Here is a 71,012-nt window from a genome sequence, read left to right as displayed (position 1 = left end):
TTTTCCTTACCCACGCAGAGGGAGCACTCCTAAGGCAACTGTGTAATGTGCATGCTAAGAGAAGGCTGCCGAGGACTGAAATCTCAGGAGCTTCAGTGTTTAAGAAATGGGAAGAGGAGGAGAAGCAACACAAAGAGACTGCAAATAAGGGAAGTGACTGCAAGAAACCCAAGGGGAGAGTCTGTCAAAAGACAGACCTTAGTAAGAGCAATTTTTGTGTAAATCAAATCGGGATGGCCTGGGGGTGAAATGTGGTGAGGAAGTACAGGAGTGCAGGTAGAGCACTTTTTTGAGAAATTGGACTTGAAGGAGTGAGAAGAAGGTAGTAGCTAGTGCTCATGGGGAAGTGGCATGCAGGAGAGATGCTCATTTTTAAATGGGAGAGCCTTGAGGATGTTTGAATGTTTAAAGGGAATGAACCACAATAAATAAAAATAGTGTGATTGATAAAGGGTCAGGAATAGATAAAGAACTATTGGAAGTGTAACTTTCCCAAATTTCTTATTAAGCTTTACACTTATGATCTGTGCAATTGTTGTATATACATTATACTTCAATAAAGCACTGTTAACCTGAAATTTTTTTTAAAGAGAGAAACGAAGAGCCTTCCCCTGTACTACCTACAGCTAGGTGTGTTGCTCTCCAGGGGTGTGGCATGGTTTTCTCTGGGCAGGTAGCTCTTTGCTTAGGGAGATACTTCGCATCTCAGGGATGAAAGGGGAGTGTCAGAAGAGAGCTGAAGTGCTCCCCCACTTGGAGGCAGCAGAATCTGGGATTTACTGGTGTAGCCACTTAAACACTACAGAAGTTGTCCCTCTAGGGCCAAAGGGCTTAGGGACCCCATCTGCATATGCAGGTGCCTCCTGAAACTCTTCAAAGGACTTTCATATCCATTGTTTTGTTTGCTCGTCAGGCCAATAACTGTCAATATGGCCTCAGAGTCCTTCTGTGGAAGGATCCAGCCAGGGCCATCATCTCGTGCCAGCCTGTAGGAAGCTTTGAAAAGCTGGAATCCTGGGCAGAAATGTGCTGGTCATGGGACTGAGGGCAGGAGAGCTTTCCGAGAAGTCCCTGAGCCCACAGGACAGCAAAGGGCCAGGCACATCCAGGAGTGTGTTGGAGGCTGTGAATTGGGTGACTGGGGTGCAGTCCACCTAGGCTGACTGAGTTGTGAACACAGATTCGGAGTTTGAGCCCTGGCATGGCTGCATGGTCGCCTGTGTGACCCGGAGCAAGGTATTTAATCCTGCAGAGGCTTGGGTCTCTGCTCTCTGAGCTAGTCACAGTCCTTACCTCATGGGAGTGGGAGGAGTGAAAGATGGTACCCTCGGCCAGCTGGGGTTTGGGGGGTGGGGGCGCGCTTTAACAACAAGATGTATAGTCTTACAGTTCTGGAAGCTGGAAGTCCGAGAGGCCTCTCCCTTGGAGTGTAGACGGCCGTCTTCTCCCTGTGTCCTCACAGGGTCTTCCCTCAGTGCGTGTCTGTTACTGATCACCTCTTTTATAAGGACACGAATCCTAAGGAACAGAGCCCACCCATGACTTCAATTTACCTTGATTACCTCTTTAAAGACCTTCTCTCCCAATGCAGTCACATTCTGACGTGCTGCTGTTGGGGCTTCAACAGATGAATTGGCAGAGGGTTGGGGGTTGGGGTGAGGGTGGGGGCGGGAGGCGGGAGATGACATACTTCAACCCAAAACAGATATCATCCCAGGATTTGCCATGCAGGATGTCTAACTAAATATGTGTATAATGTTACATGGGGCTTTTCTTGTTGCCATAGAATTAGTGCCTAGGGGACAAACAGATGGAAAACATCCAACTGCATCTCCTTAATGCTGGCAGTCCCCTCTACCAGACCGGGAGCTCCTGGAAGCCTTGCTTTCTCTGGTTCCCTGCTCAGCCCTTAGAGCAAGTGAAGGGACCGTGACTCTGCCATCCCTGTCCTCTTACCGTGGGGATCCCAGGGGCACCCTCCCACGCTGCAGTTCTGTTGGGGTCAAGCCCCTCCAGCTGGTGGTGTCTCAAAGCAGCCAAGAGTGAACACAGTGGCCCCTAAGGTGTGCTTTGTGACTCCTGAATTGGGCTAATTATATCTGCTTCCCGTGGGTCAGCTTTCGCTTTGTAAAATGAGGGTTATAACTAGGCCTGGCTATATAATTTGTGAAGCCCAGTACAAAATAAAAATTCACGGTTGCTTGTTCCCAAATTGAATTTCATGATGGTGATAGCGGAGCATTATACCAAGCATGCAGAGCCCTTCTAAGTGTGGGGCCCTGCGGGACTGCCTGGGCTGCACACCCATGAAGCTGGCCTTAGTTCTACCTTTGGTCCTGGTCTTGAAACCAAACAGGTGTGGGCTATGTGATAATCTTGGAGAAAGTATTTTATAAGCAGACAAGTTCTGGGCATGAAGATTGAAGAGCTTCCCAAAACCCAGTGTCTTCTACTTCCTGGCATCTGTTGAACTCAACTGGACCTTTCTAATTACTCTGCTTACCCCACAGCACTCTCTCTTCAGCTCCCTCTCAAGGCCTCTCCCCCAGCGTACAGCTTCCTTCACTTGGCTAGGGGCCAGCATGCCTTGAGAGGAGCAGAGTCAAGCAGGAACACCCATTCCCGGGGATTCAGATCCACAGCTAAGCTCATGTCTCTGCCTTGAACTACAGCAGTCTTGCTCATGGGGGAGCCTGGGAAATCCCAGCATTCCCTAGCAACAGGGGTGAAGCAGAGCTGTTGCTACGGAAACCCTGGGATCTCCATAGCTACTGAGAGTACAGTGAGCATCTCTGCCCCCACAGCTGAATGTATGTGGTGTCAACATTAGACAGGGAGAGGGGGCTGTTGTTCTGCTGCCAACGGGGAGCAGGGCTGATTCCTCTGACTCTCACCACCTTCACAGAGAAAGGTGAACAGGTTACCAGAGCACAAGCACTCCTTAAGGCTGATGAGCGCATTGTCTCCTCTCATACCTATAGACGTCCAAGAAGTGGCCGGTCAACTTGCAATTGCATAGTCTGCTGGGCTCCCACGCTGCCTGGTGCCTTGGCACAGAAATTCCAGTGCTATGTTAGACCTACACATCTGTGTGCATTCCCACTCCCAGCGACAGGGATCTTCTGGAGGCTGTGCTGTGGGCTGCTGAGTCCCCAGCACTCAGCACAGGGCAGGGCTTATCTGGGGAGGCCCGTGGGACCTTGTCAGAATAATGTTTTTAAACACATGAAAAAAATTGGTAGGATTACAAAGGAAAACAATCTTACTGAAATACATTTATGAAAAAATTTCTAAAATCACACTTGTGATATTATAAAATATATGTGCATCTTCATTGGTGCATTAAATAATAAGATTGAGTAGCAGGCCTAATGATTACTGTCATGTGGAAGTGGTGACAAGTGTAAAGAATGTGAAGAGAGCTGCTGTCCTGGTAACATGATATGAAAATATCAGGGATTTCTCTTAGTGACAAAGTCACTACTAATCTTCCTGTGGCTGGTTGACTGCATTCATTACTCATAATGCTAGATTTCAGTTAGAGGTTAGTGAAAGCAAGAAATATTCTTCTCATGTCTAATTCCACAGATCCTCTAAATTCTATATAAGTTGTGGGCTCTGAATTTGAACATTGCATGCTATATGAATGAATGAATGATGAAAGAGTAGGAGCTGAGAAACTGGCCCAGGTTTCTTGAGCAAGTGAATGGCTCAGTAACAGGGACTTGTTCACAGTCACCCACTCACCTTCAGTCATCCTGCTTTTTGTCACTTCTTCCTTTAAGAGCTGAGGAATTTCAACAAATGGTCTTGAAACAACTGGGTATCTGCATGCAGAAGAAGGAAGTTGGACCTTCATCTTACATACTATACAAAGATTAACACAAAATGGATCAAAGACCTAAACGTAAGTGCTAAAATTATAAAATTCTTAGAATAAACAAGCATTTAAAATTGCATAGAGGGTGAAAGGGACTTGACAGGACCGTCAGGGTGGCCAGTATGCGTGTCCACCCTTCGTGTATAGTGTCGATGTTCAGCCTGAGTGTGACTACCGATGAATCCAGTCGAATATATAAATAACTTTTACAACTGAACAAACAACAAAACAAACAACCTTATTAAAAAGCGGGCAAAGAACTTGAATAGACATTTATACAAGATCAACATAAAAAAATCAACTATCCTTTTTATATTATAACAGCAAGATTGCAGAATACAAGGCCAACATAAAAAGATCAACTATATTTTTTATATTATGGCAATAAATATTTGGAATTGAAATAAACAAGAGTACAGCTGAAAATAGTGTTAGAAAATGTGAAGTGTTAGAAAATCTAAAAAAATGTGCTCTGTATACTAAACACTAAAAACATTGCAGAGATAAATTAATTAAGACAAAATATGGAGGTAGATATCTTGTTCAAGGGTTGGGCGACTCAATATTGTTAAGATGTCAGCTCTTTCCATATTCACTGATAGGTTTAATGCAATCCTAACTAAACCCCAGAAAACGTTTTACTAGTATTTGACAGTTTGATTCTAACATTCATATGGAAATGGGTAGGACCTGATAGCTAAAAGAACTATAACAAGGGGAACAAAGATGGAAGTGTCACATTACTTGATTTTATGGCTTATTGTAAAGTGAGAATAATCAGTAGAGTATGATATTGGCATAATGATACAAACATATCAATGGAATAGAATAATGAGGAAATAGACCCAAATATACATACAACTGTTTTTTTATTATTGAAGTATCATTGATATACAATCTTTTTAATATTTTTATTTATTTTATTTTTATTTTTATTCTTATTTTGGTATCATTAATCTACAATTACATGAAGAACATTATGTTTACTAGGTTCCCCCCTTCACCAAATCCCCCCACATACCCCTTCACAGTCACTGTCCATCTGTGTAGTAAGATGCTATAAAATCACTACTTGTCTTCTCTGTGTTGCACAGCCCTCCCTGTGCCCCCCCCACACTATACATGCTAATTGTAAGGCCCCCTTTCTTCTTCCCCGCCCTTGTCTCTCCCTTCCCACCCATCCTCCCCAGTCCCTTTCCCTTTGGTAACTGTGAGTCCATTCTTGGGTTCTGTGATTCTGCTGCTGTTTTGTTCCTTCAGTTTTCCTTTGTTCTTATACTCCACATATGAGTGAAATCATTTGGTACTTGTCTTTCTCCGCCTGGTTTATTTCACTGAGCATAACACCCTCTAGCTCCATCCATGTTGTTGCAAATGATAGGATCTGTTTTTCTCTTATAGCTGAGTAATATTCCATTGTGTATATGTACCACCTCTTCTTTATCCATTCATCTGCTGATGGACACTTAGGTTGCTTCCATATTTGGATATTGTAAATAGTGCTGCGATAAACATAGGGGTGCATCTGTCTTTTTCAAACTGGAGTGCTGCATTCTTAGGGTAAATTCCTAGAAGTGGAATTCCCGGGTCAAATAGTATTTCTATTTTGAGCATTTTGAGGAACCTCCATACTGATTTCCACAATGGTTCAACTAATTTACATTCCCACTAGCAGTGCAGGAGGGTTCCCCTTTCTCTACAACCTCCCCAACATTTGTTGTTGATTGTCTTTTCAATGATGGCCATCCTTACTGGTGTGAGGTGAGATCTCATTGTGGTTTAATTTGCATTTCTCTGATGACAAGCAATGTGGAGCATCTTTTCATGTGTCTGTTGGCCATCTGAATTTCTTCTTTAGAGAACTGTCTATTCATCTCCTCTGCCCATTTTTTAATTGGATTATTTGCTTTTTGTTTGTTGAGGTGTGTGAGCTCTTTATATATTTTGGATGTCAGCCCTTTATCGGATCTGTCATTTATGAATATATTCTCCCATACTGCAGGATACCTTTTTGTTCTATTGATGGTGTCCTTTGCTGTACAGAAGCTTTTTAGCTTGATATAGTCCCAGTTGTTCATTTTTGCTTTTGTTTCCCTTGCCTGGGGAGATATGCTCATGAAGAAGTCACTCATGTTTGTGTCCATGAGATTTTTGCCTATGTTTTTTTCTAAGAGTTTTATGGTTTCATGACTTACATTCAGGTCTTTGATCCATTTCGAATTTACTTTTGTGTATGAGGTTAGACAGTGATCCAGTTTCATTCTCTTACATGTAGCTGTCCAGATTTGCCAGGACCATCTGTTGAAGAGACTGTCATTTCCCCATTATATGTCCATGGCTCCTTTATCATATATTAATTGGCCATATTCTTTTGGGTTAATGTTTGAAGTCTCTATTCTGTTCCACTGGTCTGTGGCTCTGTTCTTGTGCCAATACCAGATTGTCTTGATTACTGTGGGCTTTGTAGTAGAGCTTGAAGTTGGGGAGCGAGATCCACCCAACTTTATTCTTCCTTCTCAGGACTGCTTTGGCTATTTGGGGTCCTTGGTGTTTCCGTATGAATTTTTGAACTATTTGTTCCAGTTTGTTGAGGAATGTTGCTGGTAATTTGATAGAGATTGCATCAAATCTGTATATTGCTTTGGGCAGGATGGCCATTTTGATGATATTAATTCTTCCTAGCCAAGAGCATGGGATGAATTTCCATTTGTTAGTGACCTCTTTAATTTCTCTTAAGAGTGTCTTATAGTTTTCAGGGTATAGTTCTTTCACTTCCTTGTTTAGGTTTATTCCTAGGTATTTTATTCTTTTTGATGCTATTGTGAATGGAATTGTTTTCCTGATTTCTCTTTCTATTAGTTCATTGTTGGTGTATAGGAAAGCCACACATTTCTGTGTGTTAATTTTGTATCCTGCAACTTTGCTGAATTCCGATATTAGTTCTAGTAATTTTGGAGTGGAGTCTTTTGGGTTTTTTATGTACAATATCATGTCATCTGCAAATAGTGACAGTTTGACTTCTTCTTTACCAATCTGGATTCCTTATATTTCTTTGTTTTGTCTGATTGCTGTGGCTAGGACCTCCGGTACCACATTGAATAACAGTGGGGAGATTGGGCATCCCTGTCTTGTTCCCAGTCTCAGAGGAAAAGCATTCAGCCTCTCGCTGTTCAGTATGATGTTGGCTGTGGGTTTATCATATATGGCCTTTATTATGTTGAGGTACTTGTCCTCTATGCCCATTTTGTTGAGAGTTTTTATCATGAATGGATGTTGAATTTTGTCGAATGCTTTTTCAGCATCTATGGAGATGATCATGTGGTTTTTGTCCTTCTTTTTGTTGATGTGGTGGATGATATTGATGGATTTTCGAATGTTGTACCATCCTTGCATCCCTGGGATGAATCCCACTTGGTCATGGTGTATGATCCTTTTGATATATTTTTGAATTCAGTTTGCTAATATTTTGTTGAGTATTTTTGCATCTATGTTTATCAGGGATATTGGTCTGTAGTTTTCTTTTTTGGTGGGGTCTTTGCCTGGTTTTGGTATTAGGGTGATGTTGGCTTCATAGAATGACTTTGGGAGTATTCCCTCCTCTTCTATTTTTTGGAAAACTTTAAGGAGAATGGGTATTATGTTTTCTCTGTATGTCTGATAAAATTCTGAAGTAAATCCATCTGGCCCAGGGGTTTTGTTTTTGGGTAGTTTTTTGATTTCCGCTTCAATTTTGTTGCTGGTAATTGGTCTGTTTAGATTTTCTGTTTCTTTCTGAGTCAGTCTTGGAAGGTTGTATTTTTCTAGGATGTTGTCCATTTCTCCTAGGTTTTCCAGCTTGTTGGCATATAGATTTTCATAGTATTCTCTATTAATTCTTTGTATTTCTGTGGGGTCTGTCGTGATTTTTCCTTTCTCATTTCTGATTCTGTTGATGTGTGTTGACTCTCTTTTTCTCTTAGTAAGTCTGGATAGAGGCTTATCTATTTTGTTTATTTTCTCAAAGAACCAGCTCTTGTTTTCATTGATTTTTTCTATTGTTTTATTCTTCTCAATTTTATTTAATTCTTCTCTGATCTTTATGATGTCCCTCCGTCTGCTGACCTTAGGCCTCTTTTGTTCTTCTTTTTCCAATTTCGTTAATTGTGACATTAGACCTTTCATTTGGGATTGTTCTTCCTTCTTTATATATGCCTGGATTGCTGTATACTTTCCTCCTAAGACTGCTTTTGCTGCGTCCCACAGAAGTTGGGGCTTTGTGTTGTTGTCATTTGTTTCCATATATTGCTGGATCTCCATTTTAATTTGGTCGTTCATTCATTGATTATTTAGGAGCATGTTGTTAGGCCTCCATGTGTTTGTGGGCCTTTTTGTTTTCTTTGTACAATTTTTTTTCTTGTTTTATACCTTTGTGGTCTGAAAAGTTGGTTGGTAGGATTTCAATCTTTTATAATTCACTGAGGCTCTTTTTGTGGCCTAGTATGTGGTCTATTCTGGAGAATGTTCCATGTGCACTTGAGGAGAATGTGTATCCTGTTGCTTTTGGATGTAGAGTTGTATAGATGCTATTAGGTCCGTCTGTTCTAGTGTGTTGTTCAGTGCCTCTGTGTCCTTACTTATTTTCTGTCTGGTGGATCTGTCCTTTGGAGTGAGTGGTGTGTTAAAGTCTCCCAAAATAAATGCATTGCATTCTATTTACTCCTTTAATTCTGTTAGTATTTGTTTCACATATATTGATGCTCCTGTATTGGGTGCATATATGTTTATAATGGTTATATCTTCTTGTTGGACTGAGCCCTTTATCATTATGTAGTGTCCTTCTTTATCTCTTGTTACTTTCTTTGTTTTGAAGTCTACTTTGTCTGACACTAGTATTGCAACACCTGCTTTTTTCTCCCTATTGTTTGCATGAAATATCTTTTTCCATCCCTTGACTTTTAATCTGTGCATGTCTTTAGGTTTGAGGTGAGTCTTTTGTAAGCAGCATATAGATGGGTCTTGCTTTTTTATCCATTCTGTTACTCTGTGTCTTTTGATTGGTGCATTCAGTCCATTTACAGTTAGGGTGATTATTGAAAGATATGTACTTATTGCCATTGCAGGCTTTAGATTCGTGGTTACCAAAGGTTCAAGGTTAGCTTCTTTACTACCTTACTGTCTAACTTAACTCACTTTTTGAGCTATTATAAATGCAGCCTGGTAATTATTTCTCTCCCTTCTTATTCCTCCTCCTCCATTCTTCATATGTTGGGTGTTTTGTTCTGTGCTCTTTTTAGGAGTGCTCCCATCTAGAGCAGTCCCTCTAAAATAACCTGTAGAGGTGATTTGTGGGAGGCAAATTCCCTCAACTTTTGCTTGTCTGGGAATTGTTTAATCCCTCCTTCATATTTAAATAATAATCGTGCCGGATACAGTATCCTTGGTTCAAGGCCCTTCTGTTTCATTGCATTAAATATATCATGCCATTCTCTTCTGGCCTATAAGGTTTCTGTTGAGAAGTCTGATGATAGTCTGATGGGTTTTCCTTTGTAGGCCACTTTTTTTCTCTCTCTCACTGCCTTCAATACCCTGTCCTTGATCTTTGCCATTTTAATTATTATGTGTCTTGGTGTTGTCCTCTTTGGGTTCTTTCTGTTGGGAGTTCTGTGTACTTCCATAGTCTGAGCAACTATTTCCTCCCCCGGTTTGGGGAAGTTCTCAGCAATTATTTCTTCAAAGATACTTTCTATCCCTTTTTCTCTCTCTTCTTCTTCTGGTATCCCTATAATGCGGATATTGTTCCTTTTGGATTGGCCACACAGTTCCCTTAATATTGTTTCATTCCTGGAGATCCTTTTATCTCTCTGTTTCAGCTTCTATGTGTTCCTGTTCTCTGGTTTCTATTCCATCAATGGCCTCTTGCATCTTATCCATTCTGCTTATAAATGCTTCCAGAGATTGTTTCACTTCTGTAATCTCCCTCCAGACATCATCCCTTAGCTCTTGTATATTTCTCTCCAGCTCCGTCAGCATGTCTATGATTTTTATTTTGAATTCTTTTTCAGGAAGACTGGTTAGGTTCATCTCCTTCTCAGGTGTTGACTCTGTTATTTTTGTCTGTCTCAGATTCTGCCTTTTCATGGCAATAGAGATAGTTTGCAGAGCTGGGGCGGGTGACGGCTGGGAGCACGTCCCTTCTTGTTGGTTTGTGGCCTTCCTCTCCTGGGAGAACAGCGACCTCTAGTGGCTTGTGCTGAGCAACTGTGCACAGACAGGGCCTCTGATTCTTGCCTGGCCACTATGGAGTTTAGCTCCGCAGTTGCTGTGCGTGTGACCTGCCTTGGGCTGTTGCTCCAATATTGCGGAGCTGCGTTGGAGGGGAAACGGCTGGGAGGCTGTTTATCTCCATGAGGGCCCTCTGAGCCGCCCTGCTGCACAAGGGGTTAGGGAGCCCAGAGTTCCCTGGGATTCCCAGCTGCTGTGCTAAGTGTCCCGGGACGCTTCTGTCCCCCATGGGGTCCCTGTCCCTTTAAGACTTTCAAAAAGCACTCACTTTTCTTTGTTCCTGGGGCACCAGCTGTGGGGACCCACTCACAGGTCTTACTGTCCTGTTTCCCTAGTTTTCAGCACCCCACGCATGCACTGTGTGTCTGCGCTCTGGTGCAGATGGCTAGGGTTGGGTGTTTAGCAGTCCTGGGCTCCCTCTCCCTCCCCGCTCTGACTCCTTTCCTCCCACTGGGAGCTGGGGTGAGGGGTGCTCGGGTCCTGCCAGGCCACAGCTTGTATCTTACCCCCTTTGCGAGGCTCTGGGTTCTCATGGGTGTGGATGTAGTCTGGCTGTTGTCCTGTATCTTCTGGTCTCTCTTTTAGGATTAGTTGTATTTGTTGTATTTTCAAAAATATGTATGGTTTTGGGAGGAGATTTCCACTGCTCTACTCATGCCGCCATCTTCCGCCCCCTGACATATAATCTTATATTGGTTTCAAGTATACAACACAGTGGTTCAACAGTTACTCATATTATTAAATCCTCCCCCCAGCTAGTGAAGTTACTATCTGTCAACATAGGACTATGTTACAGAATCATTGGCTATATTCTCCATGCTGTACTACCATCCCCAAGACCAACTTATATTATGATTGAAAATTTTTGTGTCCCTTTTATCCACCTCACCCTTCCCCCCCCATGCTATTCTCTTCCCCATGGTAACCAGTGTCTATGAGTCTACTGTTATTTTGTTCATTTTGCTTTGTTTTTATATTCCACAAATAAGTGAAATCATATGGGATTTGTCTTTCTCTGCCTGGCTTATTTCATTTAGCATAATGCTCTCTAGGTCCATCCATGTTGTTGAAAATGGCAGGATTTCTTTTTTTTAATGGCTGAATAATATTCCATTGTGTATATATACCACATCTTCTTTATCCTATCTACTGATGGACACTTTGGTTGCTTCCATAACTTGGCTATTGTAAATAATGTGGTGATGAACATAGGTATACATATGTCTTTTGAATCAGGGATTTTGTTTTCTTTGGGTAAATTCCTAGAAGTGGAATTACTGGGTAATATGGTATTTATATTTTTAGTTTTTTGAGGAGCCTCCATACTGCTTTCCACAATGGTTGCACCAATTTACATTCCCACCAACAGTGTAGGAGGGTTCCCTTTTCTCCACATCCTCACCAACACTTGGTATTTCTTGTCTTTTGGACAGTGGCCATTCTGACAAGTGTCAGGTAAATAGCTCACTGTGGTTTTGATTTGCATTTCCCTGATGATTAGCAATGTGGAGGATATTTTCCAGGCAACTGATTTTGGATAAAGATACAAAGAAAGATTAGAGAAGTGAGAAATTGTGTTTTTCAACAACTGGGTCTGGAACAGCTGGATACCCATATGCAAAAAATAAATTTTAATCCATATCTCAAGCTATATAAAAGAGTAACTCAAAATGGACCATAGACCTAAGTGTAAAGCTAAATCTATAAATCTTCTATAAAAAAACACAGATGAGTAATTGTAGATTAATGATATCAAAAAATAACAAACCACAGATGAACATACTTATTGCTTTTGGCTAGTCAACAATTTCTTAGATATAGCAAAAAAAGCTCAATCCATTGATAAAAATATTGATACATTGATATTTATACAAATTAAAATCCTCTACTCTTGAAAGGCATTGTTAAAAGAGTGAAAAGAAAACCTACATATTGGGAGAAAATATTCTAAAATCAGATACCCAATAAAGTTCTTGCATCCAGAGTATGTAAAGAATTCTCAACACTCAGTAGGAATATTGGATAACATTCAATAAAGCAACCCAATAAGAAAATGGGCAGAAGATTTAGACGGTCCTCAAAAAGACATAGAAATGGCAGATATTCACATGAGTAGAAGCTCAACATTATAAGTCATTGGGGAAATGCAAATCTGAACAAGATAACATTACAGAACTATTAGAAGGTCTAAAATTGTAAAGACTGACCATACTGAGTATTGATAAGGATATGGAACCCTGAACTCTCATTATATACCTGGTATGAAGGCAAAATGGTACAACCATTAAAAAAAACATTTTGGTAGTTTAATAAAATGGTAAACATATACCTACCATGTGATATAGGCCTTCTATTCCTAGGTAATTATGTAAAACTTTAAAAATGCAAAATTATAATGACAGAAAGCGGATCAGTGGTTGCTTTTAGGTGAGGGTTCAGGGAGGGGCTTGAAGGAAAATTACAAATAGCTATGAGAAATCATTGGAGATGATGGATATGCTCACTATCTTTATTGTGGTGATGGTTTCCTGAAACTACACATGTGTCAACATTAATCAAATTTACATTTTATGCAGTTTTTTCTATGCCAAATACCCTTCAATAAAACTTAAATAAATTATATTTTCTGCAGAAGAATAAAACAACTTTTGAAGAGAATAAAGATTAAAGATTTGGTGAGAGAGAATATTTAATCACTGTGCATTATGGTGTGATATAATAAGAATTGCTTTTTAAAATAGACTTGTTTTTAGAGAAGTTTTGTATTCACAGAAAAATTGAGTGGAAAGTACAGATAGTTCCCATATACCCCCTGTTCCTACATTCACAGGGTTCCTTGTCATTCACATCCCACACCACATGGTACCTTTGTTTACAATTAATAACCTTCCAAAGCTGAAAGTACCAAGTACAGATGGGTTCACTGATGAATTCTACCAAACATTTAATGAAGAAATTATAGCAATTCTCTACAATATCTTCCAGATGATAGAAACAGAGAATGCTGCCCACTGCATTCTATGAATCCAGCATTACCCTAATATGAAAATCAGATAAAAACATTACAAGAAAAGAAATATTAGCAAATTGAATCAAACAATGTATGAAAAGAATTACACAAAATAATCAAGTGGGCTTTATTCCAGGTATGCAAAGCTGGTTCAACATTCAAAAATCAGTTTTTATAATCCATCACATAAATGGGTTAAAGCACAAAAATAACATGACCATATAAACATATGCAGAAAAAGCATTTGACAAAATCCAAAACCCATTCATGATTAAAAAATACAACTCTCAGTAAAGCAGGACTAGAGGGAAACCTCCTTACCTTGATAAAAAATCTACAAAAAACTTACAGCTAAAATAATACTGAATGGCATGAAACTCAAAGCTTTCCCAGTAGGATCAGGAACAAGGCAAGGATGACCCCTCTCACCATTGTTTTTGCAAAATTGCAATGGAAGTCTCAGCTAATACAATAAGACAAGAAAAGGAAATAAGAGATATGCAGATTGAGAAAGAAGAAATAAAACTGTCTTTGTTTACGAATGACATGATCATCTATGTAGAAAATATGAAAGATTCAACAAAAAAATTCTGGAACTAATAAGTAACTTAAGCAAGGTTGAAGAATATGAGGTTAATATACAAAAGTAAATCCCTCTCCTGCTTACTAGCAATGAACAGATGGAATTAGAAATTAAAAACACAATACAATTTGCATTAGCACTACTAAAAATTACTTAGGTAAAAATGTTACAAATTATCTACAAGATCCCTATGAGGAAAACTACAAAACTCTGATGCACAAAAGCAAACAAGAACTAAATACATGGAGTAATATTGCATGTTCATGAATAAGAAGACTCAATACTGTCAGTCAGTTCTTCTCAACTTGATCTATAGATTCAATGCAATCCCATCAAAATCATAGAGGGTTATTTTGTGAATATGATCAAAACTAAGTCTAAAGTTTATATGAAGAGGAAAAAGCCTTAGAACAGTAAACACAATATTGAAGGAGGTCTGACACTATCTGACACCAAAATTTAAAGAGCTTCAAAAATCAAGACAATATAGTATTTGTGAAAGAGTAGAAAAACAAATAAATGGAATAGAATACAAAGCCCAAAATTGATCCACATAAATATCGTTAAATGATCTTTGATAAAGGAGTAAAAGTAATACAGCGAAGAAAAGACAACCTCTTCAACAAATGGTGAAGGGAAACTGGACACACATATGTAAAAGTGAATCCAGTCGCAGACCTAACACCCTTCACCACAATTAACTAATGTGGATCATAGACTGAAATGTAAAACACAAGAGCCTAAAACTCCTTGAAGATAACATAGGATAAAATCTAGATGACTCTGGTTTTGGAGAGAACTCTTTAGATACATCAAGGGCACCATTCATGAAAGGTGCTTTCATACATGAAAGTCCATAAGCTGGACTTAATTAAAATAAAAAATTGCTGCTCTGCAAAAGACATTATCAAGAGAATGGAAAGACAATCCACAGCTGGGGAGAAAAATCTTTGCAAACATGTATCTGATAAAGGACTGTTAGACAAAATATATGAAGAACTCTTAAACTTCAGCAAAAAGAAAATGAACTGATTAAAAAATGGGCCAAAGTTCCAAACAGACACCTCGGGAATAAAGATATCCAGATGGGAAATAAACCTATGAAAAGATGCTCTACATCATATGTCATTAGAGAAATTCAAGTTGAAACAACAGTGAGATACCACTGCATACCTATTAGAATAGCCAAAATCTGGAACAATAGCAGCACCAAATTCTGGTGAGAATGTGGAGAAACAGGAACACTCATTCATTGCTAGTGGGAATGCAAGATGGTACCACCACTTTGGAAGACAGTTTAGAGGTTTCTCACAAAACTATACGCAGTCCCACTGTCCAACAACTGCCTTCCTTGACATTTACCCCAAGGAGTTGAAAACTTATGTCCATACAAAAACCTGCACATAGGTGTTCATAGCAGTTTTATTTATAATTGCCAAAACTTGGGAGCAACCAAGGTGTACTTCAGTAGGCGAATGGATAAACAAACTGTGGTCCAGCCAAAGGAACATGAAAGTTCAATGCTGAAAGCACATGAGCCATTGAGCCATGAAAAGACCTTTAGTGCATATTACTAAGTGAAAGACGCCAATGTGGAAACACTAGTACTGTATGACTCCAATTATATCACATTCTGGAAAAGCTAAAAATATGGAGACAGTAAAAATGTCAGTGGTTTCCAGGGGCTGCGGCAGAGGAAGGATGAATAGGCAGAGCCCAGAGGGTTTTTAGGGCAGTGAATCTATTCTGTATGATACTGGGATTATAGATACATGTCAATACACATTTGTCCAAACCCTCAGAATGTACAATACCAAGAGTGAACCTAATGTAAATTAAGGACTTTGGGGAATAATGATGTGTCAGTTATTTCAAATATAAGTAAATTGTAAGTAAAAAAGAATATCGTTGCACCTTTATTTGTAACAGTAAAAAATTGCAAACAGCCAAAATATCCTTTCCTAAGGTAATGGATGAAGAATCTGTGCTTCTTACATACCATGGACTACTATTCGGCAGTAAAAAAACTGAGCAAGCTCCTGAAACATGCAACAATTTGTATGACCTACAGGGCATTTTTCAGAATGAAAACATCCAATCGCCGAAGTTTTCATACTGTATGATTCCATGTGTATAACTTTCTTGAAATAACAGTTATAGAGATAGAGAACAGACAATTGGTTTCCAGGGTTCAGGAATTTTGAAGGGAGAGAGATGAGTATGATTATGGAGGGATAGATAGCTCAAGGGAAGTCTTTCTGATGGTAGAATTGTATGTTGATTGTGGTGGTGGCCGCGCAAATCTACACTTGTGATAAATGAACAGAGCTATACTAATACATCTCCCCATTAATAGATATATAATGACTATTCCTGGCATCCAGTTAATAATGGTTATAAAAGACATATGAGAACAGTTGAGCATGCAGGGACCCTGGTGGTATCTCTAAGTCCCCACACAGCCCCAATGGATAGATGAGATGACTGAGACCCAGAGAAGGGGTGGCACTTACTGCTGGACAAGTCTTCATTGACTTTCTTGCTTCCTTCTGCTTCCCCTTCCTTCTAAACCCACTCAAAGCAGCCCTTTCAATAACTTGTTTCATGAAGTTAAAAAAATTTATTTTCCATCCATCCCTCCCTCCCTCCCTTTCCTGCCAGTTTAAAGACAAAAAACAAAAACAGGGCTACTATTTTCTCAGGGAGCAATTTCAACTGGTTCTCTACAGCCTCCTATAATCAAAGCCAGACTTTCTCTTCAATTCCCATCATTCCCCTAAGTCTCAGAGTTATCCTCTGGGGCTTGCTTTTCCAGGGCCCCAGGCGATGAGGGTTGCAGATCTGGAAGGGTCCCTGGAAAGGCTGTCACACAAGAATGGGGCTGGGAGAGGGTTGAGGCAATTGCCATTCCACAGAGGTCTGATGCTATGCACCTTCCAGCTGGAGTGCCACTTTCTTCATCTTCTTTCCTCCTCAGTGCCACTGAGTTTCTTTATATTGTGAGTGGGAAGTATGCAAAATCATTCTGTCTGGTGCTTGGACCAAGGACTTCTATTTTTTTCTGCATAACAGTTGATCTTCTATTTGCAGCCTTTCTTCTGATTATTTAGAGGATCACTCACGTCTATCTGTTGGAATGAGGGAAAGAAGAGGCTTTCAGGAGCAAGTGATGTGGGTAGGAGGTGTGGAGAAACTCATGCATTAATGCCTGAAGTCCTGCACAGTGTCGATAACCATAAGGAGACAAATGGGAACTTAGCGTTGGGTACCATGTAGGACAGTATCGACCTAAAAGTAGTGTTTTCCACATCCTGCGGATGTGTGCCCTCTCCAGGGAACGAGACCTCTCTCCTGATAGCAGATCCAACACCCGTGCTGCCCACTGGACAGCCCCACTTGGCTGGCCGGCAGAAGCTCACTGTCTACGTGGCCCAGCCTGCCCCCAGCCTCCCGCCTTTCCTCTCCTCCACCTCCACCCCAAGCTCTTCCTCCTTCCTCCTCATCTGAGCTGCAAGGATGCTTTTCTACCTGGACAGCTACCCTTCACAACTCAGAATCTTCAGAGACTCTCCCTAACCCTTTTGTAAAGAAGCTAACCTGCTAAGCCCTCTCAAACATCTCCTCCGCACCCACAAACTGAATTAAGAGCTTTCTAGGTCTTTTGCTTTGCTCACGGGGTGCTCCTCAGCTTGTGTGCAACAAATGTTGGCTGGATGAATGGAAAAAGGCGCGCACAAAGGAATGAATCACAGTACCAGAGGATCCTGTTCTCTGACTTCAAACTAAGAGCCTGCCCCCTGCCTGGGCCTTCTGCCTCCACGAAAGAAGCAAAAGGCACTGCAGCTGCTCCTGGCACTCTGCAATGCCCCTGGAGGCCTGAGGGCGTCCTTTGGGTGCACCCTCCCCAGACCCCCACATCGTTCTGGAGCTGGAGGTGCTCTCACTGGGATGGTCTGCTGTACTTCCTGCCTTGAGCCCCACGTCACCTCCATTTGGAAGGAATGTTATCATACTTCGGCACAGGTCCTCCAACCTCCCTGTAAACTTCTGCTCCTGGGGCCTGTCATCTATCTCAGACACTATTTGGTGACTTTGCAATCCAGCAGTCAGAGCTACAGGACACCTACCTCCTGTGCCAGAACTTAGCTGCCCCAGGAGGCGGTCTGAGCCAGGTGTGCTCTTCCTGGCAGAGGTGGGGGGGACCCTGAGGAAGGGGGCTGCTGGGCATGTCGCTGGTCCATTCATCCAATGGGCCTGACCACTCGGATCATCCTGCAACTTCCAGCTGGTACAGATGACACAGACATTTCCCAGCCTGGTCAAGCTTGCTGTCCTGTGTCTCCCCCCATCTCTCCTTGGGGTCCTTTTGCCCCTCAGCTGAACTCTGCATTCAGAGCCCTGACTGCCAACCTGCTGGGAACTCTAGACCTGGTTTTACCCTTGGTCTCTCCCATGGACTCTAGCAAGCACTCTCCCCTCTAACCACCCCATGCCCACCAGCTGAGGCAGTGCTGTGTGGTCCCTGTCCCCAACTCCCTACTGAATTCTTGCTGCCCAATGTCTTGTTGACATTTCAGAATTTTGGAATTTTAAGTCATGCACAGAGCAATCCTGTTGCTCAGGACCTCCCTGCACAAATCCAGCTTTGTAAGGGTGAGGGACGAAGTTAATGTTCTGTTTAACCTAATTAGAATACTGGGGAGACATGAATTAAAACAACAGCGACACCATACTTCTTCGCCTGTAATTATCAGCAACATTTTAAACACTGATTTAATATTTGTGGAAATAAGGGATATTCACATAAAAGAATTTTGAGAACATACATGGTACAGAATTTGGTGGTTAAGATTTCTGCAATATTATACAAATTTTAAATATTCACACTCTTTCCACTTATAACCCAATAGCCACATGTTAGTTGTGGTTACCTCTCAGCAGCGGGCTGAAGTGTGGAAGAACTTTACAAAGGGGCCATTATGAATCTTACAAATTATTTGCACAAAGAATGTATGCATTATCTGTGCTGGTATTATTGTAATGAAAGTATTTAAATACTACTAACAGTAGAAAAGTAGTGCATATCAGTCAGCTGTAGTAACCACAAGCTAATGCAACAGAGAAAAACTGACATTTGAATGGTTTTAACACAAAAGGTTATTTTTTGTGCACATATGTTTTGTATAGAAAGTTGTGCACATGTTTTGTGTATCAGTTTGGATGCAACTGGGCAGACCTCTGCTATCAGGTGACCCAGTGACCCAGGATGCCTTGAGAGTGTAGTCCCATCATCTCAACACGGTGACACTATGCTTGCTGTTGAACGGGATACAAAGTACGGGAATGGCACAGTGGCTCGCCAATGCCCCCATGTGACCATGCTTCTGCTCACATTTCAGAGACAGTGGGCAGTCCCATGGCCCTTCCTAACTCCAAGAGGACTGGCAATGCAGTCCTTCCATGTGTCCCCCCGGAGAGGAAGACAAACTAGGGGTGAGGCCTTAGAGTTGCTCCCGTGCACTGTTACACAACAGGTGATTTCAAATACAGGACCACCTGCAGTCTTCCAAGGAGCGTGCAAATCTCAGTAGAGAGTGTTTGCCATCTTCACTCCAGAGCATTTTTCTACATTACCCTTTGGGATGACCCATAGAATCTCAGCTGGCTGGGCATTTTCTCCTTCCTTCTGATGCACAGACAATGTCTTGGGAGTGTCTGCTACCCTCTGCAGGACTACTAAACACTTGTACAGGTGCCACAGGGTACACGGGAAAGGCTTGCTTTCCTGTGGGACAGGCACACAGACAAAACCAGGGGAGGAATAAATAACTGGTCTTCTTTTTTGGTGAGAGGAGTGTGTCTACCAAGATACTAGGGGCCCCCAAGTTTCGGGGGATTTTGTGTCTGTAGACTTTACTCCACAGTGACTTTCATGGTCTTTGCTCATCTACCACTTGCAAGGAGGGCGTTGGGCTTTGACAACCTACGTCAGCTCCTTCTCCTGCATATGCATTCAGTGGCGGTTTTCCAGTAAGACGCTCCTTCAAAATCCTGCGGTAAGCATCGGGGCAGCTTAAAAACCTTGATTTCTAACTTCAGGTTATAACCAAGCAACTGGTAGATTCTGTGCTCAATCAGATCCTACTCATCAGCTCGTTCTGAAAGCAGAGATTGTTGAAGACACCGAGGGGTACGACCAGATGTCTAAGCATTGCTGCCACTGTCAACTTTGATGTGGCTGTGGATATGGCTGTGTGGGCAGTGGGATGGGACAGCCCAGCAGTTCCGCAGGGGGGAGGAACGCCCTGTTTGGGGAAGGCGGGTGAAGCTGGGCTGCTCCCCTGGGACTGGGCACAGACTTTGGAGGCAGCAGTGGGCCACTGGTAAGCCAGTCAAGGCGCAGAGTTGGACGGGAGGGTGCCTGGGGGAAGACAAGGGGAAGGGTGCCGTCACGTGGGACTGGGAGGAAATGCCAGCACCTCAGCTCTCAAGGAACCCTGGGACTCGGGTACGAGGAGCCTAGGTTAGTAACGCCCACAGACAGTACCCGGGATCCTTCTGTGTGCTTCCTGGCAGACATCTTGCCACTGAGAAATAAACTCAGTCAGAGGGTCGGCCACGGGCTGGGATGGGTGGGAAGAGTGGGACCCTATGAGAATTCAGACCAGGGTCTGGTCTCTGCTCTGTCATGCAGCCATGTGATCCTGGACAAACGACCAGGCCCTGTGAGCCCGGGTTCCCCAAGTGTGAAGTAGTGGTTTAGACAAGCTCTGGCCTGCAGGACGGCAGGGTTGTCTGACGCACGTAAAGCACCTCGCACAGTGCCGGGCACGTGATGGAACTTGGGTGAAAGCAGGATGTCCTTTGCATGCCAGACTCTCCCACTCTGCTCTGGGATTTTGTTTCTATGTTATGCAGGTCAGACTAGAGAGTTTGCACCTTAATGGCACTGGAAAGAGCTCGTCAGCCAAAAAGCATTTCAGAAATAAAACGCCAACAAACATACTCAATTAGGGGACATGTGGTCAAACTTCCCCAGTGCATACAGCCAGCCCAAAGCTCCAAGAACAGATTCACTGGCCAACTGCCTCCTTCCTCCTTCTCCTCTTCCAGTGGAACCACATCTTGATTCATTTCACCCCCATGCAACCTCTAGGGCAGGATCACACGTGGCTAAATTAAATGCAGTGTAACTAACATTGAGACATAGTTAATGCTATGTGCTGTAGCTCTCCCAGGCCGGGGAGAAAAGGGCCTGACCACTGACTTCTGGGCATCACTTCAAGGGCAGGACCCTTACGACTCTAGAAATGCTTGCAGATGATAGATATGCGACACCTAGGGCAGCAGGGGCAGGCTTTAATGGCCCTGGGGCGAGAGCCCAGGGCAACCCCCTTGCCGCCCCCGAGGAGACCTCACCAGCTTTGCCCGAGATCCGAAAGGGACTAATCAGAGCAACGTTGCATTTCAGCCTTGCCTCTCACCCCTAAGCTTGCCATTTTCCAGGCTGGCTCTGCCCCCACCCAGCCTCAATGCACTGGATCCCACAGGAGGAATGGCAGCACCCGAAGCTGCAGAAGGCCCAGCTCAGGGCATGGGGACTGCACGCCCTCCCCTGCAGCTGTGCGTGCTCACCCCTTACTTCACTAAAGGTTCTGTGGTCCTGGGGCACACCTCCCACCTTACGCATAGGACACCAGCTCCTAGACTATCGCTCCTAGGTGGGTGCATGGAGTGGGGTGGGTGTCCTGCTTACCTAGTGGCCCACCACTGACACAAGTCCTTCCAGTGAGCAGAGGCTCGGGGAATTTGGGAGAGTAAATGAGCCAGGGAGCAGGAATGTCATTTATTACTATTTAATTTCTTCTACATTCTTGAATGAGGAAAGAAAAACCTAGATACATATCTTTTTACTATACAGAACGATAGACTGAAAATGATGAGAATATTAAAATATTAACCATGTAAATATTTTCTATTTCACTACTAAATTTCCTATTTCCACAGAAATTCCTATTCCAATGTAATATAAACTTCTTACAAGCTACAAAGAAAATGTAAAGTTTCCCAACTTGTCTTACAAAATAGCAAAACCATTTGTAATCAACCAGATGAACAGCAATAAATCTGTGACCCATGTCATTCTGCAATTAGATTCTGGAGCCATGAAGCTTTGTATGTCAGTAACACCTAAAAATACGACAAACAAAAGAAGATAAATTGCCCCAACCTGGCCCTCCACCGCTTCGTTCACCGAGTGCCCTTTGACAACACAGAGGGAACAGGGTGTGTAGACATCACTCAGGGCAGAAGCCAGGGGACGTTCCACTAGAACTTGCACCGGCCACGGTGGCAGCATCGTCTGCAGTTGCAATGCTAGCCTGGCCTCGCTTTGCCTGATCTCTCACAGCCTCCTCATAGCAGGTCAGAGAGGCGTTAGGGGTGCTATCTTTGACCTTGGCCATAAAGCCCAGGACTTCCATCACGTCGATGTCTGCGTGGGCCCTGGCGCCCCAGAGCAACTCAAAGCGAGCGGGATTGCTGTCGGGCACCTGCTGGTACTCTAGGTACTGGTCCTGCACCCAGGCCCTGGTGATGAGCTCCCTGGGGTCCCCGAAGACAAAGTGCTCCCTCCCGGGACACATCCCCATGACACGCAGCATTTCCCACACGTCCTCCGCAGGGACCCGGCCTCCCCGCATAAAGATCATGATCAGGAGCAGCACCAGGAGGCCGGTCTGTGGCAGGCGCTGCTCCTGGCTCAGCTGCCCGCCGGGGAGGCCCAAGGCTGTGACCAGCATGTAGGAGTGGTCGCTGGGATCCCCTTCCTCCACGTCGATGCCAAAGACCAGCTGCAAGCACTCGGAGACGCAGCTGAAGATCACGGGGAACTGGTCCTGGTGATCCTGGCCCAGCACCTCCAGCAGCTCCGCCCTCGTGGTGGTCGGCTCCGTGCTGTGGTACTTGAGGAGCAGGAAGGCCACCAGCTGAGCTGCCTTGTCGTAAATCACGTTAGTGGGAAAGAATCTTGCTTCTGGAGGGACCTGTGAAGTGCCCAGACCCGCCTCCACTGCTCTGCGGGAGCCAGCATCGGATTGTGTGGGTGGCACGGAGGCAGAGGCAGTGGGGGAGGGGCAGGCACGCTCAGGGCCCTGGAGCGGACTCGGGGTTGGTGAGACCATAGAAACCTCTTCCTCGCCGCCTGAGATATGAGCAAAGCAAGAGGCAGAGGAGAGGAAGGAGGAGGACGCGGTGGAGGCGGAGGACCTGGAGGAGGAGGAGGAAGCAACCTCCTCTGTCGCCCCAGGGTCCTGTGCACCCACGAGGCCCTGGGTCTCCGTGAGGGTCGGAAGGCCTTCCTCGGGCATGTAGCGCCGTCGCTTCGGGGGAGGACCAGCCATGACTTGTTGAGCAGCTGGAGGGAAGGAGAAACAGCAGGAGGTGGGTGCTGCGGGCCCTGGCGCCCGGGGGGACAGGGGGCGTCGGAGGCCTGGGCGCAGACACAGGCCCCTGGCAGCCCATACACAGGCTGCTTCCAGGGCTCCTCTTTGGGGGTGAGCACCTGCCTCCCAGGGGTCTCCCCTGCTACAGGTGCACCCCGAGGCCCTGGTGCTGGGCGACGGGGACCCGCTGTGTGGGGTAGGAGAGCCCTGGGAACACAGGTCGGGAGCCCCACCTTGACCATCCCCTCATACCAGGGCCCTCCCTGCCCTGACACAGCCCCGGGGGACGTCTGTGGCCGTCTCAATGGGTCACCAACCCGTTGGTTCCCTGGGCACATGACTCTGCCTGACGTGGGTTTTAGGGGTGCCCTTGCCCCTCCCTTCTGGCCTTCCGTTCACCTGGGTGGGTCTTTGTCCCCACCCTTGGCCCATCGGGGTTCCCTCTCATACAGAGGCCTTCCCTCTCACCATCTAAAATGGCGGGGCGTCTGGGGCCCCTTCCCCTCCTCCCTCAGGGTCCTCACCCCCAAGGCAGGCAGGGCCTGGGATCCTGTGAATGTTGACCGGGGCCGTCCCCTCAGACCAGGGCCCTCCCTGCCCTAACACACCCCCGGGGAAGGTCTGCATCCATCTCAACGGGTCACCAAACCGGGGGTGCCCTGAGCAGATGACTGCACCTGAGGTGGGTTCTGGGGGCACCCTCGGCCCTCCCTCCTGGCCTCCTGTTGACTCCCGGTGTGTCTGGCCCCCGCCCTCAGCCCACCTGGGTTCCCTCCTCAGACCAAAGCCTTCACGCTCACAATTCAAAATGGCGGGCGGGAGCATGGGTATGGCACATGGGAGGGGGTGCACAGTCTGAGGACCCTCACAGGGCCTCTTTGAGCAATGGCATGGCACCCCAGGATTCTTGGGTGGGGGCCCTGAAGCCTCCCCGGGTTCTACCTGGAGTCCTTGCGGGTGACCTGAATCTGGCGTCTGACACCGAGGCCGTCCCGTCCCTCAGGCCTCCTTGGAGGAAGACTAATGACGTCACATCCGGATGCGGGGTCGGAGCGTCCCCTGGAGGCTGCCAGGAGGAGCGCACAAGGATTCCGGGCGTTCCTCGCTCCGCCCCCTGGGCCTCCCTTAAACCCCGCCTTCTCCCACCTGCCGCGGCTCACGAGGCCCAGGGCCCTGCCTCCCCAGGTCCTTACTGGATGTGGTGTGGTGGTGGGATGGGGGGAGGTGGGGCAGTGGGGGGAAGAAGGCGGGATGTGGGCGGTCAGATGTTGGGTGCATGGGGGGAGGTGTGGGGGTGGGTGTCGGCAGTCGGCGGGCGGAGGTCTGGGATGGGGATCTTGCAGAGGTCTGGGATGGGGATCTGGGGATGGTGGGGAGCTGTGAGGCAGGGTGAGGAGTGGGGGTATTTGGGTGTCGGAAGTCAGTGGTTCGGGGAGTGTGGGGCCAGTGTGGGGGCACGGTGGTGGGAGGTGGGGTGGAAGTGGCGGTGCAGAGGTGTGCTATTGAGGTGCTGTGGGGGTGGGGTGGTGACAGGTGGGGGAGTGGGGGAGGGGTGCAGGAAGGTGAAGGTTGGGAAGTTGGGAGGCAGGACGTCGGGTGGTGGGAAGCGGGAGGCAGATTGTGGGGAATGGGAATTTCTGTGGGTGGGGGAGGTGGGTTGGGAGGTGGGGGGAGGCGGGTTGGGAGGTGGTGGGCACGGGCAGTGGAGAGGACAAGCAGGGAGGTGGGCTGGGTTGGTTAGGTGCCCAGCCCGACGACTCTGTAGCCGGAGAACCATCCCAGAGCCTCAGGGCTGCTGGCACGGCGGAGCCGGCTTCTGTAACCACCAGCTTCCTGGCGCATGTTCCCCCCCTGCCCTCTACTGCTCACCGAGGGGGTCCTCCTCAGCCCTGGCAGAGCAGCCCTGCAGCCCCAGGATAGAGTTGAGCTGGGAAGCTGCAGGGCCCCTGGCCATGGGGAGGGTCCGGGAGGAAGCACCCCTTCCCTTGGGGTGGGTGTCTTCACAGCCAGCCAGACTTGAGGCACTCTGTGTGTGAAGGACTTCATGTTTCCTGAAGAGGCTGAGTGGGTGCAGGGCATTTGCGCAGGTCCTCGTGTCTTAGGCTCACCGCACATCATGGCCCTGTGGAGTGCCGCGATTTTCCCTCAGTCACCCTCCATCGCTGCAAGAAAGACATTTCCATTCTCTACCCAGTATGTGTGTCCACGTACACATATAAACAACATACATGTAGATAATATATGCACATGTGTTTGTGGTTCAGAAGATGTTGTGCATACTGCCCGGTTTTTGTAAAGATGAACGTTTTAGAGCACTGTTAGGGGTACTGATACATAAAGAGGGAGTTACAGACGTTTCCCGTTTATCCCTGTCCCCACCCACTGCTACCCTCCGGAATTATCGACGCAGCCACAGAGGGGCGCATTTGTTATCACCCATGAACTTACACTGACCGTCATGATCACCCAAAGGGCTCCCTCCTGGCCTTGTCTATTGCATGGCTTTGGACCAATGGATACGGACGCCTTCCATCATGACCGTATCACAGTGAGGACTGTCACTGCCTGAAAGTTCCCCTGTGCTTTGCCTGTTCCCTCTCCCCCCATGGTCCCGGACAACCACATGGGTCCTCTTCCCATCTCCGTACTCTCGCCTCTACAGACTGTCACACGGTTGGGATCACGCAGTATGGAGCCTTCTCAGGTGGGCTCTTTCCCTTAGGCGCACGCATTCAAGGTTCCTCCATGCCTCTTCCTGGCTTGGTAGCTCATTCCCGTAGGGCGATGAACCATTTCCCACGGTCTGCATGCCCCACAGTTCATGCATTCACCTACTGCAGGACATCTTGCTTGCATCTATGTTTTGGCAGGTCTTGAGGCCTCCCTATGGGTCAGCTGCCACACCCAGGATATTCTCTGTGTCCAGGTCCCTGACCCTGACTGTCACCCAAGTCGGCTGTAGAACAACGTGCACCAGGTTTGCACAGCTCTGACCCATGAGAGGAGGCGGTCTGGGCAAGGCATCGTCAGCGTGAAAGACCTTGCATCAGCCAGGCACAGGGGACCAGAAGACACACACTGGTGCAGATTCCTCACCATACCCAGTAAAGTGCGCCTGAGGTCCATTGGAATGGTGGCTATGCCTACAGACCAGTGGGTGTGGACCAGGCGTTAGGCATGGGGCACACCCCGTGTAACATCACACCAGCACCTCAAACTGTCCCTGGGCCCAGTTGACAGGGCAGCAAAGGGAGTCATAGAGATTTCACAGGAAGGCTGAGCTGCAGAGCAGCAGGACTCTGATTCCAGCCAGCTGCCTCCCAGTAACTCGGGAGCCGAAGGGGGCAGGACACTGAAGGAGTCCTTGCAGCCAGCTTCCTGTGCGGGGGCTCCTGTGTTGAAGGCGTCCGCCCCTGCCCGACCATGTCTCGTCTAAGGGTCCAATGGTCATGACTGCAGCCCCGGGCGTGCGGGAACCAGTGGGCCCTGCGTTCCATGGCTTCATGGCCCGAGAAGTAATGCACGGCCCCTGGGGTGCTTCTTGTAGTAAGTGCTGTGACTAACAACACTTCTGCTCAAACTGGAGAGGCAAAGAGTCGTCACCTGGCCCCCCCCAAGTACAAGCGAACTGCCAGTGCAGTGTCCCCGCGAGGCCAGGCGACAGTCCAGAGTGATGTTCATGAGCACTTGTCGTCCATCTGATTCACCATTTGCACAGTAGACGCTCCACACACACCCACCTTCTATGGCAGGTCCTTCAAGTCCAGGCTCACAGCTAAGATTCAAATCATTGTCTGCATCTCAGCAGGGGGGACACCCCCTTCCCTTCAGGGCCCCTATCGCACTTTCCAGGGCAATAACCTCTAATAGCTCAGCAGGCCCTGCTTTCCATGCAATGTCACACTCTTAACCTGACAGTCACTGCTGTGGGCCCACACACTTGTGCCCGAGCTGAACACACGGACCCCGGCACAGATGGGCTCTTTACCCAGGGGTGGTGCTTTCTCGTCTTCTTGGGATCCCAGCCTCTAACACCTGCTCCTGGGGAAAGGATTTCTTTCCACGACACCTTGGGGAAGCTGCAGCTCAACTGGCCACTGAACATGCACTCACCCGAAATTGCAGCTCTGCCCACCTTCCTCCCAGAGGATATTTCACTCACTTTGCAGGGCCGGGTCGCTTCACCAGCTGGAGCAAAAACCTACAGGCTACTAGAAAGGAACTCTGACTCCCACGTCTTCCCTCTTGGGCAGCTTATCTTCCTTCAAATCACCAATTTTGATTCATTTCGTCCCCATGGACCTCTACCCTTGCTTACCATGGGTTAAAGGGAACATAGCGCCACCGATAACAGTGCCGTTTCCAGGGACTCAGTACTCGCCCTCCCAGGCCAGGGAGAAGACAGCCCACCACTGACTTCTGGGCATCACTTCAAGGGGCAGGACCCTTATGCCTCTCCAAATGCTTGCAGATGATGGCTATGCAGACACCTAGGGTGGTGGGCGCTTTTTTCAATGGCACTGAGGGACAAGCCCAGGGCACCCACCTTGCCGCCCCCGAGGAGACCTCACTGGGTTTGCCCGAGCCCTGAAAGGGACTAATCAGAGCAACGTTGCATTTCAGCGTTGCCTCTCACCCCTAAGCTTGCCATCGGCCAGGCTGGCTCTGCTCCCACCCAGCATCACTGCACTGGACCCCACAGGAGGAACGGCAGTGCCCGATGCCACAGAAGGCCCAGGTTGGGGCATGGGGACTGCACACCCTCCCCTGCAGCCGCGCCTGCTCACCCCTTCCTTTACTAAAGGTTCTGTGGTCCTGGGGCACACCTCCCACCTTCCTTATAGGGCAGCAGCTCCTAGACTATCACTCTTAGGTGGGTGCGTGGAAGGGGGGTGTCCTGCTTACCCAGTGGCCCACCGCTAACACAGGGCCTTCCAGTGAGCAGAGGCTCAGGGAATTTGGGAGAGTAAATGAGTCAGGGAGCAGGAATGTCATTTCTTACTATTTAATTTCTTCTACATCCTTGAACAAGGTAAGAAAATCTAGATACATATCTTTTTTCATACAACTATAGACTAAAAATTATAAGAGAATACAAAAATGAACCATTAAAATTATTTTCTGCATTTCACTGCTAAATTTGTTCCCATTCTCAAGGAAATTCTTATTCTAATGTCATGGGAAGTTACAAGCTACAAAGAATATGTTAGGTTTTCCATCTTGTTTTACGAAATAGCAAAACTATTTCCAATCAACCAGATAAACAGCAGTAAATGTGTGAGCAATGTCAATCTACAATTCGATTCTGATGATAAGAAACTTTCTAAAATAATTAAAATCTGAAAATACAAAAAATAAAGGAAGATAAATTGCCCCAGCCTTGCCCTCCACCGCTTCATTCACTGACTGGCCTTTGACAACCCAGATGGGACAGGGTGCATAGACGTCACTCTGGGCAGAAGCCAGGGGACGTTCCACTAGAACTTGCACTGGCCATGGCAGCAGCATCGTCTGCGGCAGCAATGCTAGCCTGGCCTGGCCCTTCCTGATCTCTCACATCCTCCTCATAGCAGGTCAGAGAGGCATTAGCGGTGCAATCTTTGACCTTGGCCATAAACTCCAGGACTTTCACCCTGTGGGTCTCCATGTGTGCCCTGCGGCCCCAGAGCAGGTGGAAGCGAGCGGGATTGCTGTCGGGCACCTGCTGGTACTCCAGGTACTGCTCCTGCACCCAGATCCTGATGATGAGCTCTATGGGGTCCCCGAAGATGACGTGCTCCCTCCCGGGAAATATCCCCATGACACCCAGCATTTCCCACACCTTTCCCTCAGGGACTGAGCCACCCCCCATGAAGATTATGCTGAGGAGAAACAGCAGGAGGCTGCTCATGGGCAGGCTCTGCTCATAGCTCAGCTGCTCGCTGTAGGTGAGGCCCCGGAATGTGACCACGATGTAGGAGTGGTCGCTGGGATCCCCTTCCTCCACGTCGATGCCAAAGGCCAGCTGCAAGCACTTGGAGACCCGGCTGAAGATCACAGGGAACTGGTCCTGGTGATCCAGGCCCAGCACCTCCAGCAGCTCCGCCCTCGTGGTGGTCGGCTCCGTGGTGTGGTACTTGAGGAGCAGGACGGCCACCAGCTGCGCTGTCTTGTCGTCAATCATGATACTGGGAAAGGATCTTGCTTCTGGAGGGACCTGTGAAGTGCTCAGACCCTCCTCCATTGGGCTGTCAGAGCCAGCATCGGATTGTGTGGATGGCATGGAGGCAGAGGCAGTGGGGGAGGGGCAGGCACGCTCAGGGCCCTGAACGGGACTCGGGGTTGGTGAGACCATAGAAACCTCTTCCTCACCGCTTGAGATAACAAGACAGCAAGAGGGGGAGTAGGGGGAGGAGGCGGAGCACATGGAGGAGGAGGAGGAAGCAACCTCCTCTGTCGCCCCAGGGTCCTGTGCACCCACGAGGCCCTGGGTCTCCCTTAGGGTCGGAAGGCCTTCCTCGGGCATGTAGCGCCGTCGCTTCAGGGGAGGACCAGCCATGACTTGTTGAGCAGCTGGAGGGAAGGAGAAACAGCAGGAGGTGGGAGCTGCGGGCCCTGGTGCCCGGGGGGACAGGGGGCGTCGGAGGCCTGGGCGACGGGGACCCGCTGTGTGGGGTAGGAGAGCCCTGGGAACACGGTGAGGTCGGGAGCCCCACCTTGACTCCTGGCTTGGCCTGGGCCTCTGCGGGTCTGCGACCTCAGGACACGTGCCTCACACCGACGCCTTCTTCACCGGCCGGTTCCTGGAATCCCTGAAAGAGGTCGTGAGGGGGCACCTCGGTGCCAGGACTGCCATCCCAGCTTGGGGCTCACAGTGCCGACAGGAGGGGAGGTCCTGTCTCTGCGTGGTCCTGGCCTGACCTCCCAGGATGGACCTCAGGGGCAGATACGCTTGGGGTCCCCCGTTTCCTGGACAGGGTCCGTTCAGTCCTCACCCACGTTCCTGGGCACCCCTGTGTCTACCTGAAGCCACACTCCTCACACCACGGCCCTCACCTCTGGAAGAGTCCCCGCGGCAGGGGACAGGGATCAACTCTTCTGCTTATCCTGCTCTGGGGCGTCCCAGCACCGAGCCCAGGGGCCCAGGTTCCCTGCTCTTTGGGCTCTGAAGTCCTTAGGAGTCCCTCAGGGTCCTCACTCTGCCTCCCATTAGGACCCGGTCCTCAAGCCAGTCCCAGTCCCTCTGAGGCGCGGAGGAGGAAGTCAGGGCACACCGCGTGTCATCACTCCGCCCTGGGGCCTCCCATGGCTGACAGGCAGGGGCGGCTCGTCTGGGGCCCCTTCCCCTCCTCCCTCAGGGTCCTCACCCCCAACGCGGGCAGGGCCTGGGATCCTGTGATTGTTGACCGGGGCCGTCCCCTCAGACCAGGGCCCTCCCTGCCCTGACACACCCCCGGGGGACGTCTGCGGCCGTCTCAAAGGGTCACCAAACAGGGGTTTCCCTGGGCTGATGACTGCACCCATGGTGGGTTCTGGGGGCGCCCTCGGCCCTCCCTCCTGTCCTCCTGTTGACTCCCGGTGTGTCTGGGCCCCGCCCCAGCCCACCTGGGTTCCCTCCTCAGACCAAGGCCTTCACGCTCACGATCCAAAATGGCGGGCGGGCACATGGCTGTGCCATGCGGGTGGCAGGGCCCAGCCTGAGGACCGTCCCGGGGCCTCCTTGGGTGATGGCATGGGACCTGAATTCTTGGGCGGGGGCCCTCAGGCCTCCCCCGGGTTCTACCTGGGGCCCTTGCGGGTGACCTGAATCTACCATCCGACACCGAGGCCGTCCCGTCCCTCAGGCCTCCTTGGAGGAAGACTAATGACGTCACATCCGGATGCGGGGTCGGAGCGTCCCCTGGAGGCTGCCAGGAGGAGCGCACAAGGATTCCGGGCGTTCCTCGCTCCGCCCCCTGGGCCTCCCTTAAACCCCGCCTTCTCCCACCTGCCACGGCCCACGAGGCCCGGGGCTCTGCCTCCCCAGGTCTCTAGTGGCCGTGGTGTGCTGGTGGGATGGGGGGACGTGGGGCAGTGGGGGGAAGAAGAGGGGATGTGGAGAGTCGGATGTTGGGTGCATGGGGGTATGTGTGGCGGTGGGTGTCGGAAGAATGGGGGGCAGGAGGTGGGAATTTGGGGGAGCTGGAGGGTGGGTTGAAGGATGTCAGGGCAGGGTGCATAGGTTCTTAGCATCCCGGAGCTCCCAAACCACAGCTGGATGAAGGTGTGTGGGAGCGGGGTGTTGGGAAGTCTGTGGATGGGGTAGTTCGGGGCCATTGTGGTGGCACGGAGGTGGGGTGGAAGTGGCGGTGGAGTGGTGTGGTAGTGAGGTGCTGTGGGGGTGGGGTGGTGAGAGGTGGGGGAGTGGGGGAGGGGTGCGGGAAGGTGAGGGGTCGGAAGTTGGGGGCAGGAGGTCGGGTGGCGGGAAGCGGGGGCGGGTTCTGGGGAATGGGAACTTTGGTGGGTGGGGGAGGTGGGGGGAAGGGGAGGGAAGGGGCATTGGAGAGGGTGTTGGGGGGTGGGAGGTGGTTGAAAGGGGCGCTGCAGAGGGCTAGCAGGGAGGTGGGCTGGGTTGCGTCGGTGCCCAGCCCGACGACTCTGTATTCGGAGGACCATCCCAGAGCCTCAGGGTTGCTGGCACGTCGTCGGAGCCGGCTTCCGTGACCACCAGCGTCCTGGCGGGCGTTTCCACCCCCCCCCCCCCACTGCTCACCGAGGGGGGTCGTCCTCAGCCCTGGCAGAGCAGCCCTGCAGCCCCAGGACAGAGGCGAGCTGGGAGGCTGCAGGGCCCCTGGCCATGGGGAGGGTCCGGGAGGAAGGATAACTTCGCTTGGAGTCTCTTCACAGGCACTGTGACTTCTGGAATATTATATATGTGATTTCCTGAAAGAATTCGTACACTTACATCTGTAGTTCACTAGTTATTCTATGACTAGTCCATTGATTCCATTGCAGTAAAATAGCTTCTTGACACATCCGTGTTTTCCCACAAGGGCGGTTTCAGATGGCCGCAACACACACTCCAGATTCCTGTCCCAACGCCGTCCTTCCTGCTGTCGCAGTGTTTCTTCAGGGCTGCTGACAGGTGCGGGCTGAGGGATGCTTCGGATCTGTGCGGTGAGGCGGGGTCCAAAGGTCACGAAACTTCCTGTCCTGCTCCCTGTGCCCTGCATCCCTGCTGCCTCCAAGCCCCTCCACCTTCTCTGATGCTCCCCGAGACCTCACCTCGAACCCAAGCCCCAGCCTACGGTGTTCAGGCTCCCCCTGGGCTACCTCATGTTGTCTGATTTAGATGGGGTGCCTGTTTCCCCTCTGCTTCCCTCTATAGTTTTCCAGGTTTGATTTCGGGAGAAGTCAGTCGGCACTCTGAGCTGGGTTGTCATTTTGGCAGCTATAGTTAAGGTACTAAAAATATGTAAATCATTTCAGCAGAATTAGTCTGCTTACAATATTCTTGTTCTCACTGATGAATATGATATACTCTCCATTTATTTGGAAGTTTTTACCTGAGTTTTTAGTGAATTGTATAGTTTACCTGTATACTTATAAACAAACAAAGAAACAAATACATGTATATATATAATTATATATGTGATATATATCGTATGTATATGTGATAATATAGATTATAATATGGTTTGCAATTTTATATACAGTTATGTAGATCTTCTACATTTTTGTTAGACTTTTTCATAGGTAATTTTTGGATTTTGGTGCTGTTGTGAATGAGGTCCTTTCTATTACACGTTCTTATTAGTTACTGATTTTGTGTGGCATTAGTTTTTGACTATAGTTGTACGCTATCTGAAGTCTCATTTGCTTGAACATCCCATATGTATTCCTTTGAATTTTCAAAACAGATGATCGGATTATCCCCACTTTATTTTCGATATTCATATATCTGATTTCCCAGCCATCCACGCTCTGGCTTTGAGCTCCAGTGCAGCTGTGACTGGTGGAGGGCGGAGTGCACACCTGCGTGCAGTTCCTGACTTTCATGGGCACGCTTCTAGCATTTCACACTGAAGTATGTTGACTGTCTATTTTAGGAAATAGAAGTTCTTCCAAACTTAGTTTGCTAGAATGTTTAAGTATGAGCTTGTCTTGGGTTTCTTTAAAAACTTTTTTTTACCCATGGACGGGAGCAGAAACTTAAAAAAAAAACATTCCTCTAATTTGTTAATCTAAGGAATTATAATTGAAAGTATTTTCTAATGTTAAATGGTATTTTCAATCCTCACGCACAGGCTGTTCATTGAATTCACTGCTCTGTTGAATATACAATTATTTTAGGGTATTTGCTGCTATGTGAGTGAATTTGGCACAAGTATTCTTTTTGTGGTATGTCCACATCTAGTTTTGGAATAGGTAGCCTCGGAGAATGAGTAGAACAACTGCCCATCTTTTTATATGTTTGGGTGAGTTGACATAAAGGTGATTAGTTTTCCCTGACCATTTGGCAGAATTGGCTTCCCAAACTGTCTGTCCTGGAACATTTGAGGGTGGCCCTGAGATTTGGATGTGCTTGGGGGTGGTCTTGAAAGAGAGTGGGAAGGGAAAATCTTCCTAATGCGGAGAGCTTTGAGCAGTGCACCTGGCCTGGGGTGACAATGGCTGGGTCACTGTCAGAGGCTGGGAAAGGAGAGGACTGGAAGAGACGCCCAAATGGATAGGGTCTCTCCCAAGGGTATGCAGAGTATTCCATAGAGAAGGGGTCTGGGGCCCAATATCCCTAATACATTTTTAACCTTCATTCCTCCATGTGATATTAAAGGGAGGTTTTCTAAGAAACTGATTTGTAACTGAAACTGAGAAATCTGGAGTAGAGGAACAAGAACTGCATTCTGTTGCTGCAAACCTTAGCCTGGCGTCAGAAGAGCTCAGGTTCAAATTCTGACACTTGATCACTGTACAGTCACTGAGCTGATTCCAGAACATTGGACAGAAACTTGCTTGAATCCATGATGACTAGGGCCTTATCCCCTATGACTTTTAAACATATCAGTACAAAAAATGCCCTTGAGCTTATTAAAAAATAAAACATCTCTGCTTCAGTCCTGTATCCCTTGCTAATTCCCTTGAGGTTCTGCTTCAGAGGACAGCTTGGGAGAGACCTGGACTGGGGCGGCAGCACCATGGAAGAGCCAGCAGGCCCCTGAGAGGCCCTGCCAGGGCTTGGACGAAGCTGGCCACTGTGGGAGGCAGGAAGAGAGGCCTTGCTGCCAGCCTGGACAGTGTGTGGCAAGGGCTCTTCTACCTTGCGGGTTAGGGAGGTTGCAGGAGGTAAGGGAGCCTCATCTGGCCCGTCTCTCACCCAGTCCCTTAGGGTCTTTGTATATTCAGTGGGAAGCAAGTGACAGTAGAACCATTCAAGGGCCACAGGCTCCACCTGAGGTCACGGGCCACCTTCAGAATGTCCCTTGTCAGCAGAAATTGAGGCAGTGGAAAAGAACTCCATAGCTAAGGGTGGGCTCCAGATGTCCTGTGCAAATGTTCCCCAAGCCACCTGCATTTCCTCCTCCTGCATGTACCTGTGATGACACCAGCCCTGCACCCACCACAGGTGGCTCAGCCCCGGCAGGGTGTCACGCTTCTCCTGAGCTTTGCCCAGAGAGGCCACAGAGGAGGAGCCATTAGGTTGGGTTCCCGTTGCAACTCCACAGTCTGTGTTGTATGGGGCTTGGAGGCCAGTGCAGTGGCAAATGTGGGCCATGATAAGCACTCTCTGCACCATCAGCAGGATGTCTTAAATGACTGCAAACCTTTAAAAACCCGAGCTTGCCCCCTTCCCACCCCCATGGCAAGCTCAGAAGGTTCAAGTTTGTGGAAAGGTGTCATTGCCAAACCTCCACCTCATCTTGACCCTTCACTTCACACGGTGCAGAGTCAGCCGCTCTCATTGCAGCATGTTAGGGCAAGATGCTCTTGTTAAGGTATGGTAATGTGTCTAGCTGCTTTTTATTCTGACATCTACCTTGGCAAAGGCGAATTTTAAAAATGTTCTTTATGAAGACCTTTCCCTCCCCCAGATGGACATAAATGTCTGTATTGACGTTTCCCTCCCCCAGATGGTTATGTCTATATTGTATTTTGACACAATAGCTTGACATTTTAATATTTTTGTTTCAAGAGATTAGAATGGCTTGTGCAAACCTGAAGTTAATTTCAGCTGCAACATTACCACTCCCCCTCCACTTGAAAACCACGACTCAAATGCCCCAGGGCATGAGGAGATCGATGTGCACAGCCACGAGCAAGCAAAGGTGAGTGACGGAAGCCCAAGGCTCTCTGGATCCAGGTGGGGCTCCCTCTCAAGCCAACAGACAGGAAACACAATGACCCATAAGTTTATTTACCATTAAGTGCATTTATTTTCTTCTTTTGGCTATTTACAAATGTTTATTTCAGCCTACTTTTCAGAAGCAATACTTTATGTTTCCTCACGTTTTCCTTTTTGAACTCACGACTGGTCAAGGTCCTTTTCATGCAAAAATGTACATTTAACGAGGACAAATTGGCCACCAGGCCATCCTGGGAGTTATCTCCTGCTCTGTGCCCTTTGCGGGTCAGGCCATCCAGGACACGTGGGTCTTGGTCCTTCTCCTCCTCTCCTGGTTTTCACTGTCTGGGCCCAGCTCCACTCCCAAAGACCTGCGTGTGTCTGGCTGTACCGTATGTCATCTGTCTGCAGGATGGCACTGCCTCAGCTACCCTCTGAAGAATTGCCTTCGGTTCCGCTGAGGACTGCTGACCTCAAAGTCGTACACATGTTATGTCAGCAGAGGTGACCCTGACCAACTGAGGCTATTTCCTAATTGAAGTATATCAGGGAGATACTGTAACATCCCCCCAAACCCAACACAGATCACAGAGATTTCATATTGATCACAGGACACGATACAACAACCACGAGCAGACTGCACTCTCAGTAGGACAAGCCACAGTTTCCTGTGTTGCGTGCCGCCACAGCACAGCGCCATGCAGGTGGGAAGCTTAGTGAATGCATAGCTTAAAGGGTTGGCTTTTTTATGTGCACAATAAGGAAACCTCATTGGGAATAGCCAGTCTCAGGAAAACGCAGCTCTAAATATGCCACGACTTTGCGGCCTTGCTATTGACAAGCTGATGGCGATTTTAAGAACACATTTGACAGGCTCCAGGAAGACCCAACAGATTGTCCATTATCTCTGCAAAGGCACCCCGCCGCGGCAGGTGGTACAGGCAAGAACTCTGCAGGAAACATGCCCCACAGCTTCACAACAAAATCATGCTTTGGAGAGACCCAGGGTGTCCTTTCTGTGGGAGCGGTGGAGGAGGGGTTCCAGGGGGAAAGCCCTTAATGGGATAGCCCTTGTGAGGAAAGGAAAGGGAAGATGGGTAGAGGAGTAAAATAGGGGTTGCTTCATCCCCGACTCAGCAAGACCCTTCCCTCTGCCCAGGCTCCTAGCGATCTGCTGCCACAAGCACTCTCTGAGGGGCTGGGGCTGAGAAAGGTGCCATGGGCGGAGCCCCAGGAGTGCCCCCCTCGTGCTCTGCATATCCAGTCACTTGGTGTGGGGTGAGGAGTGGGAGGGGGTGTAGGCAGCTAGCTGGGGGAGGGGGTGCCTGCTCAGCTGAGGACCGCTGAGGATGGGGCTCAACTACAACACTGAGGCCGACCGAACACACACACCATGGTAAGGGGAGATCTGGCAATTCTCAGGCTAACATGACCAAGGCCATGGCAAACTCAGAAGGTTCAAGTTTGTGGAAAGGTGTCATTGCCAAACCTCCACCTCATCTTGACCCTTCACTTCACACGGTGCGTGCAGCGGAGTCAGCCGCTCTCGTTGCAGCATGTTAGGGCAAGACGCTCCTGTGAAGGTATGGTAATGTGTCTAGCTGCGCGGGTCTACACAGGCATGCACAGGTGGCCTCTTTGCCCTTCCCCCGTGCTCCGCAGCTTTCCGGCGCACTGCTGCCGGGCACGCCTTAAAAGCCCTTTTTGTCACCACTGTTCCAGTCTTTCTGTTTGACATCACCCCAAATGAACTGCTGTGTCCCACGGGGCCCAAAGGCCCTCCAGAGTGTTGGAGACCCAAGTCCAAATCAACCAACTAATGTTTGGGCCCCAGGAAGCAAGCTCTTCAGTAGCCATGACGGGAGGTTCACATGTGGGTCACTGCTCTCCCCACAACCTGAATCTTTCTGTGCGGGATGTCCAGAAAGAAAGAAGCCATCTTAGACGTCCCATCAGTGACTTTCGTTTTTAGCTGTCTTCCATGATGCGCGTATGTGTGTGTGAATAGAATAAGTGTGCAGCCGTGCATGTGGATGTATGCATGGCTGTATGTGAGTGCTGGTGCACGTGTGTGTATAGATGGATGTGCTGCTGAGGGTGAGCGCTCACGTGTGCATACACAGATGGGTGGTGGTGCAGCTCTGTGGGCGTGAGTGTAGGAGGCTCTACTTGCATGCTGTGTATACAAGAGAGACCACACGTTGGGCTGATGTAGGCTCTCCTTGGTCTGCCCTCTCACCCCTCTGACCATCTCTTCCCCTGGAAGGGCTGGGAGGAGGGAGTTTGGACTCCAAACCTAAGGCTGAAGTTCAGCCAGCGGCCATCGTGGGATGGGCTACGAAAGTGGCCCCACATAGGCCCCCCACCACAGCCGTGCCTGCGGCTGCCTCCCAGGCACCTTCGGTTCTCTCCCTTCTGCTGCCCGCAGCCGATCCCGTGGATCAGGCCCTCACATCTGCCACCCTGCTTGCAGCTGCTCTGGCTTCCAAGGTGGCTGCATTAAGGGGCTGAGCTATAAAGGCTACACGCAATGCGTCTCCCACTGCCTGGTCCCTATCACAGCTCTGTTCCCGATGCAGCTTCAAGGCTCCCCACCCCTGCCTTTGTTATTCCCAAACATGTCTTTCCAGGACACAGCAAAATGCTGTGTGCTCCCAGCTTACCAGGCCGTTGAGCGCTTTCTACCTCAAGGCACTAAATGATCACTTCTTGGGACTACATTCCCTTCTGTGTCTTGTATCCAGGAGACAGCACAGGTGGGTAGAGGGAAGAGGAGCGGAGCGGATGGGGACTGGGGGACACTGCTCCCTGGAAGAGGAATTGGAGAGAAACAGTTAACCAGCCTGGCCAGTCGGGCCCCCCCATGTATGTGGGAAGAGGCCAAGGGAATGTGGTGGTTCTAGAAGAGCCACCGACAGGAAATATATACGCTTTCAGGTGTATTTCTTTTCATACCCTCTCCAATCAGATAAACACGGAATTATTTAGGCACACGTGCACTATACACACACACACAATACACCCACATCAGAACACACAAGCACACACATAGAGAAGCCAGAAAGTCATACACTTTCATATGCGTGCACACACATATATGCATCCACACGTTGTCATGCATACACTCATACACACAACGATGTAGATTTGCACTGATCCATGTGGAGCTACACAGTTTCTCAAATGGCTGTATGTGTGCACAGAACTACCCTGATGCACACACAGCCAGGCAGACACAAGGACACGAACACAGAAGCACAGTTAACAGGGTAGGTGGCTGAGGAGCTGCAGGAGAGGCTGCCTGGGGAGGAATGAGGAACACAGGTGGGGCTGCTTGGCAGACTGGAGCGTAGGCTACTTTCTCCTGCCTTAGGAGCTCCGGGGCGGGGGCAGCATCCATGCCCCCCGTGCTCGGTTCACACGCGTTGGTCGTCAATGGCCTCTTCCTGCAGAGACACTCTGCGTGCTGCAGGGTGATGTCTGGTGCCTGGCAGATAAGCAGAAGCCGACAGAACACCCCCTTTTGTAAAGGGGAAGGGAAGAAGGGGTCCATTTCAGTTGAGACTTAAGAGGACAAGAAGAAAGAGCAGGTGGGGCAGCTCCACCACGCACTGGCTGGATGTCCCCAGCTTAGTTCATAAGCTCGTTTTCCCTTGGAACACTGGGCACAAGGTCCTGAGCCTTCCCTGGCTTACAGGGCTCCCGTGACAGTCTGATGATGTTGTCGGTCAGTAAGCTTGTTGGTACTTAGGTATGCACTAGACAAACAGAAAGGATTAGTATATAGATTCACAACAGTTGTTCATCTGCTGTTTGAGATTAGATGGTGAACTTTCCTAATGCTAGCCTTTCACCAAGTGCTTGCTCTGTGACTGTGGGTCAGTTCAGCATCTGACCTAGACACATGTATGGAGGCCCTGCTGTCAAGCATTCTGATGCACACATGTAGACAAGAGAAATTCTCACTTCTCCAATCTGGGTACTTGCTCACCTGACATCTATCACTCCCTGCAAGCTCCTATGGGAAACATGCTCTCCCACCTACCCTGACGTCTCACTTGGCACCCCTACCCGCCTGCCCACCCACATGCACCGTCAGCCCTGAGCTACACCACCACACTCAAAATATAACAGAAAAAATAGTGGGGAAAAGGCACTTTCAAGATTTCCCAAGCTCCTTAGAGGCAGCTCTCAACACGTGCAAGCCCCTGTGCGGCTCAGCCCAAGCAGATTGACCTCCTCCCACGAAATCCTAAGTGGGGGTGTGTGTGGAGAAAGGGCTGTGATCCCTCGGAGGAACAAAACAGAAAGTTCAAAACCTCAGGAGAATAGAAAAGCCCTCAGGAACGTTTGTGCATGGGACTTTGATCCTTCCTCTGTGCTCCAATGTGGCTCCTCTTAGTCCCCTAGACATTTCCAGGGGCTTTTCTGTGTGCATTAACTGGTAGGAGTCCTTGAAAAAGTGATAGTCTTCTAGAAGAAAAGGAAAATTACTGTGCTACTTACTTCCAGCTTCTCTTCAATCCCTCTCCTTCCAGCCAGAACACATCCTTTCCCACTACCCCTCACCTCATGTTTATAAAGAGAAAGGCAGGGCTGATTCGACTGCCCGGATAACCACAAGAAAAGAACATGAACAAAGAAAAGCAGGCAAAACGGAACCATAAGGACTGTGAAAGGAGCACAGCACAGTGCCCTGTCTCTCTGGGGCAATGGGGAACTACTTGAAATGGTAGGCCCAGTAAACAATGTTGAACACCACAAAGGCAAGAGGGAAGAGGATCCGGGACCACCAGTCAACCTTAGGGACGTAGTCAGGGTGAAAGAGCTTGGAGGAGAATCCTTCAGTGAAGCTGCACCCAGGGCTTGGCGGATAACTGTCCTCAGACTCTGAATTACTGTCCTTGTCTTCGTCAAAGCTCATGAAATCATCATCAAGGCTCCAGGTTGTCTCAACAGCATGCTTGAGTTGCTTCTCGAGGCCAAGGAAGCCACTCTCAACTTTGACGTCATCAGGCAAGCTACGGATCTCATCAAGGTTGCAGCCTGCTTCTTGCACACACCTCTGGCTGAGGACAAGCAGATGCCTCCTACTGGGGCCATGACCATGGTTCTCACCCAAGCTGGAGGTCTCTTCAGGGTCCTCTGGGTCATGGGTCTCTGCACGGCCATGGGCCTCAGTGCGGTTGCGGATTTCAGTAGGAATAATGCTGTCCTCAATCTCGGGACCATGGAAGCGAGTGCCATAGCCATCCAGGGCCTGCTCGGAGATGGAAGGCAGATCGCTCAGGCTTTCTCTGCTGGCTGGCCAGGCCTGGCCTGAGAGGGTAGACAGTGAGCTGAGACTTTCTAAGGAGGCCAGTGGGGCCTGCTTTGTGATAGAGGTCAAAGAGCCGAGGCTTTCTAGGCTTGCCAGGTGGGCTGGCACTGGTGTGGAGGAAGGAGAGCCACTCTCGTCTTCTACGCTGAACTGATCATCTCTCAAGCAGACAGTGGACTTGTTAGAGTCATATCCCGTGTGAACAAGTACTGGCGGGGAGCGAGGAGGGGTGGGGCTTCTCCGGGCAGCACTTCTAATGTGACTGTGGAGCTCTTCCACTGACAGAACCATCTCTTCATGGGCTTTCTGAGGAACAGGACCAAGAGGTTGTTAGTATGTTGGGGAAGTTCATGGCTCCTGCCAAGCCCTTGCTCCCTCTGGAGTGCTAGCTGGTGGATGGAGGCCAGGCCTCCACACGCAGGCGGGCAGGGTTGGGCTCCCTGGGAAGGACGGGGGGTGTGACTGGACATGAACATCCCGCCCACAGCAGGGACCTCAGCACAGCCTGGGGAGCTGGGAGAACCGAGGCAGTTTTCTCTTCCTTTCAGTCTCCCTGTGCTCCCTTCCCCTCTGGCCCCATTGCCTGCCCTTGGAAGCATCCTTGGTGGGCTGGATTTGGGGTCTGAAGGTCTGTGGATGTTTCCTTCTGCCACTTACCACCCTTGGGACCTTGGACAGTGACTCGACCTATAAAGGACCTAGGAGAATTTGCTTCCCTGCTTTGTTCTCTGGTGTGTGTACGTGTGTGTGAGGATTCAACAAACTGAGAAATGTGAAGGGGTCAAGCAGCAAGCTGAGGCCTGAGAGGCACGCCAGGAAAGCAGACTGTCAGGGAAGAAGGCCAACCTGCAGCGCTGTGCTCCGGTAGCGGTAGCGATAGCGGGCCATGACTCTTTGGGCTCGTCTGTGTCGCCTACTATTGCGTCGGGACCCTCCTCGGCTGTAGAAAAGATAGTTGATGTAGACATATTCCAGCAAGGACAGGAACACGAAGAAGAAGCATACAACCACATAGATATCGATGGCCTTGACGCAGGAGACCTGCGGGAGTTTATCCCGCAGATGTGAGTTGATGGTGTTCAGGATGAGCATTAAAGTCAGACCTGCAAATGACATGGCACAGGGCTAAGTCTCCTCAGGTGGCCGAAGCTGCCGGCAAGCCATTGGCTCACATCCCACAGAGAGAGAGCAAAGGTCATGTTCAGCTCTCAGGGCCAGGGGCCTCCACTCAAACGCTCTCTTTGCTCCTCCCCGGCCCCCCCATCTTCATACCCAGCCTGTGCTTCAGGGACTCAGGGACTTCCTACTGCTCTTAGGATTAAGCCCCAAATCACCAGTCATGGTTTCACAATGACTCACATCTCTAGTCCTGTATTGCCTCTGATGGCCCCTTCCCCCTTTGTCTTCCAGTATGTAGGCTTTCTGTTGGCCCCTTAGTATTAAATGGGATCATATTCCTCAGAAGATTTTTGAAGTCCTAAAATATTACACAAATATAAAGGTTTGGTCCACCATATGCTCCTGAAGAAGGGGGCTGAGGAGTCTGTCTTGAATGGCGGAGGTTAAACCAGACCTGTAGCTAAGACACATTGTTTTTCTGCAGGGTGGGACCTAAAACACTTGGGAGCTGACCTACCGAGTGTCACCCTGGCTGCAGAGGATTCATAGTTCATCCAAAATGACATCCAAGAGACAACAGTGGTGAGGACAGTAGGCCAATAGATCTGTACCAGGTAGCTGATGACTTCCCTCTGGACCAGGAACCTCAGTATCAGGCGCACATAGGAACCTGGCAAGGAGACAAACTAGTGTCAGGGTGGCAGGGTTGATGGGATTTGTAGTGTGAACTAGAGGATGGAGGGTGGGAAACCAAAAGGGCAGTTCAGCCCCTACTACTCCTGCCAGGGCAGTCTGCAGACTTGACCTCATTTGCAGCCAGGGACAATGGCTTGTATCAGTAGGCCCCAATGGCCTAGCAAGTCTGCTCTCTCTTTCCATCCTCACTTGATCCATGTCAACTAAAGTTGTCTAGTAGGAGACAGGAGATACTTCAAAGCTGCAAACAGATGGATGGGGAGAGGCTGAGCCTGTGAGGAGGGCTATTTTTATCGCCAAGAGCACATACCTGTTGCACCTGTAGAGTATTAAACCCGGCTAAGCCCTTGGAGGTTGTCAGGAGCCAGAGGGAAATAGGAGAGGAGGCAGCAGAAGCATAGAGGTTAAAGGAAGACGTCTTTATGAGTTTACCAGGGTACAAAAGAGACAAGAGACAGGAGAGAAGGAAGGGGTCAGACCCACCTGTGTAGAAAAGCACCTCTTTGCTAGTTATCGTCTTTCCCAGGAAGCTGAACTGAGGGATATGCAGCTTCTCAGTGCCCTGGATGGCTTGCCCATTGCCTTCCCAGTACAGGACTATGTCTTCAACTGTGTAGCCATCTGGGAGCAGGAAAGGGACAGAGTTAGCTGATCTCAGAAAGCAGGCACAGGCAAATTTCACACCAGAGGGGGATGGTGGGAACCTGCCCTTTGGGGGCACCTTTGTGTTTTGTGGAGTCTAAGCACAGGGTCCAGGGACCTGGAAAGAGAACTTTCAGTTCAGAGTTTCTTAGCCACTGGCTTGTACACAACCTCCCTACAGCAGGGTTCAAGTTCCCAATGGGACTATTTCCATTCTAAAGGCCACATGTCCCCAGATGCCATATATATATACACACACACACACACACACCTCTGTCTATCTGCCTGACTCTGGAAGAGAGAGAGATAAAGGTGAAGGGAGGGAGTCGGGGATCTATACCGTCTGTCTTGCTGTTAAGTCGGCCTTGGGTTTCCTGATGGCCACAACCCCAGGTAGGGAAGAAGGGGCCGCGGGGGACATACGTACAGCTCTCCACTTCCAGCTTGCAGGTCTGCTTGTCCAGAGGAAATTTTTGTAGATTCAGGGAACAAGCTGCTGTGGTGGTGAGTCTACCAAGAAAATGCAAAATGAAAGGAAAAGTGAGTCAAGCCCAGGCAGTGACGGTTCCTGAGAAAACTGCAGTCCCTTTCAACCCTTGAAGCAATTGCCACTTTGTACAGTGGGTGGGGTGTGTGTGTGCATGTGTGCATGTGTGTGTTTCTCTCCCTTCTATGAATCCTCCATGCAGCATTGATCAGCTGAGGCCCCCTTTAAATGAAACAGGTGTGGCCAGTGACCTGTTTCCTGTCAGGTTTGTTGTTCTCTGGCTCTAGCACCTTGGTCTGTGGGGAAGTGGAAGGGGAATGAAGTGGGACAGAGTGGGAGCACCCTAGAGAAAGACAGACCCAGACATAGAGCTGAACCTCGGCAGCTACCTCTTGCAGAAATATTCTGAGCTAAATTTCTCTCTCCTGCTTGCCTTAAGAGCCAGTTGTAAGTGATGACACTGCGAGGGAAGCCTCGGCGACCACATGCTATGCTATGAGTAGGCCAGTGAGGCGCTCCAGCATGCACACAGTCCGTGAGTACAGAGCCATAGACAACAGACATGCACTGCATGCCCCGGGGTCCCCCGCATGATGCAAAGATGACCAATGGCAGGACTGGCTCCCGCCGCCCCAGTTAACAGGCTTCAGCGTGCGTCTGCCTGCATTCCTGACAGGGAGGAAACCTCAGGGAAAGACACAGAGATCAACTGCAGAATGTACACATGGAATGTAAGGCAGAGGGAGAGCCCTTCCGGCTGGACAAACCAAGGAGGGCCTTTGAGTGCAGGGTGGAAGGATGGGCAATGGTTAGGCTCATGGAAATGGGGAGAGGGCCATTCCAGACAGAAGCAGTAGCAGAAACCAAGGTGTGGGGACAGGACAGCCATGGATGGCTGTGGGAAATGCTGACGGTTCCACTGGCTACAGGGCTGGGTGAGTGAGGGGTAGGTGCACGACAGACTTGGAAAGCACTGGGCTCTTCTGGGGTCCTTTTATTAGAGTGTGTTCTTGGTATACTCGGTGGGGGTGGGGGGGGAAGGAAGCCTGTTGGGCTGGTCCCCAAGCCCCTGGGGAAGGAAACTCACCGGATGCCATATCGCACCGTTCCATCTGGGTGAAGCTGAAAAACTCGATTTTCCACAGTCACGTCATGCACAAAAGCATCCTTGCTATTTAGAAAGTAGCAGTCAGGGACCCATAACTTCTCAAGCATTCGATAGTCCAGGGTCAGGTTCAGGTTGGTCTCATGGTATGCTAAACGTGGATCTTTCCATGTCTGATGAAAAACCATTGTGACCGTATAGTCCTGGGAAGAGAAAGGTAAATCCCAGTTGCATGTGAGGTTGCCCAGCTCTTCCTCACCCTCAGGGTGTACACAGACTACATCATAAATGCAGATGAGGAATGAAACATACGGAAGAATGTTAAATATCAGGAATGGTAAAATGAACTTTGTGCAATTAAAATCTAGGTGAAGAAATAGGACACAACCAGGAACTTTCAATCTTCAATGTGTCCCTTCTAGAACATATTTCCTGTACTTCCCAGCAATATCCGTTGTCTTAGATTTTAATAACAATAATTTCCTTGATGTTTGTTCGAGTTTTATTGTCTATGTATGTATTTCTAGGAAACATATTGCTTACTTGGACTTATTTAATTTTTTTCTGAAGGGAATCATATTGTATGTATCTGTAATTTGCTTCTTTCACTCCACATTGTATTTGCAAGAGTCATTCAAGTTTGTATCTGTAATTAAATTTTCACTTGCATTGCTGGTTAACATTTCCTTGTATGAATATGCACTGTTTATTATTGTGTGAACGTGCCATCTATACCAAAATCACAATGACATAAAAACTACGCCACGAAAGTTCCAGTTTACACCTCTGCCAAGAGCAGATGAGAATTTCCAATGCTCCTGCCTTCCCAACGCTCTGATCGTCTGACTTTTGCTTTTTGCCAGTCTGGTGGGTTCTCACTGTGGTCTTATTTTGTATTTCACTAATCAATAAAAGAGTCAAGCATATTTTCATATATTTATCTGCTACCTGCTTTTCTTCATAAGAGTGGCAGTTCCTGTTCAGATTTTCTGATCATTTTTCTATTGATTTTTAATATTCTTATTAATTCATAGGAACTATATATATTTTTCAGTATCAGTCCTTTGTGTTGCAGGTATCTTCATCCACTCTGACTTACCCTTTCACAGTTGTCAAACTCGTTTCGTTCGTTTGTTTTACAAAACAGAAGTTAAAAAAGTTCTGGCTAAACAGACTTTTAATATAATTGAAGTTACCACCTTTCTTTTTTTTACTGTTCGTGTTTTTGGTCTTTTTAGAGAAGTCTTTACCTCCCACAAAGATAATATCCTATGTTATCTCCCCAAAGCTTCATTAGCCTTTCACTTTGAGGTCTATGAGCCATTTTCAAAATGCACCGTGTTCCTCCATGTGGGCTCTGCTGCAGGTCGGAACAACTGGAGTTGGCTTTTGACCCTGCTCCATGTCCCATGTCCCCTGCTCTCAGCCCAATGTCTGAAGCTGACACACTTACCATAGTCATTTCTGAGATCTGTTCAATATTGGAGACATAGATGGATACTCCCACGGGCACAGGGGCACCTACAACACAGGAAGACACTATTACATGCAGGAGAGGACAAAGGTGAGAAGGTGGACTCAGCAGCCACACTGCCTGGCTTTGAGCTCCATTTACAGTTACTGGCTGTATGACCTTGAATAAGTTACCTAACTTCTCAGAGTCTTGGTTTCTCCATGGGTAAAATGGGAATAATAGCAGCACTGACCTCAAGGTTAATGTGGGCCCAGCACCTGGAGCAGGGCTTGGCTCATGACTTGCTGAAACAAGGTGTTGGGGCAAAGTGAAAGAGAAAAGAGGGTCAGGCACTGTTTTCCTAAATGTGATTTATCCTGATAAAAACTCAAGAGCAATGAGGCCAAAGCAAGAGCTAAGATTTTTGGTGTGTGTGACCATGTTTGAGTGAGTGCATGTGAGTGTGTCCATGTCTGAGTGAATGTGTACTGTGTGCATGAGTGTATGTGAGCACATGCACATGGATGAGTGAGTCTGTGAGTGTGTTCCCCCGCAGTGAATGTGTCAGTGTGCTCGTGAGTGTATGTGAGCATTCCTGTGTGTGAGGGAATGTTGAGCATGCTTGTGTGCTTGATCATTTTGTGTGGGAGTAAAACTGTGAGCATGTGTGTATATCCATGCAAGTTGTCTGGGAATGACTCTATGAGCGTGTTCATGTGCAAGAGAATGTATTTTCATGTATGAGTGAGTGAATGTGTGACTTGTGAATGTATTTGTACTTGTTAACATGTAAGGGAATGTGTAAGCATGGATGTATTTGTGAACTTATATATGTGTGTAATGTGTGAGCATGTGTGAATGAGCATATCTGTTTATGTGAGTGTATTTCTGAGTGTTCATATGTGAGTGAATGCATGAGCATATTTGTGTGCTTGCATATGTTGACTGTGAGTAAATGTGTAGGCACATGCAAGCATGTAGGCAGGACGGTGTGTGGAAGTCAATGTATGAATATGTTCATGTGCATATGAATGTGTGATTCACGTGTGTTCATGTGCATTCACGTGTGTCTGCAAGCCAGTCTGTGTGTCAGTGAATTTGTGAGTGTGTTTGTGTATGTGAGAATGTCTGTGTGCAAGTGAATGTGTAAGCATGCTCATATGAGTGGATGTGAGCATGTCTGTGAGTGTGTTCGTGTGGAAGTATGAGTGAATGTCAATTTATGTGAGTGTGAGCACATTTATGGGTGAATGAATGTGTTAGCATGTATGTGTTTTCAAGTGTATTGTGTGGGAGTGAATGTGTGGGTTGTCTGTGTGAGCCTGTTCACATGTTAGTGCATCTGTGAGCATGTCCATGTGAGTGAAAGCATGATTATATTTGTGTATGAAGTTGTATTTACATGAATGTATGTCTGTTTGTATGTTGAGTGAATGTGTCTGTGTGCTTGTGTGTATGAACATGCTCATGTGAGTCTGTGTCAGCATGTTAACTGCACATGTGAGAGAATGGTGTACACACATGAGTACATGTGTGAACACATGTACACACGTGTGTTCATGTGAGTGAATGGGAATGCAAGTGAACTTATGTGTGTGTGAATATGTGAGCATGGTTGTGCATGCAACCATGTTTAAATCAAGTGTTAAGTGAGCATACTTCACTTATAAGTATGCTCACTTATGGTCGTGAGTAAGCATACTTACACACACACACTCATCACACTTAGAAGTATGAAGGTATGAGTGTGTATATGTTCATGTGCTGACATGAATTAGTGAGCATGTCTGTGTGAATGTGATTGAATATGTATGTGAGTGTGTGTGAGTGAATGTGCAAGCATACTAATGTGCAAGTGAATCCATGAGCATATTTATGTGTCAGCACATCACTGTGTGGGTATGAGTGAATGTGCAAGCATATTAATGTATGAGTGTATGCATGTGGATGCCTATGTGTGTTATTGTGTGAGGATGTTTGTGTGAGTTGGTAAATATGTGGACATGTGTGTGTGTGAGCATGCTCATGTGTGAATGCATTAGCCTGTTTATATGCATGTTCATGTGTGTGCATATCAATGTGGGTGTGAGCATTTGTGTGTGTGTGAATGAGTGTGTGAGCATGTTAATGTGGGAGTTATGTGTGTGTGAGTGAACTGTATGTCCATGAATATGTGTTTGAATGTCCAAGCATGTGTGTGAGTCTGAGTGTGTTCTTATGTGAGCATGTTTGTGTGCACGTGGAAGTGAATGTGTGAGCTTCAGTATGTGAGTTTGCCTGTGTGAATGAATTTGTGAGTGTGTGTGTATGTGAGCAGTTTGCATGTGTGGGTTTTACATGTTTATGTATGTGTGTAAACGTGAGGATGTTTGTGTGTGTGTAAGCATGTGTGGGAGCAGGTGCATAAATGTATATACCTAATTGGTGAGTGAGTGAATTTATGAGCGTGCTTATGTGAGAGCATTTGGGTGTGTTACCACGTGACTGTGAATGAATGTGTGACTGTGGGGAGCCACTTCTGCTGCCCGGCTGTCTTTTGCAGACACAGGTGGTAGTGCCTACTAACTACTGCTAACTCAAATGTGATCATGGATGTGAAAATACATAGTAAATTCTAAGGTGCTATGAAAAAAATCAATTTTGGTTCTTTTCTCATTCAGTCAAAGCCTGCATGCAGCCCCACAGCTAAGCCATTATTCTAGGGGTATTACATCACACCGCTGCTATGGAAACATGCATGATGCAATTCAGCCTGCTGGCTGCATGACAGGCTGACTGCCCAGAGCTGAGCTTCTATGAGGGAAATGTGTTATTCCTATTCCGATGCTTCAATGGGCAATGTGCTATTGGGAATCGCTGTATGAATGGCAGCTGAGGAGTAAATGGGCCTCTGTGTGAGGGGCAGCCCAGACTCCAACATCCAGGGCTACTGCAAATGATCCCCAGCAAAGCACTATGTAATGATAGGGGTTTCTAGAAACATGGTTCTTTATTACAGCCTTTCAGGCTTCCTACATGCCTTTAACAGATGCAAACTGTGTTAAGTAGGCAACAAACCCCAGAGCGGCCGGGCAACCATCTCCCCACCTCACTCCAGTGTGAGTGTTGCCTTGAATCTTTACTTCACTTTGGACACAGAGGGGAATTTGACTGTGTCTACTAGGAGGCCTAAAGGGAGTCCTGGGTTCCCCCAACCCAAATTCCTGGCCTGGCTTTCCCCTGAATTGCTCTGCCACTGACTCCCCTAGGACAGCTCCAGACTTAGAGCCTGCAGTGCCTCTTTCTGTCTAAATGCTAGAACGTCCTGCCTTGTCCTTGGCGCCCCCCAGCCTTCACCTTCCATTTGGCTGACTTCCGGACCCATGTTTTCCCATTTGCCCTAGGTCAGCATGCCCATAAAGCTTGTGTAACCTGGGAGGTTAGGCATCAGGTGTAAATAAATCCACTCAAAAGATGGTGCTGAGATGCCTTGGAGATATTGTGGACCAGTCACACCGGATGATCCCCAGAGGTTGGTTGTTGCCCCTGCTCCCTGTCCCTGGTCCTGGACGCAATAGGCAACAGCAGAGAGAATGTGTTTGCTGTACTTGTACTTGAATAGCTGTTTGTCAGCCTTTGCTGAGCAATGTGAGAACACGGGAAGGAGAAATGGCAGCTTCTCTGGTGAGCTACACGGCCGCAGCTGGTCCCAAACTGCTACACTGTGCTGGGGTGCTGGCTAGGCTCTAACAGTGAATTTCCATATTGGAAGAGCCTGCCTTTTATCCTCGCCACACCAGCTTCTCAGGTCCCAGTGCACAGCCACCTTGGAGTCCTGGGGCTATATCTTCTGCCCTCACATTCAGGGGGAGCAATGCAGCAAAGAGGACACCAGTCAAGTGTCCCACCTTCAAAGCTTAGTGCCCAGGGAGACCGCCTAGGTTTTCAAGGTGGCTCTGCAGGCAAATCAGAGCCCCTGACTGGTCTACTCCAAGGGCCACTGCTCCCTGCTGTGGGCCCTCTAGGAAAGAGGCTACATAAAACCAAAGACCTCTATTCATGTGCACAAATGTGCAATTAGCATTCATTAACCCTTTAGAGTCTAGTGCCCAGTTCCACCACCTGCATGAAACGAATTCCTTAGCTACTCGGCATTTTAGCTCTGTTTCCTTTGAACTGAAACGTGACTAACCTCTATTTAATGCCCCCTTCCTTTTGTCTGTCCTTAGTCTAGGTTTCCTGGGTGGCCCCTGGGCCAGAGATGCTACTCCCTATTCCCCTAAAGCTGTGTGATCCAAGTCAGCTGCCCTTGCCAGAGCGGGAGGTGAGATAGAAACGAAAGGAGAAACCAACTTATTGGCTTCTTGGACGTTTGTGGTTCAGTTTCCTTATCATTTCTCATCTCCGTGCTTGAGATTTGAGGGCTAGGCTAAGGAGTTTGGATTTTACTTGGCAGTTAAATAAAACCATCAAAGGTTCTTGAGGTGTTCAGGCTGGATTTATAAAGATCATACTGACTGCAGTGTGCTGAATGAACTGAACTTAGTGGGAGCTGAAGGCTTGAAGAAGGGGGCGCACAGGTGGAAGTGCCTGGGACCCCGGTGAGTGACGTGAATTAGACAGAGACCATGCCCTTGGTTCTGAACTACTGGAATGGAGCTTCTGTCCAGGGTGCAAGGAATGTTTGCCCTCACATTAAAAGGTACAGAAAACCCTAGCCTGACAAAAATGGCACGTTTTGTCTCGTACACAAAACATCTGAGGTTAGCGCTTCTGCAGCCACACCCGGGAGTGCGCTTCAGGCTAGGTGCTAGTGCAAGGGAGGGGCCAGAAAGCTTCTTGCATTCTTACGCAAGACAACGAAGTAGGAGAAATTCCCTCGTAGAGCAAAAAGCTGGGAGGTTGGCTGTCTGGGAGTGCTGGCTGAAGGTCGCTGCAGAGTCAGGAAGGGGGGGTCTGGAGAGGCAGAAGCATTGAGCCTGGGGAGTGCCACTGGTCAGCTTATTGGGTAGGGCTGACTTGTGGAGTTTCAGCTCTATTCCACCTAACACAAAGGCCTCTAGTATCTGGACATGTCTTACCTCCAAAATTTGGTCTCAGACGGACATCATATCTTGACAACACCCTGTCCAAAATCTTGTGAACCACAGCTTCATTTGCGCAATTTTTGCTGAAAACAGAGAAGTCATCAGTAAATGCTACCTTGCTTCTCAAAGAACAAACAACAGAGAGCACCCTACGCATCAGCTTGCCAGGCAGGACCTTGCCTTCTCCTGTACGCACGCAGGCATGCAGACATGTGGAGTCAGACATGCACACGTCTCTCCCTGCTCCCCTCCCTCCCTTCCATGAGTCAGCCGAAGCACCGCAGTGACACAGACTCCTCTTTGGCCCTCCCTCTCCCCAGTTTTTTTTTCTAGAGGAGAGTGGGGTGCAAAGACTGGATTCCTGTTACTGGGCAGACTTTGGGGGGGGACACCTGGAGGGAACAGTGTGTGGGGGGGAATGTGGAGGGGAGGGAATGGGCAGGTTCGAGCCCTGAAATGTACACATTACTTCAACCACCTGAGGAGCTGGACCTTGCCAATGGCCTGGATGCAGCTCTTCAGGGGGGTGGGCGTCCTCCTTCCCGGGGTGCCTGATTGCCTGAGGCAACGTCACCTTCCACCCTCAGTGACCTCCTGAGCTGAGCCAACCTGTTTGCCTTCTCCAGTTCAGCCACATTTCCCCTACCTGGGCTAGAGCTGGGTACTTTCTTGTCACATCTAAGTCAATCTCAGTTTTGTACACATCTGTTTTTAAGACTTGGCGTAGGGCATATGATGTAGAAAGAGCGCCTTGCTCATGTGGCAGAGATTTATGACCCCCACTCAATTAATCAAAGAATTTCAGATTCTTGGGGCCCAGGGCTGTCCTAAAAAAGATACATATTCTGTGGACAGGCATCTCTCTGGTGAAGCATGTGCTCCCAGCCTAGATGTGTTTTGGGTGAGCGCATGTAAGTGGATGCAGCTAAACCCTGCCAGAGAGCTGGCCTTCCCAGAAATCTCTGATGCGCTCATCCGATTCACCTAGACCTTCAGCAGGGCTCTTTTCCCCAGAAAGGGCTTGTGAATGAGAACAGACCCAGGGACTGCCACTCTGACTCTTAGCATCTTTGACGCATTGACCAGACATCAGCCCCTGCAAAGTTCAGTGTGTGTGTGTGTGTGTGTGTGTGTGTGTGTGTGTGTGCGCGCGTGCGCGCGCGCACTAGCGCAGTCTGGTACGGAGGGTTAAGGCTATTGCAGGGCCGCCTGCTGGCATGCTGCCCAGCTGCTCCTCCTCCTATTTTTTCCTGAATACACGTTCTCTGGTTCGCCATTAAAAAATTATTCCCAATGATCTTTAATGACAAGATTTTATTTTGTTTCATTCCAAAGTGTGCACATGAATTCTTCCTGAATTAAAGCAATGCATTCCCACCTGCTCAGGACCACACATTACCTATATGCCAGCACTTGGCATCCGTGGCCACTGCAAATACATATTTAGGTGTGATCTACGTGTAAAGGGTGGCTATTTAACATCTCTTCAGGTATTTGCAGACCCAAACAAACTTGAAATTGAACACAGAAAAAAACCTGAATCATCTAATGTTTTCAGAAGAGTAAGTACAAAAACGCACCCATGGCAGCCCCCCCTCCCGTTATATGGTTATATAGCCACGGAGCACACTGTCTGGGCTCCAAGGAGGTTGAGTCAATAATAATTACTACCTGCGGTATTGGAAAAAGTCCCTCACGGCTCACCACACACACACACACACACACACGCGCGCGCGCGCCTCAGGGAATAGACTCAAATCCGGACTCAAACAGGTGTCTCTACTGTCTGTTTTGTGAATTGCCCATCACCCTGTACCCGCTTCCACCCCAATCCCACAGGTGTCAAAGGGCATGACTGGGAAAAGGTGCCCGGGGCCTTAGTTCCCGGGGATAGGTGGCAGACCCTGGGGTGAGAACACCCCCGCCAGCTCCGGGGGTTGCAGTCTGGGCACACGCGGGGCTCTGTGGGGCGCCGCTGTAACAGGTGCGCAGAAGCACAGGGCTCTGTCTCTGCCACCGGCCCCGCTCCCAACCTACCCCCTTCAGGAACCTGCAGGCAGGGCCCTCGCGACAGGGCTCGGCGCCCCCGGGTCTAGGTCCCCCAAGCCCGCTCCGTCCGAGAGGTCTGAGGCCGCCCGCCCGCCCAGGTTGCCGCCAAGCCCAGCCTGGCAGCGCCCACTTACCAGTTGAAGAGGTTCAGGACTACTTCGGGTACGGTGGAGAGCTCGAAGTGGAATTTCGGGACGGGACTGGGGTTGTCGCCCTCCGCGAGCCAGGTCCTGATGAGCAGAAGGAACACGGCAGCTCGCAGCGTCCCTCGGATGCCCATGGCCGCGGCGCTCCGGCGGCTGGAGGGCGCGAGGGACTGCTGGGAGAGGGGCGGGTGGGGGCAGTGAGGGGCGCGTGCAAACTGGGGGGGTTGCTGTTAAGAAGGCAGGAGCGAGGGTGCGGGGAGCAGGGGACGCGGGGCTTAGAGCAGAGCCCAGACTCCGGGGGGCGCAGCCCCCAACAGCTCTGCCCGACGCAGCGCCCCCAGGACGCGCCCGCCGGCTGCGAGGTGCGCTCCGTCTGCGGCAGCTCCTGGCGAAGACTGGGCACCGAGCCGGCGCAGGCTGGCTCCTCCCACTCCGACAGCAGCACCGACAGAACCAATCGGGCAGGTGCCAGGAGCCGCACAAAAAGGCGCGCGCTCCTGCCTCTGCCCGGCCCCCCTCCCCGCCCCTCCAGGCTTCTGCAGAGTCCCCACCCCTGGCCAGCTTCCGACTCAGGGGCGGGGCGCCGCCGCGGTAGGGGAGCGGTGCTGGCGGGGTGGGCCGTCGGGCTTGCTTGTCCTCTGTGCAAAAATGCAATATGTGCCTTTCTCTTGGAAGGGTGTGTGACCAAGATTTGGTTTTGTGGTGAATGGCGTGAGGTGATTTGACTGCCCTGGCTGAATCTGCGTTCCGGAATAGCTGGACACATTTGGGGGTCGAGAGAGATCTGGGCTGCTGTTCATTCCCTTGCTCCTCCAGTAACCCCACATGCCTTGCCTCTGGGTGGAGTGGAAGGGGATCACCGATGGATTTTATGTCAGAGCTCTCCCCATAGCAGGAGTGCCCTCGGGATGGAAATTTGGTTCCAGGACCCAAGAGTGTCCTGAAGACTCTAATTTCCCAGAGTCCTCTTGGTCGCAGATTTGGGCCACCAGGACACAGCTCCGGGAGCTGGAAGGGTTCGCCAGCGGGGTCCACCCTGAGATGTGTCTCTGTTCCATAGCCCAGGCATGCAGAATTGAAGTGAGGGTCAGGGCTGACACCATGGAAGGGGAAAGAAGACAAAGGCCAGTGTTTCAGATGTTCAAGGGTGTTAGTCTCTGGAGAGCAGGCCACTCAAATACTTCTGCATTCTGGCCCTATCATGAGGAAAAGCCTGGAATTTTGACCAGAGGGCTCTTAATCTTTCAGACCCCTCAGACACTGTCCTATGAAACAGAAGGATCTCAGAGGATAAGGAAATTCCTCCACACAATCTCCTCTGTCCTTCCCATCTCAGATTCATGACAATGCAAGTTCAGAGAGAGAGATCCTTCAGAGCCCATGGGCCAGATGGGCACTATACAAACAGACCTCAGTCCCGTTCACCAGCACTTAACCTCCTAAGGCATGCTATTGAGAAAATGGATTTCAAGTTCACTCTTGGTTAGCAAGAACGTTCACATATACATGCAGCCCTCTTCCCCTTTGATTCAGTATTTGGCAAAGGGAGCTGGGCATGTTTGTGCCCAGCAAAGCTTCAGTTGCCTGCCTGGGCGAGTGCTTCCTGCAGCTAAGGGTTTGAACCCTTTATCCCCATTGTCTTCACTTCCTTTAACAGCAGAGTACCCTCATACCTTCTCTCCTCTTCCCCCTGCCCCACTCTTCCCTTTGCCATTGCAGCAAGTGCTCTCCTTCCCACATGGATGCAGAAATAAGAAAGGATGGTCCCGTACGTCCCTGACTATCACATACAGGAGTGGATTGATGGAACCCACCCCTGTGGCTATTCGTTCTGCCTTCATCATCTCTGGCCAGCCAGGCATCCTTACAGAGACAATCCTTGCTTGATAAAAGTGGAAGGGCCATTCCCGATCATTCTGTCCAACTACCTGCTTTGTAATATAGGGAAACTGAGGCCCAGGGAAGGAAAGGGGATTGGTCCAGGCTCACATACCAATAAAGGCCAAACTAGAATCCCCGTTTCCAGTTTGCCTACTTCCAGGATGTTATACTTTTAGAGTGATTCAGCTTTAACTGGAAGTTCAGGCAACCACCAGCAGATGGGAGTAGATTTATTTAGATGCAGGATCTTCCCAGCACCCTGGAATCAATTTGCACAGGCAATCAGTCCCTCATCTGTTAGGTGAAACAAGCCTGACGCTTGTAGTTTTATTCCTAGATCCCCTCGTGGCGGTGAAGATGGCCAAAAAGTTGATGATGTTGATGAACTCACCTCCCGACCTTACATCCCGGAGGGCCCTCCCCTCCCTCACTTCGGGTCTCCCTAGAGATAACTCTTGGTTGCAATTTCCAACTCACAAGACAAAGAGCCTAAAAAGCAACAAGAAGTACAAAATACCACTATGATTTGTACTAGTTGAGATTTTGTAGTTAGTTTATTAGATTGAATGGACTTTACCCTGAGCACTGACCTGGAAGTTAGCCTGTCTCTGGTCTGGTCCGGACCCAGGTCTGCAACACAACAGTGAATGATCCGGGTTGGCTGGGGCATCAGGTGACTTTGGAGTGAGACGAGAAGTAAGAGAGCCGAGAGGCAAGAGATTAGGCAGAACTTGGCCTAGTGAGCACCATACATTCAGTGCACAGCAAATAGATGAGGCAAGAAAGACCATTTTGGACCTAATTCCAGGTTAAGGAATTTTATTTTGATTTTAGAATCAACCATAAGCTTTTAGAGGGTTTGTGCAAGGGAATGACTCAAACAGAGTAGTGACTCGGAAGACTCCCTGGTTACTCTGTAAAGGAGGAACTGGAGGGAAGAGAGACTGGAGACAGTGAGAGCAGCTAGGAGGATACTGCATACCTCTACTTCTGGTAATGACAGCATAGTAATTTGGGCTGTGTCCAAGTGAGAACAAGTAAATAAGCTGGATGAAATAGAAGAAGAAATCATCTTCATAAAAAGCTAAAAAAATTATGCATCTAATCTATAGATGCAATGAAATCCTTATCAAAATTCCAATAGCATTTTTCACAGACACAGAAAAAACAATTCTAAAATTCATACCCACAAAAGACCCCAAATAGCCAAAGCAGTCCTAGAGAAAGGAGAACAAAGCTGGGAGCATCACAATTCCATATTTTCAGCTTTATTACAAAGCTATAGCCATCAAAACAGTATGGTACTGGCATAAAGATAGATCTGTACATCAGTGGAGCAGAATGAAAGCCCAGAAGAAAACCTATGCATATACAGTCAATGGAGAAAAGACAGTCTCTTCAATAAGTGGTGCTGGGAAAACTGGATAACCACGTGCAGAAATGAAATCGTTGACCCTACCTTACACCACTCACTCAAATTATCTTGAAATGGATTAAAGACCTAAATGTAATACCTAAAACTGCAAAAATACAACAGGAAAAAATTGGGAAAAAGTTCTTTGACATTGGTCTTGCCAGCATGACAACAAAATGACAAGCAACAAAAGCAAAAATCAGCAATGGGACTGTATCAAACTAAAAAGCTTCTATACAGCAAAAGAAACAATCAGAAAAATAAAAAGGCAACTCATGGAATGGGAGAAAATATTGCAAACCTCACATCACATAAAGGGTTAATATCCAAAATATATAAGGAACTTATACAACTCAACAGCAAAAAAGCAAGTAATCTGATTTGAAAAACGGGCAGAGGAACTGAATAGATATTTTCCTAAAGATGACATGTAAATGGCCAAGAGGTACATGAAAAGGTGCTCAACATCACTAACCATCAGGGAAATGCAAATCAAAAAACCACAATGAGCTATCACCTCATGCCTGCTAGAATGGCTATTATCAGAAAGACAGGAGACAGCAAATGCTGGTGAGGCTGTGGAGAAAAGCGAATCCTTGTACACTGTTGGCAGGAGTGTGGACTGGTGTAGCCACTATGGAAGGCAAGTATGGAGGTTCCTCAAAAAATTAAAAACAGAGCTACCATACGATCAAAACATTCCTCTTCTGGGTATATAACTGAAGAAATTAAGTGAGGATTTTGAAGAAATATCTGTACTTCCATGTTCATTGCATTATTTATAATAGCAAAGATATGGAAACAATGTAAGTGTTCATCAAAGGATGAATGGATAAAGAAGATGTGATACATATATACAATGGAATATTACTCAGACATAAAAGAGAATACAATCTTGTCATTTGCAAGAACAAGATGGACCATAAGGGCCTTATGCTAAGTGAAATCAGTCAGGCAGAGAAAGACAAATCTTGTATGTTCTCACTTACATGTAGAATCTAAAAATGCTGAACGCAAAGAAATAGAGAGGAGAATGGTGGTTGTCAGGGGCTGGGGGCTGGGGGAAAATGAGGTTAGTTCAGTCAAAGGGTACAAACTGCTAGCTTCAAGGTGAATAAATTCTGTGATCTAATGTACAGCGTGGTGATGATAATGACCAATAATGTATTATATTCTGGGAAGTTATTAAGAGAAAAGGCCTTAAAAGTTATCAACTCCACCACACAAAAATCTGCTCTCACAAGCGGGAGAGACTGAGACAGGAGGCTGAGAGTTAGACTCTGGCCTTTAGAAGGCCGTTTACTCAAGTTTTCTATGAAAGACACCTTAATAAAGATGTTATCCATTTAATTCCCAATTAATAACATATATTAAAAACTGGATCATTTGGAGCAGTCTGACATGTAGAAGCCCTTCCTAGTTGTCCTGCCTGGAAGGCTGTCTTCCTCTAAGTGTGTCTCTCTCATTTCATGGGCACGAAAGAAGCAAGTGTTCTCCATGGGTCTGAATGCTAGCTGCCCCCGATTCCTGAGGCTGGAGAAATGTGCTGATAGAAGGCTCTCTAAGAGTAAGAAGAATAAAAGTGAATCCTGTAGAGAGACCTCCTTTTGTTTATCCTCCCCCACACTTTCACCCTGCTTCTAAGGGAAACGATATAAAATAAACCATTGTGTGTTTTTCAGGGCATCTTACTGCACTCCTGACCATATGTATTCACTCACTGGGCTCTCTAATGCTGGACTGCTGTTAAACTCCTGCAGAGGTTTATAATTGTAACCAACAGAGCTAAAAATGCAGTGGACTCTATTTTGAGAGAGTGAACTCCTGACTTGTTACTAGACCTGTTTCTACAAAGACTGGATCAATGGCTTTGGTAGGGAAGCCCATGTAGGAGCGTCAGAGTTCCTGTGGCCTCCTGTACCCCTGACATTCCATGACAACAACCTAAGCAGAAAACATCCGTTTATAACTTCCAAGAGGAATTTCAAGTGTTTTTGCTCGAATTCCTTCATGCATTTCTTCTATTTAAAGGAAAAAGTTCTTATATGCCCTCTGGACCCCGCCCTCCAGAAAACCATTTCTCCAAGAGAAAATGCTGCGAGGGCAGGCAAGCTTTTTCTGCGGCCTAACCCCAAGCCAATTAGAAAGCTGTCCAACAGCAAAGACAGAAACCCGCCTTCCTTCGTGGTATGCAGCATGTCAACACTGATTCTGACCAAACGTCATTAAGAGAGGAGTTGCTGGGGTCTGGATTCTGAGCTGCAGCCCTTCTGTTCCCTTTTGCTGGGCATCCTCCATTGGTGTAGGTCACAGCTTTCCCCACCAAGTGTGCAGAAACCTGCCCTTGCATATACAGCATCTTTAAGCAGTATTCTCCCCCCTGAGCAGAGGGCAGGAACAGGGAGAATGCTCCACCAGCTCTCAGGTTCCCCTCACGTACTGGTTGTAGCGTAGCGTGCTAAAAGGGCGTTGGACTGCACACCTGAGATCTAGACTGGAGCTCCACGACCAGCTACCTGGTCATCTCTCACTGTCTCTGAACCTTGGTTCTCTCATCTGAAATACAGGGTGCTGATAAGGCCTACCTGTTCACCGAACAATCCACACAGAGGGGAATTCCTGTCCATCCCAGCTTCCTAGCTCTGGGGCTTCACCTCACTTATTTTCTCAGCCTCCGGAGGCTTCTTAATCTCCATCTGGAAAGACTTTTGTCATTACCACGGCTAGCCGCCAGGGGTCCCCAGCTCTCTTAAGTCTAACTGTGGACTGACCCTTTCTATTTATCTAGTTGTTTCCCTGAATCCAGGCAAGCCAGGCTGACATTTACAAAAAGAACCTTCTTTAGAAGCCAGTGAAACACGGAGGGATAAGCACAGAGAGCAGAGAATCATCCGAGCAGGGAGGTTGTAGTGCACAAATGGATGGACCTCTGCTGCTCCGGTTGGGTCCTAATTGCCTGCTAGCTGGTCTCTCAGTGGGACTGCTGATGGCTGGCCTTGAGCACCGCTCCTCCTGTTCCCAGCGGTTGAGAAGCAGGGATCCTACACAAACGGTGAATGGCGCAGCCTGTGTGGACATAAGAGGTGCCCAGGGGGAGAAGGGCTACTTTCTTAAATGTCACTGCCGCAGCCCTCCTGGGTGTCAGAGGACCTGCCCTAGTGTTGCAACAGTCTTCAATTCCTTATCGGTTCCACTCTCCCCAGCCCCCACCCTTGGCTGCTGATTATTTTACGCTTATATCCTTAGCCATGTTCTCTTTGTTGTTCCTCCCTCAGGTTAAGTTCTTCCAGACTAGGGGATTTTCTTTGAGATAGTCTTGTGATCTCAAGATAATCTGCATTGCTGGTAACAGCAATAATTCATAATAAGGCATTTAACCTATCAGCAACTCTTGTACTTCCCCAAATTGCTCAAACAGCCCTCTTCTCCATGATCCGAGACAGACCTGGCAGCACTCACCAAGCATTCCAGGGGCTGCCCGCACTCCGCAGCCCAGCTGCAAGTAGCTGGGACTGGTTCACCAGCTCTAGACAGTGAAATGCAAACGTAAGTGGTGCACACCATTTTCAGGATGAGGCATTTAGGATCCAGTGTACGATCCCTAAGCTCTCCGTCCCTTGCCCGGATGATGCTGTGAGCCACATGTTGAAATGGCAACATCAGAGATGAAGGGAACTTAGACCCTGAGTCCTCAGGTGAGAGACACAGCTGATGACAGCTGATGACAGTGTCTGATCTTGTGTGGGCTGAAGTCAAGCTTTGTTATGCTAAGCAGCTGACATCTGGGGACTTATTTAGTATTTCAACATAGCCTAGCCTGTCTTGAATACACTCTTTCTCCTGAACTCCTCCCCATACATGTACCATTATTAAACAAGCCCATGGACAATTCTTTCTATGTGTTTTGTAGGTAGCTTGAATCCAAAATATCCCAGTTCATCTTACCCCCTCACATATAGTCCTTTTTGGGTATTCTCCATTTTTGTGAGCTGATAGTTAGTTATGGCCTGACTGTCACCTAGACACCATCTGTACCGCTTCCTTCTAGCTCTCCACCCTAATATCCATTTGTTCGTTCATCAACTATTTGATGAATATCTATCATGTGCCAGGTCCTTTTCTGAGAAGTGGGACATGATACTAGGAAAAACAAAAGAGGTCATAAATCTGTGTTGTCATATAACTTCCTGTCTGTTATGATGATCAGTACGAAGCAGGGATGGGGAGTAAAGAACGCTGGGTGCATGGGCTAGTGGGGGTGGGGCGCGAGGATGTTATTTTAGGGAAGGTGATCAGGGGAGGACTGATTGTAAAGGTAGCATTTGAACAAAAAGACCTGAAAGAGGAGAGGGTGTGAGCCATGCAGCCTTCCGGGGAAGGAGAGCCCCAGGAGCGAGGACAGCAAGGGGCAACGCCTCAATCTGGAAGCACACCTGGTGCATGCAAAGAAGGAGGGGACCACTGGGGTGGGAGAGGAGAGTGAGGGCGGACAGGAACAGAAGGCATTAGAGCAGAAACAGGAGGCGAGATCATGAAGGGCCTGGTAAACCATTTTAAGAACTTTGACTTTTACTTGGGATGAACTGAGAATCTAATAGTGGATTTTGGACATAGGAATGACGTGATCATACGTATGTTTTAAAGGGATCACTGTAATCACTGTGTGGGGAATAGGCTGTGGAGGCCAAGGACAGATTCAGGGGGGCTCTTTGGGAAGCTACTGCAATAACCCAGTGGCAGACCAGGACAGTAGCGTGGAAGTGGTCAGATTCTGACATCTTTCTGAGGCAGAATGAAAGGACACCCTGACAGACTGCATGGAGGGTCTGAAAGAAAGGAGTCAACTAGGGCTCCCAGAGTTTTGGCCTGACCAGTTGGGGTAACGAACTTGCCATTTACAGAGCTTTGTAAGACTCCAGGAAGAAATTAAGGTACATGGGAAGCCAAGGACTTAGTTTTGAACATCAGAAGTTTGCTTTGACTATTGGGCACCTAATAAATTGATGATATTGAGTAAAAATTTGAATGTGTGATATCCGCTTTCTCTGTCCAGCACATTCTACTCATCCTTCAAGACTCAGCCCAGCTGTTGTAAAGCATTTCCCAACTAGCCATGCAGAGATAGTGACTCCTGCCTGCATGTTCCAAGGGTGGCTTCAACAGTCCTCTAGAATAGCACCTGCTCCTATATTGCCGTTACTGCCTGTTATCTCTCTTGTATGATGAATTGGCAGCTCCTGTAGTCTAGAGGCTGTTTCTGATTTGTCTTGCAGCTGCCTAGAGCCCAGTCCAGAATGTGCCTTATAGTGAGCACTCAAGAAGATACCTGTTGAATGAAGCAACCCAGAAATGAAGAGAGGAGAAAATTCCCCACAGTGAGAGCTCATGGAGGGTGAGGGTTTGGAAGTGGCCGTCATACTTACTGGTTAGAAGGCTCAAAGGGACGCCTGGGAGAGCAGAAGTGTTAAGTGCCACATGTTGATGAGTCAGGCTTTGCTACGTGGCCTTTGGCTTTCATTTTGATGCAAGGGACCCAGAAGGTTTGTGTCTCTAACTGCCCCTCAAAGAGGGCATCTTCTTCCTAGGAAGGGATGTTGTAACTGTTAGTGGATGGGATTTCCAGGCAGACAGATTTTGGCTTAGACTTAGTTTTAATGGAGGGAGCACCAGAGCCCAGTAGAGTTAGGGGCTCAGATCCCAGCTTTGCCACACATCTTCTGTATGACCCTGGACAAATCACTTTCCTTCTGATCCTCAGTTTCCTCATCTGTAATATTCAAGGCGTAAGTGAGGATTAAATAAGCTGGTGAGGGTAAAGTACCTAGAGTACTTACTGGCACAGTGATTGTTAGGAGAGAGTGGACAAAAGAGAAACAGTATTTAGGGTAAGCAAAAGATGGACTGAGCTCCCCATCACTGTAGATGCTCAAGGACAGACAGCATGGCCGCTTCATGGGAATATTATGGAGAGAACACTAATGATTGGACCAGCAGAGAACTGGGGTCCTCTCCAGTCTTGAGTTTTGTAATTCCGAGAATCCCAAGCAATAGCAATGCAAAGGTAGTTACTGAGATCACTGTGCTAATAGCACAGTGCTCATGCCCAGATGGGGTCTTTTCGGAGCAACTGGCCCAAAGGTGAGATTATATGCCGTCCAAGGGCCTGTGTGTGTGTGCAGTAGTTTTCAGGGGGACTGGTAGATGGTGTCTCAGATTTGAGAGTACATAGCCAGTTGTGCAGTCTGCTGTTGCACACCTGGCATCTTGCCTCAGCACTACATTTCCTTCCAATAATCAAATAAGCCCCTCAAGTGACTGCATGTTCCTTTTATTCCCTGACTCAGTCAACTGGGGCTTTCCATACTAATCTCCCATTCACTCTTTTGCAGTTTTAGCATAATTGGCTCCCATTTGGGCAGAAGATTTCAGGAGCTGGTACTGGGAGAAAGACTGTTTCTTGATTATCTTGGCTTTTCTCTGTGGCTCACCATATCTTTTTCAATTTGACCTTCAAAGTTACCTCCACGAGGCTTCTACCCACTGTGTGCTCACACCACTGCTCCTGTCCCCCGTCCTTCTCCCCACTGTGTGCTCACACCACTGCTCCTGTCCCCCGTCCTTCTCCCCACTGTGTGCTCACACCACTGCTCCTGTCCCCCGTCCTGGTTTTCATGCCTGACTTGGATTCTTGCGATAGTCTTTGAATTGGTTTTCCCCTTTGGTATGGCTCCCTTTTTAATCTGTTCTGCATTCAAACAGTTTACTATCTGATTTCAACCTGCCCTTCTAGCTCTTCTCCCCCCGCTCCTTTCTGTCATGCATACCCGGCTTCTGGCCCAAAGGGCTACTGGCCTTTGCCCGAGTGATCTTTTTTTGGTCGATATTCATTTTGCCACCTTCATCCACCAAAAGCCAATCTGTCTTTTAAATCTGAGACCTTTTACCCTTCTCCCCAACACTACCTGTGAGGGCTCTAACTGTGTCCTGATCACATAGTGCCTTTTATTAGAGCTCTGTGTGTGGATGGCTTATTTCCCTTGAAAGTCCTTAAGCTTCATTTCTCTCCTCATTAGCAGCCTCCCCTCTGTATCTCTTCTCATTTTAAGAACAAATTCTTTTTGTCCATCATGATGTTTCACCTGAATCCCTACCTCATTTAACAAATGGGTTGTACTGATACACCTGACATCCTAAAAGCACAAATTATATAACTCAGTTTAGGGACTAATTGACAATGTAGACGACTGAGTGGGGGGAAAAAGAAATCTCTGGCTACAAATGATCCATTCCACTGAATGTTGCCTTAATGTTCTTAATTAACCAACAATGAGCCACATTTGCTCCCCTGGCACCTCTTTCTCTCTTTTACAAATGCCAAACCCAAGGGAAAGTTTGCTTAAACTATTTATTTGATTCATTTCTTAGCTTCTGAGCTTGACTAGCTTAAGCCTTTGGTTTGTTCTTGAGGATTATGAGGGGTTTAATAATTGAGCCATTCTCTAGTCTGCTGTTCAGGATGTGGGCATGTTGCATTCATTTAATCCCTTGAATTTACAGGGCATAGGAACCAGAGGTGAATACAGCATTTATTTGGTTGGCATGAATTTCCATAAACAAGATGACAGGCACCCACTGCAGTTCTACCTGTTCTCATGTTCCTGATGTTGTTTATTCCCACTCACTGCCCATTACAGTGAATTGTTTCCTCTACACTAATTTTTCCCATGTGGATCCTGTTGGATTGAGATGGAGCATAAAGGGCCAACATGCCTTAGTGGACAAACAGTGACCAAGGTTATGCGTGCTAACATCAATGTCCCTAAAGAGGGATAAAGGCTTTTAGGACAGGATGTGCACATATTTCTAAACTTATTCCACAAGTTATTATGTCTGTGAAAGCTTTTCTGTGAGCCTGCAGATGCTACTTAGGAGTTAGCTTTGGAAATCAAGTCAAAGTGACCTTTCTTGTGTTCCACTAAATGTAAACATGTTAAGAGAGCTTCTTTCCAATGAAGTGTATTATTATGGAGCTCTGTTTATGCAGAACTTCACTTTAGGTTCACTTAGGTTTATTAAAATAAATGGAAGTGCTTGCTCCAGACTATTTCTGAAACTTAATTTGCAAAATGTACTCCTAATCCCAGCCCACTGGACATAAAATGGCAACCTACTCCAGAGGACTAATAATAATAATTTGATCTTCACAACAGCCCTGCTAGCAAGGTACTGATTTTCAGCCAGGAGAGAATGTGATGTAGGTCAGAGCTTGGGCTCTGACGCCAGACTCCCTGGATTTGAGTTCCAGCTTGGACACTCACTGGCTGCGTGATCTTAAGCAAGTTACCTAACTGTACTGTGCCACAGTTTCCCCATCCCTAAAGTGGGATAATAGGACTTGCTCATAGGGTAAAATGAATTAATACGTGGTCAATATGTATAACAATTGATGAGCATATAATGCACAAGCAATGGAAAATCTTCTTCTGGAGTTAGGTGGCCATTTCCTGGTCAACCAGTAGGAAAAGTGGGAAGAAGGGAAGGAAAAAGCCTAACCTTATCCATAGTTCTTGAGAGGAGCTCTGTGATTCTGGTACGGGGCCGCAACAGATGTATAGGAGGGTTTCAGAATGCAGGCCAGGGAGAACCAGTGCCTGGGATGTATCCCAAAGGTGTTTGCTATTGCCTGAAGTTACTGGAGCCCAGAAGATAAGCAAAAGACTTTCCTACACAGACCAGACCTCCAGGAAGTGTTTAGAGCCTCAAATAATAAACTACTAAGCTCAATGAATCACAGTTCCTTTTTTTTAAATTTTGTTATCATTAATCTACAATTACATGAAGTGCATTATGTTTACTAGGCTCTCCCCTTCACCACGTCCCCCTCACAAACCCCATTACAGTCACTGTCCATCAGTGTAGTAAGATGTTGTAGAATCACTACTTGTCTTCTCTGTGTTGCACATCCCTCCCCTTTCCCCCACCCCCCACATTATACATGCTAATCATAATACCCCCTTTCTTCTACCCTGCCTTTATCCCACCCAACCCTGCCATTCGCCCCAGTCCCTTTCCCTTTCGTAACTGTTAGTCCCTTCTTGGGTTCTGTGATTCTGCTGCTGTTTTGTTCCTTTGGTTTTCTTTGTTCTTATACTCCATATATGAGTGAAATCATTTGGTATTTGTCTTTCTCCGCTTGGCTTATTTCACTGAGCATAATCCCCTCTAGCTCCATCCATGTTGTTGCAGATGGTAGGATTTGTTTTCTTATTATGGCTGAATAATATTCCATTGTGTATATGTACCACATCTTCTTTATCCATTCATCTACTGATGGACACTTAGGTTGCTTCCATTTCTTGGCTATTGTAGATAGTGTTGCAATAAACATAGGGGTGCATCTGTCTTTTTCAAACTGGGCTGCTGCATTCTTAGGGTAAATTCCTAGAAGTGGAATTCCTGGGTCAAATAGTATTTCTATTTTGAGCTTTTTGAGGAAACTCCATACTGCTTTCCACAATGGTTAAACTAATTTACATTCCCACCAGCAGTGTAGGAGGGTTCCCCTTTCTCCACAACCTTGCCAACATTTGTTGTTGTTTGTCTTTCGCATGGTGGTGATCCTTACTGGTGTGAGGTGATAGCTCATTGTGGTTTTAATTTGCATCTCTCTGATGACTAGTGTTGTGGAGCATCTTTTCATATGTCTGTTGGCCATCTGAATTTCTTCTTTGGAGAACTGTCTGTTCAGCTCCTCTGCCCATTTTTTAATTGGATTATTTGCTTTTTGTTTGTTGAGGTGCATGAGCTCTTTATATATTTTGGATGTCAACCCTTTATCAGATCTGTCATTTATGAATATATTCTCCCATACTGTAGGGTACCTTTTTGTTCTATTGATGGTGTCCTTTGCTGTACAGAAGCTTTTCAGCTTGATATAGTTGCACTTGTTCATTTTTGCTTTTGTTTCCCTTGCCTGGGGAGATGTGTTCATGAAGAAGTCACTCATGTTTATGTCCAAGAGATTTTTGCCTATGTTTTTTTCTAAGAGTTTTATGGTTTCATGACTTACATTCAGGTCTTTGATCCATTTTGAATTTACTTTCATGTATGGGGTTAGACAGTGATCCAGTTTCATTCTCTTACATGTAGCTGTCCAGTTTTGCCAGCATCATCTGTTGAAGAGACTGTCATTTCCCCATTGTATGTCCATGGCTCCTTTATCATGTACTAATAGACCACATATGTTTGGGTTACTGTCTGGAGTCTCTAATCTGTTCCATTGGTGTGTGGCTCTGTTCTTGTGCCAGTACCAAATTATCTTGATTACTGTGGCTTTGTAGTAGAGCTTAAAGTTGGGGAGTGAGATCCCCCCCACTTTATTCTTCTTTCTCAGGATTGCTTTGGCTATTCGGGGTCTTTGGTGTTTCCATATGAATTTTTGAACTATTTGTTTCAGTTCGTTGAAGAATGTTGTTGGTAATTTGATAGGGATTGCATCAAATCTGTATTTGCTTTGGACAGGATGGCCATTTTGACGATATTAATTCTTCCTAGCCAAGAACATGGGATGAGTTTCCATTTGTTAGTGTCCTCTTTAATTTCTCTTAAGAGTGTCATATAGTTTTCAGGGTATAGGTCTTTCACTTCCTTGTTTAGGTTTATTCCTAGGTATTTTATTCTTTTTGATGCAATTGTGAATGGAATTGTTTTCCTGATTTCTCTTTCTATTGGTTCATTGTTAGTGTATAGGAAAGCCACAGATTTCTGTGTGTTAATTCAGGTTCCAATATCAGTTCTAGTAGTTTTGGAGTCTTAAGGGTTTTTCTGTACAATATCATGTCACCTGCAAATAATGACAGTTTAACTTCTTCTTTACCAATCTGGATTCCTTGTATTTCTTTGTTTTGTCTAATTGCCATGGCCAGGACCTCCAGTACTATATTAAATAACAGTGGGGAGAGTGGGCATCCCTGTCTTGTTCCCGATCTCAGAGGAAAAGCTTTCAGCTTCTCGCTGTTCAGTATGATGTTAGCTGTGGTTTTATCATATATGGTCTTTATTATGTTGAGGTACTTGCCCTCTATGCCCATTTTGCTGACAGTTTTTATCATGAATGGATGTTGAATTTTGTCAAATGCTTTTTCAGCATCTATGGTGATGATCATGTGGTTTTTGCCCTTCTTTTTGTTGATGTGGTGGATGAAGTTGATGGATATTTGAATGTTGTACCATCCTTGCATCCCTGGGATGAATCTCACTTGGTCATGCTGTATGATCCTTTTGATGTATTTTTGAATTCGGTTTGCTAATATTTTATTGAATATTTTTGCATCTATGTTCATCAGGAATATTGGTCTGTAATTTTTTTTTTGGTGGGGTCTTTGCCTGGTTTTGGTATTAGGGTGATGTTGGCTTCATAGAATGAGTTTGGGAGTATTCCTTCCTCTTCTATTTTTTGGAAAACTTTAAGGAGAATGGGTATTATGTCTTCTCTCTATGTCTGATAAAATTCCGAGGTAAATCCGTCTGGTCCGGGGGTTTTGTTCTTGGGTAGTTTTTTGATTACCGCTTCAATTTCTTTGCTCATAATTGGTTTGTTTAACTTTTGTGTTTCTTCCTTGGTTAGTTTGGGAGGTTGTATTTTTCCAGGAAGTTGTCCATTTCTTCTAGGTTTTCCAGCTTGTTGGCATATAGGTTTTCATAGTAGTCTTTAATAATTCTTTGTATTTCTGTGGAGTCTGTTGTGATTTTTCCATTCTCATTTCTGATTCTGTTGATGTGTGTTGATTCTCTTTTTCTCTTAATAAGTTTGGCTAGAGGCTTATCTCTTTTGTTTATTTTTCTCAAAGAACCAGCTCTTGGTTTCACTGATTTTTTCTATTGTGCTATTCTCCTCAATTTTGTTTATTTCTTCTCTGATCTTTATTTTGTCCCTCCTTCTGCTGACTTTAGGCCTCATTTGTTCTTCTTTTTCCAGTTTTGATAATTGTAAAGTTAGACTATTCATTTGGGATTGTTCTTCCTTATTTAAGTATGCCTAGATTGCTATATACTTTCCTCTTAAGACTGCTTTCGCTGTGTCCCACAGAAGTTGGGGCTTTGTGTTTTTGTTGTCATTTGTTTCCATATCTTCCTTGATCTCTATTTTAATTTATTCATTGATCCATTGATTATTTAGGAGCATGTTGTTAAGCCTCCATGTGTTTGTGAGCCTTTTTGTTTTCTTTGTACAATTTATTTCTAGTTTTATACCTTTGTGGTCTGAAAAATTGGTTGGTAGAATTTCAATCTTTTGGAATTTACTGAGGCTCTTTGTGGCCTAGTATGTGTTCTATTCTGGAGAATGTTCCATGTGCACTTGAGAAGAATGTGTATCCTGTTGCTTTTGGATGTAGAGTTCTATAGATGTCCATTAGGTCCATCTGTTCTAGTGTGTTGGTCAGTGCCTCTGTGTCCTTACTTATTTTCTGTCAGGTGGATCTATCCTTTGGAGTGAGTGGCGTGTTGAAGTCTCCTAAAATGAGTGCATTGCATTCTATTTCCTCCTTTAGTTCTGTTAGTATTTGTTTCACATATGCTGGTGCTCCTGTGTTGGGTGCATAGATATTTAGAATGGTTATATCCTCTTGTTGGACTGAGCCCTTTATCATTATGTAATATCCTTCTTTATCTCTTGTTACTTTCTTTGTTTTGAAGTCTATTTTGTGTGATACTAGTACTGCTACATCTGCTTTTTTTCCTCTGTTGTTTGCAAGAAATATCTTTTTCCATCCCTTCACTTTTAGTCTGTTCATGTCTTTGGGTTTGAGGTGAGTTTCTTGTAAGCAGCATATAGATGGGTCTTGCTTTTATATCCATTGTATTACTCTGTGTCTTTTGATTGGTGCATTAAGCCCATTTACATTTAGGGTGACTATTGAGAGATATGTACTTATTGCCATTGCAGGCTTTAGATTCGTGGTTACCAAAGGTTCAAGGTTAGCTTCTTTAGTATCTTACTGCCTAACTTAGCTCACTTATTGAGCTGTTATATACACCGTCTGGAGATTCTTTTCTTCTCTCCCTTCTTATTCCTCCTCCTCAATTCTTCATATGTTGGGTGTTTTGTTCTGAGATCCTTTTAGGAGTGCTCCCATCTAGAGCAGTCCCTCTAAAATAACCTGTAGAGGTGATTTGTGGGAGGCAAATTCCATCAACTTTTGCTTGTCTGGGAATTGTTTAATCCCTCCTTCATATTTAAATGATAGTCGTGCTGGATACAGTATCCTTGATTCAAGGCCTTTCTGTTTCATTGCATTAAATTTATCATGCCATTCTCTTCTGGCCTGTAAGGTTTCTGTTGAGAAGTCTGATGATAGCCTGATGGGTTTTCCTTTATAGGTGACCTTTTTCTCTCTAGCTGCCTTTAAAACTCTTTCCTTGTCCTTGATCTTTGCCATTTTAATTATTATGTGTCTTGGTGTTGTCCTCCTTGGGTCCTTTCTGTTGGGAATTCTGTGTATTTCTGTGATCTGTTCGATTATTTCCTCCCCCAGTTTGGGGAAGTTTTCAGCAATTATTTCTTCAAAGACACTTTCTATCCCTTTCTCTCTCTCTTCTTCTTCTGGTACCCCTATAGTACGGATATTGTTCTTTTCGGATTGGTCACACAGTTCTCTTAATATTGTTTCATTCCTGGAGATCCTTTTATCTCTCTCTGCATCAGTTTCTATGCGTTCCTGTTCTCTGGTTTCTATTCCTTCAATGGCCTCTTGCATCTTATCCATTCTGCTTATAAATCCTTCCAGAGTTTGTTTCACTTCTGTAATCTCCTTCCTGGCATCTGTGATCTTCCTCTGGACTTCATTCCTTAGCTCTTGCATATTTCTCTGCATCTCTGTCGGCATGTCTATGATTTTTATTTGAATTCTTTTTCAGGAAGACTGGTTAGGTCTGTCTCCTTCTCAGGTGTTGACTCTGTGATCTTTATCTGCCTGTAATTTTGCCTTTTCATGGTGATAGAGATAGTTTTCAGAGCTGGCATGAGTGATGGCTGGAAGAACTTTCCTTCTTGTTGGTTTGTGGCCTTCCTCTCCTGGTAGAACAGTGACCTCTAGTGGCTTGTGCTGGGCAGCTGTGCACAGACAGGGCTTCTGATTCCTGCCCGGCTGCTATGGAGT

At 47.3% G+C, this 71,012-nt stretch overlaps 3 protein-coding genes across 3 annotated transcripts; all 3 read right to left on the bottom strand.

The window, feature by feature from the left end:
* Positions 1-21,633: 21,633 nt before the first annotated feature.
* On the bottom strand, positions 21,634-29,971 carry LOC108404167 (melanoma-associated antigen 10-like). Its single transcript, XM_073228075.1, has 2 exons — positions 29,873-29,971; positions 21,634-23,149 (listed from the first exon to the last, which is right to left on the bottom strand). The coding sequence occupies exon 2, from the start codon at positions 23,133-23,135 to the stop codon at positions 22,032-22,034; it is 1,104 nt and encodes a 367-aa protein (XP_073084176.1). The 5' UTR covers positions 23,136-23,149; positions 29,873-29,971; the 3' UTR covers positions 21,634-22,031.
* On the bottom strand, positions 28,624-29,715 carry LOC118973662 (melanoma-associated antigen 10-like). The gene has a single exon (XM_037025079.2). The coding sequence runs from the start codon at positions 29,713-29,715 to the stop codon at positions 28,624-28,626; it is 1,092 nt and encodes a 363-aa protein (XP_036880974.2).
* Positions 29,972-35,548: 5,577 nt separating the features above from the next.
* GABRQ (gamma-aminobutyric acid type A receptor subunit theta) lies at positions 35,549-53,938 on the bottom strand. The gene is made up of 10 exons (XM_017645840.3): positions 53,547-53,938; positions 51,358-51,446; positions 46,298-46,365; positions 44,827-45,047; positions 43,680-43,762; positions 43,094-43,231; positions 42,432-42,584; positions 41,642-41,898; positions 38,139-41,101; positions 35,549-35,942 (listed from the first exon to the last, which is right to left on the bottom strand). Exons 1-9 carry the CDS (start codon positions 53,690-53,692, stop codon positions 40,196-40,198), a joined length of 2,061 nt encoding a protein of 686 aa, XP_017501329.3. The 5' UTR covers positions 53,693-53,938; the 3' UTR covers positions 35,549-35,942; positions 38,139-40,195.
* Between the last annotated feature and the right edge of the window lie 17,074 nt (positions 53,939-71,012).

Source organism: Manis javanica, chromosome X (assembly GCF_040802235.1).
Source record: "Manis javanica isolate MJ-LG chromosome X, MJ_LKY, whole genome shotgun sequence".
Classification (NCBI taxonomy): domain Eukaryota; kingdom Metazoa; phylum Chordata; class Mammalia; order Pholidota; family Manidae; genus Manis; species Manis javanica.
The sequence above is the reverse complement of the archived record's forward strand: the minus strand, read 5'-3'. Positions and strand labels throughout refer to the sequence as shown.

Coding starts and splice junctions, on each gene's coding strand:
- LOC108404167 (XM_073228075.1), bottom strand. CDS start 23,135: ATGGCTGGTCCTCCCCCGAAGCGACGGCGCTACATGCCCGAGGAAGGC.
- LOC118973662 (XM_037025079.2), bottom strand. CDS start 29,715: ATGGCTGGTCCTCCCCTGAAGCGACGGCGCTACATGCCCGAGGAAGGC.
- GABRQ (XM_017645840.3), bottom strand. CDS start 53,692: ATGGGCATCCGAGGGACGCTGCGAGCTGCCGTGTTCCTTCTGCTCATC. Junction 51,447..53,546: donor GTCCTGAACCTCTTCAACTG/GTAAGTGGGCGC, acceptor CTCTGTTTTCAG/CAAAAATTGCGCAAATGAAG. Junction 43,763..44,826: donor ACGGTGCGATATGGCATCCG/GTGAGTTTCCTT, acceptor TTTTCTTGGTAG/ACTCACCACCACAGCAGCTT.